Source organism: Macrotis lagotis, chromosome X (genome assembly GCF_037893015.1).
Source record: "Macrotis lagotis isolate mMagLag1 chromosome X, bilby.v1.9.chrom.fasta, whole genome shotgun sequence".
NCBI lineage: Eukaryota > Metazoa > Chordata > Mammalia > Peramelemorphia > Peramelidae > Macrotis > Macrotis lagotis.
This window is the reverse complement of record NC_133666.1, coordinates 365,991,867-366,063,955: the sequence shown is the minus strand read 5'-3', so window position 1 is coordinate 366,063,955 and position 72,089 is coordinate 365,991,867. Positions and strand designations below refer to the sequence as shown.

At 32.7% G+C, this 72,089-nt stretch overlaps 1 pseudogene; it reads left to right on the top strand.

Annotated features, from left to right (window-relative positions):
- The first annotated feature begins 40,340 nt into the window (after positions 1–40,340).
- Positions 40,341–59,555, top strand: LOC141499130 (DNA polymerase subunit gamma-1 pseudogene; annotated as a pseudogene).
- Positions 59,556–72,089: the final 12,534 nt, after the last annotated feature.

Genomic DNA, 72,089 nt, shown 5'->3' with positions numbered 1-72,089 from the left:
TTATGTCAAATTTTCCCTACATTTTGAGCTCATGGTCAAATGAAAACTCCTGAGATTTTTTTACATGAACAATAATTGTCAGGCTCTTCAATATTGTGCTTATGAAAATAATTTTATCTGAAATATAACAGTGACTCATATATTACATTACATCTTATTTAATTTGTTCCTGTGTTCTAGTCTAGAATCTTTTAAAAATGCTTACTCTAGTCAACTAGTATATTAGCTCATTATACTTTCAGGCTTAGTATCTATTACAAATTTGATAAAAATAACTGTTTACAAATATATATGTACATTTTTGTATATATATATGTATATATATACACACACACATATAGGCATATACATGGATTTTCTTTTTCAGGTTTTATTGGCTAGACTACAGTGGTTTCCCTTCTCTATCTCTTTTTATAAATGAAGAAACTGAAGCAAAAATGGTCAACTGACTTGTCCAGGATTGTATGCTTAATAAATGATGGAAGGCTGATTTGAACTCAAATTTTTCTAACCTCAGCCAAAACACTCTATCCAGCATAACACCTAGCTGCATGTGTATGTGTATACACATATCATATATACATGTAGTTTATTCCACTTTTATCTCTTAGAATTCTTAATTTCATTAATGATTTAAGTCATTGCACCTTTTCCAAAACATCTCCATATTCCTACTGTAATATGTAGTGTGCTTTTAGTCTGGGTAAAAAACCTGTTTTTTTAAACATTGTCATAAAATCCATGTAAACTGTATCTACAACAAATCTTCAACCAACCATTATACCCTTTATCTACCTTGATGCAGAATAAAGCATGGTCAAATATAAAATGAACAAAATAAATTAGATGATTTCTAAAATCCTTTCTAGTGTTAAATCCTAAAGTCAAACTATTCAAGCACTTATTTCCTTTGGTAAGGATTCTTATCCTGCAATGAACTTTTTTTTAGAAGAATAAATGAAAGAAACATCACTGCTGAAAATAACAATGCTTTGTAATTGATTGTACAAAAAGAGCTTAAATTACAAAATTTTAAAGTATAGTTTACAGAAAGTATAGTATAGTTTACCCATGGTGTGGGTGGAACTTTATGTCATTAAAAGGGAAATCTTAGATCTTTTATTTTCTTAGAGTGAGTTACTCCATAGAGGAAGCAGAGAAATAATAAATAAACACACAAAAATCACCAAAGAATCAATACTTTCCAAGATGTCACATTTAGGCTTGACTTTCATTTCATTAAAAATGTAATTGGAAACATATTGTGTGGTTCCAAAACTCATCAGCATTTCCTGTTCATTCCATGAAAGAATCAGATGTTCAAAGAGAGGGAAATTATTGGAAATCATATATACACTCTGCTCCCTTATTATGGGAAATGATTATTTGACAAACAAAAGAACTGTGGCCCTGAAGAAGACAAGCATTTTTGACAGATTTAGAAGAGGTTGATTGCACACTATTTCTGTTGGTAGACCAGAAACAGCTGGTTCATTGGGGCTTCCGAAAAGCAAGCTTCTAAATCAGTCCTGCCAAAACACTAAGTGGTCCATATGAAGGAACAGCAGAAACACAACTGAATGATTTACATTCAGTGATACAGATGTCACAGAGCTCTATACATAGAACGATGCCCTGAAGACACATCTGTTGGGTGTGCTTAGGCTGGGATGGATCCACTGCTGCCCTCTCTACAGGAGAAAAGCTTAATGTGCTTACATCCTTCTCCACTCTGTCTTCAGAGTGAGGAAATCTGGCAAACAAAATTCCTTGTTTACTTTTCTCTTAGAGAGAAGAACGCTATTTCCCAGGAAATCTTGTCTTTTAAAAGAATTTCAATGAATGCAAGGGAAGCTTAGTCATTTATATATTTATTTGGTTTTTTGTTTGTTTATTCATTCATTCATTCATTCATCTATCTGTTCATTTATAAGGCAATGGAGTTAAGTGAATTGCCCAAGGTCACAAAGCTAGGTAATTATTAAGTGGCTGAGGCTGGATTTGAACTCTAGTTCTTTTGAATCCAGGGCCAGTGTTTTATCCACTGCACCACTAGCTGACCCGAAGCTTAGTCATTTTGACAGGTTCAATCTTTGTGTTTATGAAAAATTTAACTCTCTTTTTCTCTGAGAGTTCATTGTTGGAATATCTCCTTTCTCTGATCTCAGAATATTTAGATTTAAAAAAAAACTTATTTTAATGAATCATGTCATTCCCTCTATAAATAAAAATCAACAAACATCCTGCAACTGGCTGTCTTAGAAAGTTATCTGGGGCAGCAAAATTTAAATGATTTTTCCAGGTGCAAGCAGCCAGTATTTTCAGAGGTGAGACATGAGATTAGGTCTTCTAGAATCCAGAAATAACATTTTTTAACATTGCATTATATTTTCATATTGTCTCTTCTAAGAGAATGCCCTGTGATATTTTGTATATTATATTGCCTTTCACCAAGTATGTATGTTATGAATATTTGCTAAATATTATTGGTTAAAGAAACCTAAATCATCAAGAAGGAAGCAGTTGTATATATTTGAGACTTTTCCTACAGTAAATCATCATATTGGCTCCAGTGCTTCTTTCAACTTTTAAGACCACAGCCTCTAAGCCACATTCCATAGTCTCTAGTTAATTTTATTGACATAAAAGACTAAATCACAAGATTCAATTATTCCAGAATGAGTTCATTTTAATAGTTGTATCTTCAAACAAAGTATCTCTTGCCTTAATCAGAATAGATATAATCCTAAAGAGAGTGATTTATGATCCCCAAGATATCAGAGGGTATGGAAGATATTCTCTACATTTACCTTTGTACAAACATACAAATTACTTCACAGGACTTAGTATATCCAAGGTTTTATGAAAGAAATGTTATTTTCTTTTATAGTTTTTTTAGCGATTTATTTATTTTCACATTACTATAATAATCTCATTGTGAAAGAAAATATAAACACCCCCACCAAAAAAAAAAGATAGAGAAACCTTAAGAGAATTAAAATGAGAGAAAAAAGCCTTCTTCAGTCTGTATTCAGATACTATTGTTTCTGTTTCTGAGACTGGTTGCATTCTTTATCTTAAGTCTATCAGAGAATTTGCTTCATTCCATGGCTGCTAGTGTTTGCTGTATTTCCCTCCATTCTATTCCTCCCCACTCACATTTATTCTGTTCTCTCTGTCCTCTATCCTGTCACTCCCTAGAATTGTATTATATCTGATTTTCCTCTCCTATGATCCTCCCTCTCCTATCACCCATACTCCTCTTCCCTCTCCCTTTCCCCTTTCTCCCATCTTTCCTTTTCTTTTTCCTATAGGGTAAGATAGATTTCAATACCCTATCAAGTATGTTTGTCATTTCCTCTCTGAGCCATTTTTGCTGTGAATAAAAGCTCACTCATTCCCACTCACCTTCCTCCCTTCCATTCCATTGAAAAGTTTTTTCTTGACTCTTCTGTATGAAATATCTTAGCCCATTCTACCTCTCCTTTCCTATTCTCTCAGTACATTTCTTTTTAACCCATTTGTTCCATCTTTATAAATATTATGCCATTATATTCAACTCCCTCCTATGCCTTGTCTATATATATGTATATATGCTCCTTCAAGCTGTTCTTATAAATGAATAGGTTCATATGAGTTATCAGTATCTTCTTCCCATGAAAGAATATATGAAGGTCAACATCATTAAATCCCTCATTATTAGCTCTTCCCATCCCTATCTCTCTAGTCTTCATCTGAGACCTGTACTTGATTATCAAACTTTCTGTACAGCTTTGGTCATTTCAAATGGGAATTTGAAAGTCCCCTATTTCTTTGAATGTCCATCTTTTCCCTGGAAAGAGGATGTTTGGTTTCCCTGGAAAATTGATTCTTGGTTGCAATCAAGGCTTTTTTGCTTTCTGGAATATCATATTCCAAGTCCTATGAGTTTTTAATGTAGATGTTGCCAAATCCTCTGTAATCCAAAATGTAGCACCACAATTCAAGTGAATAGTTTCTTTCTGGTTGTTTGTAGTACTTTCTCTTTGGTTTAGGATTTCCTGAATTTGATGATAATAATTCTGACAGTTTTCATTTTTTGATTTTTTTTTCAGGAGGTGATTGATGGTTTATTTTAATTTATATTTTACCCTCTGTTTCGAGGATATTAGGGTCAATTTCTCAGAGAAATTCTTGAAAACTGAAGTCTGGGATTTTTTTAAATCATGATTTTCAGGTAGTCCAATAATTTTTAATTATCTCTAATCTGTTTTCCAGTTCAGTTTTTTTTCCAATAAGGTATTTCCCATTTCCCTCTAGTTCTACATTTTTTTGGTTTGCTTTATTGTTTCTTGATTTCTCACAAAGTCATCACTTTCCCTTGGTTCGATTCTACATTTGAATGAATTATTTTCTTCAGAGAGCTTTCTTATCTCCTTTTCCAGCTGACCAAATCTGCATTTTATTGCATTCTTTTCCACATTGGCCATTTGGGTTGCTATTTCCATTTAACCCAAACTGGTTTTTAAGATGTTGTTTTCTTTAGCAATGTTTTGTATATCACCAAGTTTTTGACTTGGTCTTCATGATTTTCTCATAGTCCTCTCATTTCTCTTCCCAGTGTTTACTCTACCTACCTTACTTGATTTTCAAAAACATTTTTGTGCTCTTAAAAAGCCTGAGACCAATTCATAATTTTCTTGGAGACTTTGTATTATAAGTTTTGCCCTTGTTATTTTCTAGTATGTATTTTGTTCCTCTATTGAGTCAAAGTAATTGTCTATGTTCAGTTTATTTATCTTCTGTTATTTATACATTTCCCCAGTCTGTTACTTGATTTTAACTCTCTGTTAAGATGGGACTCTGCTTCCAGGGTAGAGGATGCATTTTTTGAAGCTTTGGAGGGCTTTTGAAGCTGTTTTCAGGGACAGCTCCCAGGGACCTGCAAGTTTTTACTTCTCTCAAGGTTTTCTGAGAGGCTATGACTGCTCTCCTGAGTGCTCCAGTCTATGTGTGACCACAAGCACTCCTTTCTCCCTTAGAACTGTGAGAAGGGTCCCTGCTCCACTGCAGGCCACAAGCTCTGTTGTGTTTCTGCTTCTTTGCCTAGGGCCCCAGATTGTGAGCTGGATCTGAGTATTGGGAAGCAAAAGAGTTCTGTGTTAGGGATAACAAAGAGTCCTCTGCAATCTCCTTGGACCATCTTACCATCTGTGGACTAAGCACTCTAGAAGCAATAACCAGATGGCTCCCCAGGCCTCCTTCTGGTCCTGTGGGTACAGGGATGCACTGAGGCCTGTGTTGGACTGGGCTCTGCTCTATCTCTGTCATGGCAGTATTTTCCTGCTGACCTTCCACGTTGTCCTTGGTAATGCATGTTTTGAGAGATCTGAACACTATCATTGCTGCCAGGGATCAGATACCCCTAGGAACCCAGGTGCCCCATAGACTATTGTTCTTGGATGTCTAAAGTTGGTTCTCTCTGGTGCAGCTACCGCAGGTCCTTTCTTTCTCTGGTGTAGTAGATCTTTCCTGGGGATCTTCCAAGTTGGCCTGGATTGAAAAATTGTTTCATTCAGTCTTTTTGTGTGTCCTGCCACTCTAAAATTTGGTTTGAGGAATGGTTTGCAGAAGAGATTGCAGGAATTATTACTATCTTGGCTCAGATTAAATTAAATTTAGAAAAATGTTAGAGAAGCTATAATTTGGATGTAAGGAGAAGACTGCAGACATGCATGAAGTAGAAGTAGAGTGTACAGAAAAAAATAAAATATAAAAAAAACTAGATTGTACTCTACAAGTATTCAGTTTGTAGATCCATGATTGAAAGTGCTATCAGTATGTTACCAATTTCTGGGGCAATAGCACCATCCTCATTTATAAAGAACCCTACTCCTAGTCTATCTTTCCAGATTTATCTTTCATACTCCACAATCTACAGCCAAACAGGATTACTCAATATCTTTGTCTTTTTCTGATGCCTTTATAGTTCTACACATTTTTTCCTTCTGTTCACATTAAGAATGTGATTCCTTACTGGTGCTAATTTCTGAAATTTCAGAACAAATCAAAGAATTTCCATGAACTTGATATAGTTGAAGGAAAGATGCTCATGGAATCAGAAATCCTACCTAAGTTGTTACTTATATTACTTCCTTAAGACATAGCTTAAATGCAACTTTCAAGAGTAGGCCTTTCTTGGTTCTGTCTTCAGCAATCATACTCTGCTCCAAAATTATTAGTTATTACCTTTTATATATCTTGTATGTAGTTAATTAGGTCCATGTAATTTCCAACATTTGTAAATTAAAACTGTTATATGGTTACAACTATGCTTGCCATTTTTGGTTTCTCTTATATTTATCATGATTTACTATACATAGTAAGCACTTAATGAATACTTGTTATTAAAATAAGTCCCTTGATCTTCTCATCCCTGTATGAATAATGAGAGAATTGGAGATGGTGACTTCTAAGTAGCTTATGATTCCATGGCATTCTGGTAAATGATGCTTGGTGAAGGTCAAGTGGTATGTGCATAATACATTTTTAACTTTAATCTATCTCAATATTTTCTCTATTACTTTTTCCAGTCTTAACCATGAACAGAATAATAAATTAATTTTAGTGTTTGATAATTTCTGATGTATAAATAATCACTGCTAACATTTAAAAATAACTTCTCCCAACGGAGCTCTAGTTTACCATAGCTCCAGAGAACTGGAGATATTGATATCTTAACTCTTTAATTCTTTGATAATTTAAATACCAACAGTTTAAAAATCAGTTGATTCCATTGGCAATAGTTCTTCTTTATACAGTAAATTCTGACTCTTGAAGCAGAATCATATGTCCTTTTTTTTCAAATTCTTTGAAACTATTTTAATACCTCCAACAAAATAGTCTATTCATGAAGATTTTTCTACTTTGAGTAAAGATTTATCCTGGACTATGGTTGTTCTCATCATTGTTGTTCATAACAAAACCAGATTTCTGACAGAACATGAACTCTATTTACTTCACTCAATTAGAATATTGCCTAATGAAGCATTATAGGTATCAGGTTGTTTGCTATATGAGATGATAATAATAACAGCTCAAGTTCTATGTGAATATCCTTATTTGCTTGAAAGAGTAAAGAGATAGAAGAAATGTTGCACTGAATATGTCTACTCCAATTTTAAGCCTAAATTACAAATGGAGGTCTTTAGTTAAAATGTTAGTTAAAATTAGTTAATAAATAAATTAGTTAAAATTTTTACAGATTTTACAAAACACTTCAGCATTTTTCCCTCTCTATGTTAGGAGTCTAGAATCTTTAGTTCTAATATTTGTTAAGTCACTGTAAGTAAGCCTGTATCTCAGTTGTCTCATTTACAAATGTAATAAAGAGTATTATTTGATGTTACATCTCTAATATTCTTTCCAGAGCTGATTGAATGATTGAATACAATTTAATGTGGTGTTTTCCTACAAAAAATACTATGACATAGAAGTCACAATCTGGTACCCACATTTTAATGATGATGATGCTTGTCCTTCAGTCTTTTTTATTCGTTTTTAAAATGTATTTAAGTCAATGGGGTTAAGTGACTTGCCCAAGGTTACACAGTTAGGCAATTATTAAGTGTATGAGTCTGAATTTGAACTCAGGTCCTCCTGATTCCAAGACCTGTGCTCTATCCACTTAGTTGCCCCCTTGTCCTTTATACTTGAAGAAGATCATGCCATCATAAAGGTGAAGCCATGACAAACAAGTGAATTGGATTTGCTTGGGGTTGCTGTGCTAAGTTAAGTCTCATTTTCACTTCAAGTGGCCATAAAGGAAATGGCCCTAAATGAGAGTCAATCAGGGTTAAGTGATTTACCTTCCCATGGTCACACAACTAGTTAGTGTCAAAAGTCTGAGGTGGGATTTGAACTTGGATCCTCCTTACTCCAGACTCAGTGTTTTATCCACTGGGTCATTCAACTGCCCGTTCCAATTTTGTAATTGGAAGAATGAAAAAAAATGTTATATGATTTCAATAATATTGCATTACTAAATAAGGTTTGGAACCAAGTTGCAAACTGCTTTCTAGTCCCCCCAAAAGTGATTTTTCTATGGTAACAGAGCCTATGGCATCCAATAGAATATTTTATGATGAATTATGTTTGATATAAATGAAGAATATAAAAACCCTGAAGAAAATTTTTTTATGAAATAAAAATTAAAAAACTATAAGACAATAGAACATATGAAAGAATATAAATGGATGATCAAAGACAAGTACTGCAATTTTATGCATGAAAACAAATTTGTTTACATATAAACACAAAACTATTTTTAACCAGTGCTTTGTAAGTTTATAATAAATAATTTAAACAGCCCCTGAAATTCATGCTTCCAGAAAATAAATTGTAGGGGGTCAGAGATAAGGGTCAAAATAATAGTGTATAAATGGAACAAGATCATGAATAATATGAGAGTTGTTATTCCATTGGCACCTTGAAAGAGTGGTTTTATGAGGTTTTTAGGTGTATATTAGTCAATTAGACTTTCATTTCTGTATAAAGTAAGATATCTGTGAAGGAATGAACTTCATTTCACTATGATTTTCAATAATCCTTCCTTACTATATATAAGGTAAAACATAACCTTATTCTTGATCATAACTAGCTTTCTTAAATAAAAAGTACATGTATTGAGACTGTCTAGCATAAACTGACACAATATTATTACTTGAGATGTGTTCAGATGATATTTTTCCTAAATCTCTGGTCTCTTCCATGGGTCACATATTGATTATTTCGAATGATATTGTTTCTTTTTTTTTGCAAGGCAAATGGGGTTAAGTGGCTTGCCTAAGGCCACACAGCTAGGTAATTATTAAGTGTCTAAGACAGTATTTGAACCCAGGTACTCCTGACTCCAAGGCCAGTGCTTTATCCACTATGCCACCTAGCCACCCCCAATATTGTTTCTCACTGTCAGTCTTTGAGCTCCTTGAGAACATGGAAAATCTGCATTTCTATGTATCCTGATAACTTAACAAAGTGTTTAACTTGAAAAGATCACTTAAATATCTACTGACTTTCTATTTGACTTATTTTTCTTAGACTCAGCTCACATGTGAAATCCAATAGTTTATTTGTTATTTTTAGATTGTAACAAATTCAATTTGAAACCATTTGTCTAATTTTCTTCAAATCAAACAAAATATAAAAGTCAGATAAAACTCTGCCTGATTTATGTTGATGCTGATTTTTAAAAAATGTTTGTCTTGCAGAGTGAAAAAATCCTTTATTTATTTAGATGTCATTTGAGAGATTTTATTATCACTTTCATTTACAAATTGATAATTACAATACTAAAGGCATTTTCCCATTAATTATTGTGAATGTTTCAATTTTGATGAATTGCATAAATTTAAAATGATTGAAAAGTTAGTGCTATTTGACCAGAAAACAAACAATTAAGGAAAAATAAGAATTAGTAATTAAATGAAAGTTTGAAAACAAACTGAATGAAAAGTCACATGAAATATTTATGAAGGCAATAAAATAATTTATAAAAGATCATAGAGCTTACATGGGAAATCTTCATACACATGGAGTTAGAAGAGATGTCAGGAGTGGTCTATTTGAAATATCATTACAAACAGTAAATACTCCTGACAGACTATGATTTGAGATATGTGCTTTATTTCGTTTTTTGTTTGTTTGTTTTTTGCAAGGCAGTGGGGTTAAGTTTCTGAAGTTGGATTCGAACTCAGGTCCTCCTGACTCCAGGGTCAGTGCACTACCTAGCTGCCCCATGCACTTTATTACATGTAGTAATTTAGCATCTAGTTAATTTCCTCTTTTATCTTAGGTACAATCTAGCCATATCTCACCTGTTTTGTATTTGTTTTGTTTTGGGGTTTTTTTGAGATATAATATGAAAATAATGTTTTTTTTTCTTTTGCATGGCAATGGGGTTAAATGGTTTGCCCAAGGCCACAGAGCTAGGTAATTATTAAGTGTCTGAGGTCATATTTGATCTCAGGTGCTCCTGACTCCAGGGCCAGTGCTCTATCCACTGCACCACCTAGCTGTCGATAATGTATTTTTTTTTTTTTTTATCAAATTCAGGCCACTATTCTAATTGCCATGTCTGGCAATGGTTTGTGAAAGCAAAAGGGAGAGAAAATGTTTAGTTGAAGGCATAGTTATAATAGAATAGAATAGAAGGTATATTAATATGAAATTCTTGCCAATGGACATTAATATGAAATGAATGAGGGACACTTTTTGGAAGGAATTAAATGATTAGATACTTTATTTAATTTTATCTTAAATGAAAAGAGGAAACAATAATGCATTTTCAGTAAAGGAGTGTCAGTCAAATCATCAAAGCTTTATTAAGCTCCTAATATTTAGTATATACTATCCTAACCAGTGGGAATATAAAAAAGGCAATAATAAAAATAAATGGATGAATGGATGGCAAGAAACACACAAATAAACAAATGCTGTAGTTTAAAAATAGGAAATAAAAATTAAACCAAAACCTGAATAAATGAATAGAATAGCATTAGTGTTAGCCTTATACTTCAGAAAGTTAATTTTTGCAGTGGAATGAAATATACAATAGGGACAGTTATGGCCACAGGCAGAGAGAACTATTAAGAGTATGTTACAAGGATCTAGGAGAATCAATATGGTCTTGACCTACACCAATAGATATATAATTGAAATTAAGGGACTAAATGGCAGAATATTGAAGCTATGGAATAGTAAAAGTTGGTAACCGAAAAGATATGTATATAAAAATAAAAGAAATAAAAAACAAAACACTGATATTGTTAAATTAGTGACCAGGAAAAAAAATAAGAAGAATAGCAGTACCTTCAATAGAAATTGATTTAGGGGAAGGGAAATAATTGTTTTAGATCTGTAAGTTTTTGATTTAAGATAACAAGGACATCCAGGTGAAAGAGGTACAGAAGCCAGTTAGGTAATGAGAGACTGAAGTTCAGGAAAGAGATGAATACTAAATGTGGAGATTGTAGATATTGAAATTACAAATAGAGCTACATCCAATCAAGAATGGTGAACTCACTAAGAGAGTTTTGAAAGAAGGACACATGTCAAGAACACGCCTTATAGAGACAGAAGACCATAGATGATCTAACAAAGGTGACATAGAAGGTATAGACTGAGAGGAAAGATAATTGGCAGAATAACAATGCAGCAAGGAAAAACTGAACAGCTCTATCAAGTAGTTACAAGTTTCCTTGCTTAGCCAATGGTGAACAAAGCAAATAAGAAGCAAAATTGGTTTGTTTAAGCTATATTTTATCTAGTAGCTTAAAGTCTGTGTTTTTTTGACAAATAAAATATATTTTTGAGTCATCATAGCTATTAAGAAACTTCTTCAATTTATAACATAGAAAACAATATTATTTTTCTTCCCCAGGAAACTTTTTGTTGTGAGATAGAAATCACTCAAATCAATTAGATAGATCATCACAATTTAGATTTCAAGTATATGCTTTTAGAGTCATTTATTACTTTGCCTTATAAATCTTAAATGTTCAATGTACCAAAAAAGGCCTGTAAAATATCCAAACTTCATGTACTTGATAATTAAAATGAAGTATTCTATTCAATCCTTTCTATACATAAACACACAAACTTACAAAAATGTAAAATGAGATAAAATATTATTCATATATAATTACATATGTAAGTTTGTGTGAAGATATATAGAAATATTTGCTGACATAAACCCACACACATCAGCATCATCTAGGTGTCACAGCGGATGAAGTATTGGGTCTTGGAGGCAGGAAGATTTATCTTTATGAGTTCAAATTTAGCTTGGAAAAATAGCTTGGAAAATCATTTAACTCTGTTTGCCTCAGTTTCCTCATCTTTAAAATGAGCTGGAGAAGGAAATGGCAAAACACTCCATTATTGTTTCCAAGAAAAGTCCAAATGAGGACTTGAATAGTCAGTCACAACTGAAATGATGGAACAAGAACAACAACAAATTTATTAATCTATTATTTCACATTAGTAAACACTAGTTTTCCTTCCACATAACCATCTCATCAAAAACAATAAAATAAAACTCATTAATTCCTATAAAGATTTCTTTTGCCAATTTTTTTATGAAGAGCAAAAAAAAGTAAGTAAAGGAGGGAAGTAAGGAAGCAAGGAAGAAAGGAAGGAAGATTTCTGGCACAAAGTAAATATTTCTCTTCCTTCAAAGCAAGGAATCACTTTAATTGAAATAACAAAATCATTTTATTTGTGTGATTAAACTAAAATACAAATGTTATATTAGTCATTCCACTTAATATAGTCATTGACATATATTTTATTAGCAAGGTATTTTTAGTATAATATTTTTAATGTTGAAATCATTTCCTTTTCACTTTCAATTATGTTTATGTTTGTACATTTTAGGGTAGATTTCTATCTGTAAATAGGGAAATGAATGTGGAAAGTTATTTCATTAGCATATGTACCTCTTAGATTAGTAAATTTTCTCTATAGATTCAAGTTAACACCTAACCTGTAATTCCTAGTGTTCCATAGAATAATATGAGATTTTGATCAGGATGACACAAGCAAAGTCTATCAGAGCTAGGACTTGAGGCCAGTCTTCTTTTCACTATTCCATAAAGGTCCATAGATATATAAATTTGTTAATAGCCATTTTTGTCTCTAAAAAGATGATAAAATGTATGGACTCCATAGGATAATGTACTTAAAGGCAAAAATATAATGGTAATTACACTGAAATAATTATATATAATACACACATGTATATACATGTATATATATATATATATATATATCAATTTATAAAGAGAGAGACACAGACATTCACACATCCATAAACGTATATTTATATCTATATATTTTTTCCTCTTTATAACCCCATTAACCCCATTTGTGTTCTTCTTGTAAAAGAAACTACAATGGTTTATCATTTCCTTCTCTAACTCATTTTACAAATGAGAAAACTGAGGGTTATAACACTTACCCAGTGGCACAAGCTAGTAAGTGTCTGAAAACTGATTTAAATTCAGGATTTTATCAAATGTGCCACCTAACTGATCTTTTAATAACAGCATTACATGTTTCCTGTCCCTCTTCATGTCTTGCTTATTCAATTGCAATGATCTCATTGGTCTTCCTGCCTCATTTATCTTTCCAATATTCAATCCACATAGTTGCCAAAGTAATTTTTTAAAACTTAGATCTATTTCATTTCTCTACTCAGCTCCTCTAGCAACTGCCTATTACCTCTAGGATAAAATGTTCTTTTTGGGGATTAAAAGTTCTTCCTAGCCAGACCATAATCTATCTCTTCCATATTTTTTATAAACTCTTGCCCTTATTTCATTCAATGATACACTCAAACTAACCTCTCTCTGAACACACATACACACACACACACACACACACACACACACACACACAAAACACACAAATACACTAGAAGGTAGTTTCTTTTGAACTTTTGAGAGCTTCTTTGTTTATTTCTTCTCTTATTTTTTTTGTAATTGTGTCCCTCAGTCTAGCCCTTGATTTGTATCTAGTGTATAATAGGTGCTTAATAAATATATGCTAACTAATTATACAAACCAGAAATTTATATATATATATATATATATATATATATATATATATATATATATATAAACTGGTTATCAAATTCACTGATTATATTCACATAATTAAATGTTATTGCTAACTTATTTCTTAGAGTCAATATTGTCTTACCATAATTATTACTGACACAGAAAAATAAATTAGCTCAAAATCTTCAAATATATAATTATCATCCAAATATTCTTTTACTAACACTATTAATTTAATTACCTTCACAATAGTACTTTATATAGAACCTTAACAAATTAATTGTTTTGCTAGCTTATTAGGTTCTTGACTATAACATATACTATATTCTTAAATACTATGAATAATTTAATTTATTTTTTTAAATCAGGAGTCATGTCATGAAACAGTATAAATACTCATTTAGATAATGCAGATTCAGAATTTGCATATAATTTAAAATTGTAGAAATTTGCTTAAGCCACTGAGAGGTTCAGTGATTTTGACCTTGGTTACTCAGCTAATAGGTGTCAGAAGCATCATGTACTGAGATTCTGTTGAATCTGAGACCTGCCATCTATCTAACATCATATTACCTTTCATAATTAAGAAAGAAAAAAAAACTTAATTATATTTAAATTGTAAATCCATTTGAATTATGAATTTATAGCTTGTTAACTATTATTGATTAATACTAGTATTGTTATTCACTAACTAGTGGAAACAATGAGGAATGAATCACCTCAATCAAAACAAAGTGGTTGTGGTTCTACAACTCCAGGATTTTTATAAGAATGTGAATGTTTAAAAATTCCATAGTTCAACACATTGATTTTATGACAAAATATAGATATATAATAAAGGTTTAAGACTGAATCCTATTATGATACATTCATTTTACTTTACATATCTTATATATTATTCTTGAGGGTTTCATTACCAATTTTCAAACTCAAAGTTAATTTTTCAAAATACGAATTTTCTAAAAAAAAAGGTAGTAGAGCAAATGTATATTGAACTTGGTTTAAATAAACAGCCTGAAGCTTGGGAAGTCATCATGCAGTTCTTCCTTTGTTCCATCACCCTTTGATTTTTGGACAATGGGAGAAGAAAACTGTCCAGTTATTCTTGAGATAGTGACAAAGAATAGATGCTCTTATCTCTAATTCTCTAAAGGGCTCTAATTTTTCTTTAGCTCTAAAATAAGAGACTATAGTTGCCAAAATACCATTTATTTACCTGTATGATTCTCATCACACTTAGCAAAAGTCATTACTTATCTATTGTGAGTCATGATTAATACCATTTCAAACTTCTTAGTGTAAGTTTCTATATCAAGAAGGTTGTACAATTCTTTTTCTTTGTCTTCTTTGTTCTTTCTAAATCCATTCTCATCCGCCCCAAATCTATGGGCTAGTCACAAAATTATGACGCTTCCTGGAACCTTGAAGTCAGAGGAAATAAAAAAAGTAAATTATAAATCTAGACATAATGTAGAAAGATCATACAAATCTAGAGGGGAGAATTTTGATGAAGGACATCATTTGGTCCATTAATTTATTTATATAATCTCTAGGAAATTTAGTATAAGACAGCTTGATAACTTCTAGAAAATTTCACATAAACAGTAGGGTACTAACACATCATATACTCTTTGGTGGGCTGTGTAGAAGATAAATAGCAGAATATCATATGGATACTAGTGGGAAATCAGACCATTGTGTCTGATGACTTCTCAAAACAGAAGACATGTGCTTTGAACAACTTAATAGATGTGGGTCCTGGGGATGGAGGAGCTGTTGTATCTTACCACCTTCAGTCACTTGTCTGGGAGACACAATGATTGAAAATTAGTTATAAACTCCAGCTGAGTAATTCATTTTCAGTGTTGTTAAAGGCAATACTAAGGATGTTTTCATTTTTTTCTGATGCATTGAATTTATATTGCAACATAATGAAATATGCTAACATTCCTACTTATTACCATTCCCACATTGTACTCACCATTTACAAACTAAGCAGGAAGATTTCAAGAAATTACATTAAATTGAACATTTAAAATTTGATCTATATACGTTTTCATTGCAGGCATTTTTTACTAACCTTAATATTCTTTCATTTCCTAATGTAGATTTTAAGAGTACCTTCCACTTTAATATAATTCTAATATCAAGAGAGCTAGATAATGTCCAATTATCTGGCAGTCTAGTTAGACTCATTTTTCTTGGGGAATAAAGAAAGGACATTTTGATGTTCTTCATTCAGAATCTTTATCACAGAACTGTAGAGAATTTTTTTAAAGGAGATGAAAGAAATTTAGAAATGATATAGTCCAGACCATTTTTAATAGATAAGAAAATAGGCACAAGGAAGATCATTGACTTGACCAAATTTTCCTTGAAGGCACAACTTGTATTACCAAAGACTCTGATAAATTGAAATTTGTTTATATTTATAGAAGTATCAATGTTTATGGTTTTGAAGTCAGTTGATTATAATTAAATTCTTTGTTTAACTTTACTAGACATTAGATAATGATTATATAGTACTTTTAGGCTTGCAAAGCACCTAAATGCACATCTGCTCTTATTTGATTCTTGAAAGCATTCCTACAATCTAGGTGCTAAAAGTATTCCCACATGAAAAATGAAAAACACATAGCTTAACTAATTTTTTGTCACAATACAAGTAAATATGAGATGCCACTTTCAAACTCAAGTTTCCTGACCCCATGTCCAATGTTCTATTCATGCTGTCATTTCATCTACTGTATTTATTAAGCACTTACATTTTATTAACTGCTGGATATATTAAAGAAAGGCAATATAAGTGTCAGATGTTATACAATGAAAAGTCTCTGTTAGAAGCATATATGCAAATATATATATATATAAATGAAGCATTGTCATTTTATGCATAATGGGAATAGCTATGAAATTTATCTTAATATGTATATGCCATTATGCTGACCTATAATGACATTTACATATATGTTTAAGTCATGAAATAAGGACCTGTCCCATCATAAAATTGTTGGACCTTTACAGTTTCATAGCTATAGAGTTTTAAAGGGGAAAGAAATCTCAGAGAACATCTAGTTTGGAGAACAGATGAGGAAAATAAGTTACCGAGAAATGAATGAAAGTCTGTATCCAAATCTTCTGATTCCCATTTCCCCGTGTCAGTATCTAGAAGAAGAATCAGTTGGCCTCTTCAGAAATTAAAAGAAAAAACAAAATCCCCCCAAAAAAAGAGTTTGAATGAAGATATTTCAGAGGCCAAAGATTTTAAATCTGTTTCAAATATGAAGTACCTTTTCCATATTCCCAACAAACAAGAAAGCATAATATATATTTGAAGACTAATCTCCACTCAAAGGTAACCCACTTTTCCCAGAAGCAGTCAATTCCATTTCTATATAGCTAAAATTTTTAGGAAGTTTTTTTATATTGAGCCAAGCTTTTATTCCTTTGAATCTTTCCTTTGAATATTCCTTTGAATATTTCCATTGTCCTAGATCTTTACCTCTGGACTCAAGCAACATAAATGTATACTCTATATTCACATGTCAATATTTTAATTGTTTCAAGAGAATGATCATTCCTCAGTACTAATCCTAACAACACCACTTATTTAATATGCTACCTTGGACAATTTTGTTAAACCTTGGTCTCAGTTTCCTCATCTGAAAAGTAAGAATAATATATGCTCCATCTACTTTATGGAATTGTTATGGAGATGCCATAATCTGGGGAAATATGTATATATTCATGTTTATGCATGCATGTGTATATGCATGCATGCATGTATTATGGCAGCTAGGTGGTACAGTTGTTAGAGAACCAGGCCTGGAGTTCAAATTTGACCTCAGACACCTAACACTTAATAGCTGTGTGGCCTTGGGCAAGTCACTTAATCCTGATTACCTTGCATACAGGGTTATCACCATTCATCCTAATTCATATGAAACAATGGATCCAGAGGGCTCTGGAGGAGAAAGTGAGACTGATGACTTAACACAGCCCCCTTATTCAAATCCAATTCACTTGCTTGTCATGGCATCATGTCCCTGAAGGTCTTCTTTGAGAACCAAGGTCAAATAAAAACTATATATATATGTATATATATATATATATATATATACATATATATATATATATATATGTATATATATATATATATATAGAGAGAGAGAGAGAGAGAGAGAGATTAGATATAGATATAGATATATGCATCTGCATGTGCATGTATATTCACATATGATTATGTAAGATTTTTCAGTCTCTTTATATGATGTTATCTCCATGTTTAACTGAGACATGTATGAAAAGGTTCCTCATGAACATATTAGAATAAAGTGGAGCAAAACTGAAGGGATCCTCTCCCTCAGCCACACTAAAGATGGTAACTCCAATGCAATAAATTATATTTCCCTTAAAGCAGTGCATAACTTTTTTTCTTGTCATATTGGCTTGTGGTGAGAGTGCAGGGGAGTTGATGATTTATGTTTTTTTCATCTTAGAGTAATACAAAGGAAGATTTGAGTGTAAAAACTATTGAAGGTTATGTTGAAATATAATTACTTTCTTTTTAGAGTGACCTTTAAAATATAAGACATTCTCAGAAATAGAATACCTAGTAAAATACTCAACTAAAGAGTTGACTAGAGAATGAAAAATAGTGAACTATCTAGAGTAATTAGAATTTGAAATTGTTTCCTTTAGCTACAAATATCACCAAATTCTAATTTTAAAAATCAATTCCCTTATCAGGTTAAGGTGACCTAAGCAGTATTTGGGCTTGCTTGAAGGTTAATAATTGTCAGGACAGAAAAACATAATAGAGCAAAAGCAATGTGTATGTGAATCCACACATGCATGCACACACCTATCTATACATCTATACACATATGTATATCTACATGTGTGTCCATTTATAAACACAATTTCAGAGAAAACTGTTCAACTATATATCTAAGTGATGTTTTTGAGTTCTTCAAGTCAGTAAAAATTTAGTAGAGCAAGGCATATCTGGAAATATGTCCATATCTCATTGGTCACTATGGCTAAAAGGCCCTATAATGGTAGTTTAGACTAACCTCTTAACAAAACCATGAATCCTAGCTGCAATATCACTCATAAGTAAACATCTGACACCTAAGGAATTCAGTATTTCTTGAGGCATCCCATTCCTTTTAAGTTAACTTGAAGGGAATGTTTCCTCATACTAAGTCAAATGTTCCTCCCTGATACAGGAAATGAGAGACCAAGAAAGATCTGTGAGGAAAGACCAAGCAGACAATCAGTTTATTAAGAGACAGATTGAGATGTACATGGGAGTCCCATCATGTTGCCAGATAACACATGGTGCTGCTTGCCTAATATTGATGAAGTACTGTAGTGATTCACTGATATGGGAGGAAGTGAACCAATTCAAGACTAAGAGATGCCTGTGGCAGCTAGATCATCTCCAATAGTCCTTTTTCCTTTAAATTAAGTCATGGATTGGAACAATTCTGGTAGAGGCAAGTGAGAAGGATGTCTTGCACAGCATATCTCTCATCATAATAAACAAAATTGTGCAACTCATGCCATCATTCATTTGGATAGTTGATGTGGTCCCCTTCAATAGTGAAAAACTACTAATAGAAGTAGTACATTTTCTATAATTTCTCTTCATGTGTCCTCGTTCAGGTCTGTCCCAATTCAAGACAATTTTATTTCAGATGTAGGATTTTCCAAAACTCTTTATTGTTCAGATTAAAATTTCCATAAGATTTTGAGGAAATCATAGATTTAGCAACTATGTTTTCTCCTAAATTTTCTCTTCTCTTATGTGATATGCTTTCTTCTCCCCTTATTATCATGTCCATTCTTCCTTGGAAACAATCCATTAGGTCAATGACCTTGAAAAAATAAAATATCTATTACTAGGTTCAAGACAAAATAACTGTTTAGATATTAAGGTAATACAAGCAGTTATCATTGCCCTAAATCTGCCTCATTCTGATCCCTCCCAACCCCCCTGCCCAATCATTCATTAGAATTATTATTTAATCCTGTAGGGAATTCCATTAACTGTTGCAAATTTACAACTTGTCTGACAATTGTACTTCTATGGATGCAGCTTAAAATGGGTAAGATCTTTTCAGCTTTTTTTTTTGCTTATTATTCTGAACAAAATTCTTGTTTCCTTAAAAGAGTATCCTGCACATTGTCCTGGTACTGAAAGATATAGTGATAAAAATATAATAATATAATATAAAAGGTTAAGGGAACTAAAACATTTACTTCATTATTATTATTACCTTTTATTCAGGCAATTTGATTCAAATTGCTTAAATTTCTTTTCTTGGAGATTCCAAAATTTCAGTGTAATATCATATGGGTCTCTATGACATTAAGAAGGATTTCAGGAAAAAATTAGGGCCTTGCTTATTTAGAATCTCTCAGTGAACTTGTCTAGAAAAGTGACAGGAGGTGTAAAACAGTGATTATCTACATTTGTGAACATCTAGGCACGTTATATGATATTTGATTATTTGATATTTCCCACATGTATTCAGCAAAGTAGCAGGATATAAAATAAATCCACATGAATCATAAGCATTTCATATTTCATATATATATATATATATTATATATATATATATATATGAATAACAAAGCCCAAGAGCAAGAGATAGAGAAATTCCATTTAAAATAACTATAAACAATATTAAATACTTGGGAATCTACCTCCCAAGACAAACCCAGAAACTGTATAAACACAATTATAAAGTACTTCTCACCTAAATAAAGTCAAGTCTAAATAATTGGAAAAATGCCAAATGCTCATGGTTAGGTCAAACTAATATAATATAATACTATTCTATAAAGTGCAGTCATCAAAACTGCCTGGTACTAGTTATGAAATATAGTAATTTATCAGTGAATTAATATAGATTCAAAAGAATTCACACTAAATGACTACGGCAATCTACTATTTGACAAATCCAAATATATCAGCTTCTGGGGAAGGAACTCACTATTTGACAAAAATTGTTGGGAAAACTAGAAAATAGTATTGCAAAAAACTAGGCATAGATCCACATATCACACACTTTATCAAAATAAGGTAAAACTGGGTACAGTGTTTAGACATAGAGAGCATCACCACAGATAAATTAATAGACCAAGAAATACTCTATCAGATCTATGGACAATGGATAAATTTATGACCAAACAAGAATTAGAGCACAATATGAACAGCAGAATGAATGATTTTGACTATATTAAATTCAAAAGGTTTTGTGCTAACAAAATCAATGCTGCAAAAATTAGAAGGAAAGCAGAAAATTGGAAAACAATCTTCACAATTAGGAGTTCTGATAAAGGTTTCATTTCTAAAATATATAGAAAAGTACATCAAATTTATAAGGTTATAAGTCATTCCCCAATTGATAAATGGTCAAAGGATATGAATAGACAGTTTTCAAATGAAGAAATTAAGGTTATATAAAATCATATTAAAATGTTCCAAATCATTGTTGATTAGACAAATGCAAGTTGAAATAAGAGTGAGGTATCATTTCACACCTATCAGACTGGCCAAGATGAGAAAAAGGGAAAATGATCAATGTTGGAGAGGTTGGGGAGGATTGGGACATTAATGCTTTGCTTTTGAAATTTTAAATATATCCAGCCTTTCTGGAGAGCAATATGGAACTATCTCAAAGAACAACAAAACTGCTCATACTCTTTGAATCAGCAATTCCAATTCTAAGTCTGTATCTGGAAGAAATTTAAAAAAAAGGGAAAAGTCCTACTTGTTCCAAAATATTCATAGCAGCTCTTTTTGTAAGAGGCAAAGATTTGGAAATTGAGGGTATGCCCATCAATTAGGGAATGGCTAAACAAGTATATGAATATTGTGGAATATTAATGTTCTATAAGCAAGCAAAAATGATCAGACTCTAGAGAAGCATGGGATGATTTTTACAGGATCTGATGCTGAGTGAAGGGAATAGAACCAAGAGAACAATGTGCACATGAACAACATCATTGTGAGACAAACAAATTTAATGGAAGCAGCTCATCTCAGCAGTTCAGAAAGCTAGGATGAATGTATTTGACCAGCTATGGACAACGATTTCCTTATTCAAAGCAAGAAAACAAAACAAAGCAAACACAGAAAAACAGAATCTGATAACACTTTATAAAAATTATCTCTTATGAATCTCTTTTCCTTAATCCTTATTCATCATACTGAAAATAACTAATAGTAATCTGGAAACATATTTGTCAAAATATGTGTGTGCAATGCTAATCTAACAGTTCACTGCAGGGGGGATGGGGGATGGGAAGGGTGGGTGGAAAGAGATTTTAAAAATATGCATGTGCATATGGATGAAATATATATATATATATATATATATATATATATATATATATATATATATATATACATTAAAAAGAAATTTCCCAGAGGTAATTCTGTTTGAGTGACATACTAGCCAGGACTTGTGAAAGGATAAAGGATCAGTTTCATCTGTTCTCTAGAGATTGGAGAGTTCTATCTTAATAATATTTTTTGTCTTATTAATTATATTTTTGACTCATTGATTGCTTATCTAGCATTGGAGTCCAGATGATCAATGAGTAGCAATCGATCTGATACTGTGTTCTAAGGCAGTCTTTGCAATTTTCTAATTATTTCAAAGTTTATATATGGAATCACATGATATAAAAAAATCATATCTTCTATCTATAAATTCTTCAGTATTTCTGTTTCCCTTTTCAGCAATTAAGCACAATTTATATGACAAACTTTCAAGTATTGAAATATAACAATATTTTCCCTTCTGAATCTCTGCTCTTTCGAATTGCTTTATGATTTAAGTCATTTCTTCTCTGGGTCATTGACTGACTAGAGAATGTAGCTCTCTGATTCTGAACTGTGCATTGAAATCTCTTGATGTGACACAGTCTTAAACTGCTCAGTGATGTGTAGGATGCAGTGTATATTGGTGTAGAATGTTTACTTAGGGAAAGCAATAGTTTTGATATATCTTCATATTGTGATAGCAACATCTTGACTCATTCTGATTGAACTCAGATTAAAATTAATGCTAGATTCTTTTTTTGCCAAATACACCTATTTCATCTATATTTTGCTGTTTTTAACTAATAATTTTTGATTGTTTATCAAGTGTTTTTTTTTCTCTTTTTGTCTCTTCATGTAAATGGATGGGAGGAAAAAAAAGATGAAGGCAGGAAGAAAATATATAAACTTTTTTTATATAAAAATAGCCAAGTAAAAGAAATTTTCACATTAGCTTCCTTGAAAAATACATTTCTTCTTATTAGTTCAAATCACATTTATTGGTTCATTATCTTTCTTTGATGAGGTAAGCAGTAATGTTTATACGTTTTACTTGATTCTGTTTTCAATACAGGCCTAGTAGTTGCTCTAGGCCAAAAGGCATAAAATATCCAGTAACCTTGGTAGGAAAATCACAAATTATTTTCCAATTGGTTGAATTAATTCACAGTTCCACCAGCACTACAACAACAAGAGTATTTTCCAACAAAACCTCCAACATTTGCCATTTTCTTTTCTTACTGTTTTGGGGGTCATCTTTTCCAATAGCATGGGTGTTCAGATGAACTCAAGAACTGATTTAATTTGTATTTCTCTATTTGTTAATAAATGGAACCTTTTTATGTGACTGTAGATAGCTTAATTTATCTTGATTGAGAACTGCCAATTCATAGCCTTATTAGAATATTTATCTAATTAGTAATATTTCTTATTCTTATATATTTTGTCCTGTGTCTTAGACAACTTAAAATTTAGACTGCTATCAGAGAAACTTGTGGCACTTTTTTTCTCTATTAACAATTTCCTTTCTACTCTTATTTGTATTAGATTTTTGTAAAACAGTAACAACTTTTTTTAAATCAAGTAAAAAACATTGTTTATTCTTCCTCTGTAATCTTTTCTGTACAATCTTTGTGAAATCTATTTGTAGACCTAAAAAGCAAATTTCTTCCTTGTTTATCTTAATGCAAGAGGTGAGGTCTTCTTAATTGTATTTATACATGATGGTTATTAGTCTAAGAAAACATTAAGGGCTTTATTTCCTAACGATCATAATTCTGTGATTATTAATTCTATGGTAACATCCTGGAAGCTGTTGGTATTGAGGAGTAAAGGGTTTTAAGAATTATTCAAGCCCCAAATAAAATTGTATTAGCCACAATGAAGCAAAAAATCAGTTCAAAATAACAAAAACCCACCATATTTGACAAGCTATTGTTGAATTATATCTTGTTTAATCTTTAGGAAAATAAAAAGCAAACATTTTCAAAGAGACATGGGATATTTTGTAATCATAAGAACAAAATGAAGGACAATAAAAATATCTCAGCAAGCAAAAGTACCTTCAGCTAGCTATTGCTATGATGCAAGGTATATTTGCCACAACCAAAAGAAATCAAAGATTTCAATGATGAAATATTGAAAAAAATTAGTGATAATTTTTACCGAGGAAAAAATTGTTTTTCATTCAGGATTAAACTAAATGACATTGAGAAGTACAAATGATGCAGTAAGATCTAAATATTTACATTAGATCTTAAAATTTCTGACTTAGAATGTTTTATAAAATTCTTCTCATAGTCCAGGAAATCTTGAGGTAATTATGAACTGTGATAAACATATTTATAATACGAGAAAGGGAAATGATTTAGAATAAATCAAATGATATAGATTGTAGCAACATAATCTCATATCATGGCACATATCATAAAGTTAAAAATGCATTACTATATTGAGATATTGAGGAAAAGTCTAGTTTAATGATCTGAGCTCATCTGATTTAAGTAGCATTGAAAAAATATCAGGATTAAGGCTTGAAGTTTGAAAAATAAAGTACTGTTAGTCAAAAAAATATAAATATGGAATCATGATAAAAATTAATATACTACAATATCTTATAATACAATGATTAATTGCATAAAGCAACTTAAAGAGGATAACAGAAAGACATATTATGTGTTAAATACTTTTATTAACATGTAAAAAAAGTTATAATAGTTTAGGTGACCCAGTGGACAAAGAGCTGAGTTTGAATTTAGGAAGACTCATCTTCATGAGTCCAAATCTGACCTCACACACTATTAACTCTATGATCTTAGGCAAATCATTTAACCCCATTACCTTGCAAAAAAAGTTAGACATGAATAAAGAGGACTGAATAACAATAGCAAAAACTTATGTTTAATTGTATGTCAATTAATGTAATTATTTGATTTGTCTTATTTAATTTGTATCATTCTAAATTAATATATGAAGAGACCTTAAATTTATTTGTTTCTCAGTTTCTTCTGTCCTTTTCCAACAGTCTACCAAAATCAATGTGTAAACAGAAGGAAAAGTACTGAGAACATTTGTATTCTGAACTTTTCCATAGATTACTTTGGTCAGCGAATTAATTACAGAATGAAAGCTCTCAACAAAATGGATCACTAAGTGGTCCACACTGATCCTAGTTTAGTTTACAGATTAAACCTCATAGTCTGACTAAAACAACTCTCTCTACCTCCCTAGGCATAGCTTATATTCTGCTGACAAAGCTTTCATTAACTGAAGATCACTTTCACACATCAAGGGAAAATCAGCAGAGAACTGTTTGGAGATCTTAATTTTATTTAAAATATTTTAATGGTTGTTAATGTGGATTTTGGTTTTTTTGATTGTCGTTCACAAAAATAAAGGTTATTTAAGCTGTGATTATAAAGTAATGTGGTTGATTTATCATCAAACACAACAGAACATCTATAACCAAATGAGGACTGTCCTTATTCAATGAACAGTTATATTTCATTAAATCATGCAACTTAAAATATTTTCAGAACCATCCCTCATGTTTACTCTAATAATTTTCTTTAATGTATGTGAGAGTTAGAAAAATATATACTACTTATTAAGTATATGTTACAATTTTCATCTTTTTTGAGGAAAGAATTCATTTTTGAGACAAGTGAAATAATGGGGATGATTAAGATAAATATTTCCATTTGTGGAGTCAAAAATAAAAAATGCATTGATATAATATATGAGCAGTTTTGAGGAAACAATCTAAGATATCAGTAGTCATAGGAAAATATTCCATATTATTATTAATTAGAAAAAAATAAGAACATGGGGTGGCTAGGTGGCACAGTAGATAGAGCACCAATCCTGGAGTCAGGAATACTTGAGTTCAAATCCATCCCCAAACATTTAATAATTACCTAGCTATGTGGCCTAGGGCAAGCCACTTAACCCCATTGCCTTGAAAAAACCTAAAAAAGAAAAAAAGAAGAATTAAAACAATTTTGAATTTTTACCTAATCTATAGATATGACAGATTTACTTTATTTTATATAAACAGGAAAAAAAAGATACACATTGAGGAGACTATCCATTAAGAGGTACATTATTTAATTATTGGTGATGCTACTTGGTACAACCATTCAGCAAATCAATTTGAAACATATAAAAAAATACTAAACTGCGACTCTTTGACCCAGCAGTATTATAACTCTACAACCTCTAAGAGACCAAAGAAGGAAAATACTTTATACACAGTTATTTCTGTGGTGGCACAAAACTGAAAACTTAGGAGTTGTCTTTTAGTTGAGGACTGGAAGAGCATATTATGGCATGTGTAATATTCATATAAATATTTTATGGAACAGTATTTTGCTGTAGGAAATTCCTAATAGGAACAATTTTAAAATTGAGGCAGTTAAGCAACTCTTCTGTAGTTTAAATATAAACAGAGTTATTGGGAAAATTGATGGATTACATGGATATACATTTAGTGTGAGTTAGATACAGAATAGCAATCCAAGTGCCCCAAAGGAAAGATGGGGGTCTTTTTTCATTAAACAACTCTATCATCAAATTTACACATATAAAATTTGTTGATCTTTAGAACTCAAGTTATTATACTTATTTCAATAATCATAGACTCATAGATTTAGATCCAGAAGCTATTTTTTAGGCCAAATCATAGTCTCCTGAAGAAACTTTGGTGTAGTAGTCAGTGAATGTTAGAGCTGAGATATGATCTCATAGCCTGTGATTACAAGTTCAACTCTTTCCACCACAAAACTGTTTCAAACAGTTATGGTTCTCCTCTTTTGGAGTCACTCTCAGAGCTCATTTGTAAGTCACATAAGAAAATTGATTATGTGACCTTATAGGCACAAGTATGAATATTATTGTATTTGTAAAACTTAAATTTTAGATAAAGCTTTCCAAAATAATAATCAATTTCCACTTAGCTAATTGCACATGAGCTCTAGACAGATGAAAATTTGAAATTGGGGGTAAGGGATGAATTCATTCTAATTGCTATTTTAAACCACAGAGAGCACTTGTTATTTATCCTATTGTGCCAGACCCAGTAAATAAGACATTATTTGATTGATATAAGTGAGGGAATGGTCGCAGTCACCCTATAATGACTAAATCAAACTCCCTACAGAGAAATTGTCCAAAAATACATATTCTGAATTAAAATGTCACCTTTAATATTATTTTGGCTCTTTTTTGTTTTTGACTTTGAAAAACCATGTGATCTGAGTATTCTAGGACAGCAGAAAAGTAAGAAGATCAGGTTTTGTTGGCTAGATATGCTATTTTTACATTGTACTAAATTTGCATTTATATTTTGGTACATCCTTGATATTTGCAATGGAGACTATTTTATTTCTTATGATTTTCCCTCCACAAGAATTCTTTCATTTCCTCTTGTGGTTTCATAGTCAGTATCTTCAGGTGAAAAGACCTCAAAACCATCTATTTGATGCAGCACATCCATTGTGGGAAGACTGGCAAGGGTTCAGGGAGTTTTCCATGTATCCCAAGCAACTTTTTCCATCTAAACCAATACAATGTAACCATATGCTACCAGCCAGATCTCCCAACTGGGATATGGAGAACCTATAGAAAACCTAAATAAGAATAAACTTCCCTTTGATTTGATTTTAGGACTTATATTTCTTACTTTTTTATGTTCTTTGTGGGAAGAGCAAGAAGAAAGTTGGTAGGGAGTGAAACTCTTTTCTCCTGCTGGATGGATTTGACTTCCATCTCCATGTTTGCCCTTTTCATGTCTAATTTCCACTCTTTGATGAAATGAAGTGATGCTAATTGTGTCCAGTCATTCGACCATCTGATTGTGTTGACTCCGATTTCATTTTGTACTTGTTTTCAGGCCAGTTTTCAATTTCCATTGTATGATGGGGTGGTTCCTTCTACTCAATAATGAACATTCTTATATTTGGAGTGACTCTGAACTCCTATAAATCACTGGTCAAAACATTTATACAACTGCTTCACTTCATTCCCATACCCTTCAACCATTCCAAACCGAAGTTTTAACTTAAATCTATGCTTTCCACAGTGCTCTCTAGAACTGCCTGTTCCATAGCTAACAAATTTCTCTTAATCTTTAATTTTTTTCTCTCCTACTTCTTCCATCTGCTATCTCTTACTGGAATCTGATCCTTCCCTTCCCCAGTGATGCATCCTTTCTAGACACACCCCCTTGATATTCTTTGTCAAATGTCCTGTGTGGGGTACAAATTGTTTATTTTGAAAAAAAAAATAGTGTTCAACACAGCTTTGAGTTTCTTAGATATCCCAGCTAGGAATAATAAAATAGGACCTGAGTTCTATTTTGTTGGTTTTTAGTACTAGGGTCAAAATTAAGAAGGAGGGCTGGAGACATTTGGTTTGTATGATTGCCAGGTAATATTCTCGGGCTGATGCAAGAAAGACCAGAGTGAAAACAATTTTTCAAGAATATCTTCATTGATGAAGAATAAATTCAGATATTTGAAGACAATCAGTTACTGACAAATTTCTGACCATAATCAATATTCACCAGAAATCTGGTGGGGTTATTCCTGTGACCCATTTCCAGGGAACAACTTTGGGTACTAGAGGAGTATGGTTGTAGGCCTGAAAGGAAAAGGCCATGCTGTCAATTAAACAATCTAGAGTCAGTCTTGGATGTGCCATGTTGTCACAGCCAAGCATTGCTGAGCATCATGTTTCCTCACTGATATGGGAGGGAAATCACATTCAAAATGCCAAGGACTCCCACAACATTCAGATCATCACTAGATGTTCTTTTTCTTATCAAATCAGATTATGGAGTGAGAAGGTTCTGGAAAATGTAATGAAAAGTATATGCTTGCACAGCATTCCCTTTACTATAATATATATAATGTTCAAGGTGTGCCATAACATATATGAGGACATAGTCCTCTTTGATTATGAAGGATTATATTGACTGAACTTTAACTCATCCTCTTCCATTCATTGATCAATGTGGATAAGTTGGTATGCCTCTTCTCAATGCCAATTTTATATACTCTTCCTTCTTTCTTCTCTATGCCAATTCCACTACTCTTCCTTTCATGTTCCTGCAATTCAAATCTGCCATTCATTCAAACTTCTAGTTTCCACTGTCTACACAGCTTCAAGTCATTCTCCTTCCTTCCTCAATGAGTATACTTTCTTACTAATTTTTCTCACTTCTTTAAATCATGTCCATATACTGTAGGAGACTTAAAATACATATTTACCCTCCTTTCAACTCATTAACTACTCAGTTACTCAACCTACAAACTTTCTATTAGTTACTCATCCACTCCTCTGCAACCACAATACAGATGTTGTTATATGCTATATCTTGCCACGAATCACAAATTCACTACCTTCACATTCAAGAATTCTTGAATCTCCTCATTTAACCTAAACATTTTGACTTTTTACCTCTCCCTCCACCTTTCCTCACTTTGTACTTTGATGAGTTTGTACTTTGATTGACCTTTGATTACTCAATTTTCTTCAAATCATTTCCTACTGTGTACTGTCTACTCTGTCCTCTTATCTCTAGCTTGACTACTAAGTGAACTAATTCAACTCTAAATTGTCTTACTTTTCTTATGAATCCTTTGTCTCATCATCCTATCACTGATTATACCCAGACAAGACTCCATCTAGGAACACTGTCTCCACTCCTGCACATTTGCTCATAAATGAAGATGGAGAAAATCATGAACTATTTTGATTAAGTTCACTATAAATTTATGCTTCTCATCCTAAACTGGGCTCTTACTATTGCTAGGTAATCCTATTTACAGCTACCTCATAATTTATTATCTTAGTTTCTACAGAATTTCTTACATACTGTTATATCCTTTCCTCAAATCTGTCAAGGTCCCTTTCCTAACTCTCTCAGATGAGAATCTTAGCCCATATTTTACAGAAGAAATTGAAAACATTGTCTAAAAATTCATTTTCTTCCTCTCTTATTTCCTATCACTCAGATGCTTTCTTCATCAATATCCTTCTTTATTCCTATTTCAGATTATGAGGTGGTCTTTAGTAAAGTTAATTGTTATAGTTTTTCAGACAATCCTTTTCTATTTTTTCTCCCTCCACAGAATGACCAGTCTCTCATCCCATTTTTTTTTATTTTTAATCTCTCCTTATCTAGTGAATCATTGCAGACTGCCTACATATATATATATATATATATATATATATATATATATATATGCATGCATCTCCCCTATTCTGAAAAAAGCCTTACTTATCTTGTCATTCCCACTAATTATTGTAATACATCTCCTCTGCCCTTTGCAGCTAAACTTTTTGAAATGTGAATCTATGTGTCCCCACTTTCACTTTGATTTTCTCATTAATTCCTTACAATCTGGTTTCTGACCTTATCATTACATCAAAAGTACTCTCTCCAAAGGTATTAATAATCTCATAATTGCAAAATCCAGTGACCTTTTATCAATTCTAATTTTCCTTGACTCTGCAGCCTTTGACACTTTCTATCATCATTAATTTTAGGACACCAGTATCTCCTGATTCTCATCCTATATGTCTGATCACTTTCTCTGTTAATTTTGCTAAATCTTTTTCAAGATCAGGTTCTCTAATCATAGGTATACTTTAGAGTTCTGACTTGAGCTCCCTTCATTTCTTCTTCTATGTTACTTCACTTGACTTCTGTGGATTTAATTACCATTTCTATGATAATGATTCATGAATCTACCTATCCTGCTTCAATATCTCTATTGACCTCCAATGTTACAAATAGAAGTTCTTTTCAGATATCTCAGATATGTTATCTAGTAAATGTTTAAATATTAATATGTCCAAAATGGAATTTAATATTTTTACTGCTAAATAGTGCCCTCCCCCGCCACACACACACACCTTGAATACCTGTCTTATAATTGACATTATTATCTACATTTATCTACATTCTTTTAGGTTTGTAACTAAGAAGTTGACCTGAACATGTCACTCTCTACAACCAGCTCTGCTCCTTATCTAATCTCTTGCAAAGGCCTGTAGATTTCATGTTTTTCAATAAATCTTAAATATGCTCCATTCTCTCCTGGGACACTACTATCACTGGCTTACTTTGACAGTCTGTCTCAAGACTCTTCCTGATTCAGTACAACCCCCATTAAGCAACTAAAATGATTTTCTTAATGCAAATATAATAATCCTCTCTCTCTCTCTCTCTCTCTCTCTCTCACACACACACACACACACACACACACACACACACACACAAACAAAACACACAGACTCATATCTACAATCAATAAATTTCAGTAGTTCCCTGTTGCCTCTGGGATCAAATGCAAATATCCAATCTCAACCTAGTCTGATTCTACTTTTCTAATTTTCTTATTCCTAACTTCCTGATATATTTTTTCATCCACTAACCTTGACTTAATGTATTGTCCATGAATAAAACATTTCATCTAGACATATTCTCTGAATTTTTCTAATAATTGGACTATTCTCCATTTTCCACCCTATTTACTGACCTCTCTGTCATGCTTTAAGGTCCAACTAAATTCTCATCTTCTATAGGAATCCTTCTTCACCTCATCTTAATTATAGAGCTTCTTTATTAATTACTTTCTATGAATTTTCAGATTTTTCCCCTACTTATATTGTTGAGCTCCTTGAGGGAAGTGACTGTTTTTGCCCCTTTTTCAAATCCCCACTGATTATCATAGTGCCAAGCACACAATAGGAACTTAATTATTGTATGTTAGTTAAATGAATAATACTTTCTTAATAATCCCATGCATATAAATATATTTGGCATGAAGAACCCCTGCTTTAATTATTACATGAAAATGTGTTCTATAAACTTATTACACTGAGCAATTATTCTATAAGTTCTCCATAAGTGTATTAATTTAGAAATATGTTCTAAGAAACTTTATAGTGAATCTACAGAGAGATTATGGGAAAATATGGACAAAAGTCACACAAGACTAAGTGGAGATTATAACTGTATCGGGAGAGGCATACTCACAGCAATGATATCATGGACACGTTAAAATATTCAAAAAAGGTTTCAGGTCTAGGAAAACAGAAATTCTGGAGTCCAACTTATGCCTCCCTTTTTATTGAAAGACTGTGTGATTGTTCAAAGTACCATACCAGTTTTATCCTATAGATATTAAAGTAATTAATAATTAGTATAGATTTTTAGAGTAATGCAAAGAAACAATTGCATAGAAACAAATTTTTGGTTACACTAGCATTGCTTGGTCAAAAATATTCATTTTCAAGTGAAATGGATGAATAATGGCAATATTAATTTCCTATAAATCCTGATTATAATCTTCAGTGAGAGCCATTGATTACACAATTATTAATAATAATACAAAAAATTAACATGTAACTTGAATTCACTAATATATTTTGGCATTTATTAATGCATTTTTGAAAGGATTGTAATCTGTAATTAAAGTACATCATGTGGAAGTTCATGTCTAGTTTTAGCTTAAATTTTTGCAATATGATCACTTCCCAACCTCAACCCTATATTTCATTCATATATGAATTACAGCTTACAATTGCAATAGGAATTCTCATTTTTGCATACTTTAAGTGAAGTATGACATCACCATGTCACATTTCAATAATAAAATTATTTTCTTCTTGAAATGAATTTTCTGAAGAAAATTCAGAGCATGCCCGCTTGCCATCATATATATTTTAAGTTTACTTTACATGAAGTTTGTAAGATAGTTTGAGAAGTTAAGTGACCTCAGCTCCTAAACTGAATTTTTACATCCATATCAAAAGGAAGGAGGACAGAAATGGGAAAGGATATGGGAGGGTGGAGACTGTATTTCTGATTATCTTCATTTTGCCCTTTAATTTCAAAAATAGTTAAATTTGGAAAATATATTTCTTCATAACTAAAAAATGAATATTTGCTAAGAGTATGCCCTGGACCAGCTTGGTGGTACAATGGATTGGACCCTGGTCTTATAGTCAGGAGGACTTGAGTTTAAATCCAGTCTCAGACACTGGACACCAGCTGTGTGACTTTGGGTAAGTCACATATCACTGAAAGCCTGGAATTAAGGGCCATCTTCAGTCATCCTGATTCATACCTGGTCACTTTTCACAGATGACTCCAGAGAAGAAAGTGAGACTAATAACTTGGCACAACACCTCCTCACTGAATTCATATGCTTGTCATGGCATCAACAGCACTGATGTCCTGGTCTTTTTTTTTTAAAAACAAAGGACAGCATCATCAAAATCACTAAGAATCAACCAAATACAGTTCATTGTGATAAATTCTGAGGACTACAATTGTAATTGAGACAGCCTCCACTCTCTTACATTTTAGATGAGAAGGAAGAAGCATAATCAAGTAAATAGAAAAAAAAATAAAACATGATAAATAAATGCATGACACTTGTATAGGTTATTAGGGTATTAAAAAGGGAACTAAGGAAGATATTAAGGAAAAAAGGTCTAAAGAAAGGAAAGAAAGAAGGTTTTTTAATGGGTAAATATCAGAAAGTTTAATTAAACAATTAGTATAGCATATGGATCTTGAAAAATTACAAAAGTAGAGATTAAGCTGAGTGAGTAGATGGGCTGAGCATGAAGAAAAGAAAATGTCCTCCACAACAAAAAGAAGAAATGACATCACATAGAAAGAAATGTGTGGGATATTTTCATAAAATGATAATCTAATTAATTGGAACACATGTGTGAGAAATATTATAAGAAAAGGTTACAAATTTAATGTATTTCAGATTATCCTTAAATATTGAATTCTGGTATTTAAATTTTATTCATAATGAAATTAAAAAAACTATCAACAGGCTTTGAGGACTTGAATGAAATGATTAAAAGTTTACAAGTATATAATTAAACAATAAAATAATAAGTAAAACAGAGATATAATTTTGGTTTGAATAGTATTTATTTTGAAAAAAATATTCTGACAAAATGATCAGTTTTATACCTCATGCTTCATGGTCCTGTAGAACTTATCTGAACATGGACTTATGACTCATAGTTTGTCTGACTACCTTGAAAACTTTTTTTCAAATCCAGTATCTTAGGAAATATTTTTGCTCTTCTTCACGTTTCCCTTTCAGATTGTTTTTCATCTACTCTCTAATTTACATATTTATTTGTTTGTTTTTTCACTAGCTTAAATGTACATTCTTTGATAGATGACATTTTTCATTTTTGTCTTTCTTTTTAACCCCAATACTTAACTCCAGTTTACCTAGTATATCATAAATTTTTTTCTTAAAATGGATTTTATTGATCTTTTTTACATCATTATTAGTTTGTCTGGGTTATCTTTTCCTTACAATTTCCAAACAGTCATCTCATATAACCAATAATATTTTGAAGACAATTTAAAAAGGACAATTATTCTAATAAGTAATATTAAAAATTTGATATAAGCAATACACAACACTTGTGCATATCTTACCTATGGAAAGGCTAAGATCAGAGTGTCTTTTCATATATCTTCCTTCAAGCCATGCTTCATCTCTATAATTTCAGAATTCACTTTTGATTTTTTGCAACTCTTCTTTTAATTTACTTTTGCAACTATTTTCATTGTAATCATTTGTATATTATTACTTTTTTCTTGTTGTGGTGGTCTGCGCTTACTTTACTTTGTTTTGGTACTTGTAGACGTTTATAAGCTTCTTTGTATTCACAGTCACAATTTCTTACAGCACAGTAATATTCCATTACATTCATTCGCAACAATTTTAGCAATTCCAAAATCAATGAGCAATTGATGTTGTTTCTATTTTGTGATATAAAAAAGTGCTGCTATAAATATTTTACTATATATGGAATCTCTTATCGATGAATTTCTTAGGAGGGAAGCCATGTAATCATTTTATTTAGATAATTTCAAATTATTTTCCTATTACTTAGGAATTTTCTTAGTAATTTCTTAGTAATTCACGGATTTATCAACAATACACTACCTCGCATATCTTTCCACAAAATCTCTAACCTCAGTTATTTCCATCTTTTATTATTATACAGGAGGCTATAAGGTAAAACTTCTAGGTTCTTTGATTTGCATTTATATTATCATTAATGATTAGGCATATTCTTTTATAATTTCACTAATATGATTCTTTTGAAAACTGTTACTTCATATCCTTTAATCACTCTTCTGTGAGGGAATGACAACAGCTTATACATGTTTGTATATTTTTGATACCAAACTTTCATTATTGAAAAGTGACACAAAATCTCTCCCCAAATTTGAACAATTCCATACTTGTCCTAGGGTTAGAAATCTTGTTTATGCATAAACTTTTAGTTTTATGTGATCAAACATCAATTTTATTTTTATAATTTCCTCCATCCATTGTCTGGTTAACTTTATATCTCCAATCCAAGGTTATGATAGATACATCATCCTCTTCTGTTATAAATTTGTATAGTATTGTCTTTAAAGGTAAAATTATAAGCTCATTTAGAATATAGTATGGACATATATTACTGTCCAAAGCCTAATTTCTACATACTCCTTTCTACTTTTCTCTGCAGTCTCACTACTGCATCTCACATCTTATCTGTGGCCCTTGAATTTTGGATAGAGTTCTCTTTCCCAAGGCCATTAAACTTCCCAAAGCAGAGAGGATTTTCTTTTTAGTTTTTGCAAGGCAATGGGGTTAAGTGACTTGTAAAAGTTCTCATAGCTAGGGAATTATTAAGTGCCGGAGGATGGATTTAAACTCAGGTACACCTGACTCCAGGGACAGTGCTCTATCTACTGCACCACCTAGCTGCCCCCTAAAACAGAGTTTTCTTGAATAAAATAGTCTTGCACTATATTAATTAATACACATTAACAGTTTTGAGTTAAAGTTGAAAATTAATGTTCTGCTTTTTTGGAGGTTTTGAAATGGAGAAGTGAGAAATATGAAATATAGGTGTATATAATGCTTTATATTTCCTGAATATTTTAAAAATAACTTATAACATGAAATAGTTACTCAATAAAAACTTTACCCTCTGCTGAGACTTCCCAACAGAACATTCAATCAGAATTAACATTTTGATGTTCTTGGCAGAAATCTGAAATGCAATATTGATGTTAAAAATCATGTATTCTTTTTTAATGTTGGATAATTGAATGTGGTATAAAATGACCCCAACAGCTGTAGAAATAGGAAATTCATCTGATGGAAGTATAGTCATCAGGTACAGAAAACAAGTAGAATCTTTACTCTGTAAATTGTGAGTTTACAATAAGGTCATTTTTAATGTCTAAAAAGAAATCTGCAAAATTACATTTCATTATCATTATGTTTGGTTACCATACATGAACCTCTCTTTCATAATTGTATTCATTGTATAGAATTCAATGCCATACCTAGGAATATATACTCCTTAAAGTCTGGGTCTCTTTTCTTTTTTTCCTGGTATCACCCAGTAACCAGCTCATGAATATACAAACACATCTGTAAGTACACAAAATTTGTTTCATTGAGTTGAATTCAGTTTATCTGAAATGTTATTTCAAATTGCATTTTACTGCTATTGGCATTTGGTTACAATAATATACAACTCACTTTCATTTGGAGATCTATATCTATATCTATATCTATATCTATATCTATATCTATATCATCTATATCTATATCATCTATATCTATATCATCTATCTAATCTATCTATGTATATATAATAACTGGCCATACAAATGTGATGCAGTGTTCTCTGAATGTTTCCAAGGAGAAACATTATACATTTGGAAATGAAAGAAGAGAAGAAAACTAATTGCATTAAATGCTGATAAGTAGCTTACAGTTCTGTGGTTTCCAAAAAACACATCTGAGTTTTTTGTTGTTCATGTGAATAATTGTGAAATGTGACAGAAACATTTTAACCTTCACATTGGCACCATCTACAAGTCCCATGAATTTACCTGCTGTGATAATGTTTCCCTGTGAATAATTAGAAATGGTTTTTAATATGTAGTGTGATAAATTCCTTAGCTGAAATGGTAGAATTTATCCTTTGACAAACTGAAACTGGTGTTATTTAATTATTGTCCTTCATTTTGTTATGAAGTCAGATATTTCTATTTTATCATAAATATTTCAAACCTCCCTTTGAAATCTATTTTACTTTCTAATTCAGGGCAGATTCAAAGGCCCACATATTAACAACTTTTGAAATACAGCTGAATCCCAGGATGGGAATGGGTAATGAAAGTACATTCTGCACATATTACTCCAAGATAACATAGACAGTTCCATAGTGGACCCTTAGGACTGTTTCTCTCTCCCCCCCCATTATACACACATATTTTTGTGCATTTTTAAGATACTAAATCATTATGTTTGTGCCATCATGATGGCACAAAATGATTTTTATTAAAAAGATTTCTCATATTTTAATATAGAATCTAAAAATCAAGATAATTTTCTTGAATCTGTAACTGCACAAAAGCAGTTTGAAGATTAAGGCTCATTTAATTAGAGCACATTTTCTATACTTTGCCACTATTAAGGAAGTGTTTCATATTCAAAATATAAGCTAAAAACAACAGAAGTTGCTATTAGAATTGAGACAAAATAATTTAAGTTCAAACAAAATAAATTCAGTTGCTTGCAGTTTATTTCTGCTGTAATGTTCTTTAAGCACATATTATCTTCCTTCAATTTATATATTAGTTAAATATAATTATGTTGTCATTTGCAATAATTTGAGTTTTCTTTTTATATTACTAATGTAGTTAAGACAATAGGTACAGTTAACTCAATAGATCTGAAACATCATTATTCCAATAGTGAAAAACAAAACCCTTCCACACCTTATACAAGGTGCCTTTTAGCCATGCCTTCCCTTAAATAGCTCTTTATTATATTCCCAACTTGCTCTAGATAGAGGCCATGGTCTATGCCATTTGACACTATATAAGAAAAAACGAAAAGCTGCACATTAATTATCCCTCACTCTCATTTCACCAGAAAAAAATAAATGTACTTCACATATGTAGTGCATTAAATAAAGAATTGCATTAATATTCAGGAAAATGGAAATTTAAATTTTATCTTACATATTTATGAACTCTGTGATTTTGTTCAAGTCAGTTAAAATCTTTCTACCTCGATTTCTTCAACTGTGAATTGGGGGATAATAATAGCATTAACTCTCAGGGTGTTTTTGAGAATAAAATCAAGGAATTGGAAGTGCTAATTCTTCTCACTAGTAGAAATTTAATTTTTATTTGTGCTTTTTATATCGTACTTCTCTTTTAATAACATATATATATATATATATATATATATATAAATTATGCAGCATTGGTCATATTGATAATTGTTTACAACTCCTTCATTCCAAGTCAGAACCTTTCCCTTGGTTGTTTCTATGACCTGCCATCTTAATTTTTTCTATACTATTTTATTGCATGAAGGAGAAATTCATATCATCATAGAAAGATTATTAGCATTAAAGATGAAACCTTGATTGAGAAAAAACATTTAATAATGTTCTTCATGATATAGGCCTACACTTGCCCTGTTAAATCTTGGTCCTATATGATTTTCTTTTTAATAAGATTTTCCAATAATATATAAAACAATTTCACTTTCATTTTTAAAAATTTTGAATTACAAATTCTTTTACATCCTTGTTCCTCTCTCTTTGAGACAACAAGGAATCCTATATAGGTTTTATACACATATACATATACATATACATATACATATACATATACATATACATATACATACACACACATACACATACATATGCAGATGCAGATACATATACATATACACATACACATACATATATGCATACACATGCACAGCCACATATACACATACACATATGCACATATACATTCATACACATACACATATGCATGCAATTATGTAAAACATTTTTCAATATTAATCATATTTTGAAAGAATACACAAATCAATGGTAGAGACAAGATTGCAGAGCGAAGTCAGGAGTTGCTTGAGTTCTCCCCTGTGTCCTTCACAAACAACATTCAAAAAGAATTTTTGAGTGAGAGAATTCACAAGGAGACAGAGTGAAACAATTTTTCAGCCTGAGATAACTTGTAGGGACTTTGGCAAAGGTCTGTCTTACTGGGATAAAAGGGGAGCAGACCCTAGCACCTACTGCATTCAGGTTTGTCAGAGTGAGACTTCACTAATCAGCAAACAAGGCCTGGGCTCAGCAGGTCATTGCACAGCAGAGACCTCTTGTCTCAGCACAAAGGGCAAGTGGTCAGCCCTGGAACCCAGGGAATAACAGACTTGGGTAGTCCAAGTCACACCATCACAGTGGTCAAGCCACCAGTATGTCATGCTCCAAAACAGAAACTTAGTGACCAGGCCACTGAACCCCAGTGCAGGAAGCTTGGGACAGTGTCCCCTGTAACCCAGGAAAAGAACTCAACTTTAAAAACTGAGCACGAAATAGAAAAAAATAAGCCTTGACCATATAGAACTACTATGGTGACAGGCAAGATTCAAGTGCAAACTCTGAAGAGGACAACATTGTCAAAAGAGGAATATGAATTGACCTCATGACAAAAACAAGCAAAAAAACAAACAAAAAAAGCCTTCTTGGAAAAGCTCAAAAAAGATATTAAAATCAAATAAGAAAGGTAGAAAAAATGGGAAAAGAAATTGAGTGTTATAACAGAATCAACAACTTGAAAAAGGGCAAAAATTACATTAAAAATACAATTGATCAAATTGTAATTAAAGAATCCACTGAAAAAGTAATTCCCTAAAAATAGAATTGGCCAAATGGAAAAGAAGGTTCAAAAGCAAACAGAAGAAATTAATTCCTTAAAAATTAGAAATGGGAAAGTAGAAGTTAATGACTCTATGAGACATCAAGAATCAAATAAAATTTTAAAACTGAAAAAAATGTATAAAAATGCAAAATCCCTCATTGAAAAAGAAATAACTGACCTGGAAAATAGATCCAGGAGAAAATAATTTAAGAATTATTGGATTGGAAACCCTTCCTGCATAAAAACTGACCCACCCAAGCTCTGGACTGCTCTGTCATCACCAGCTGCCCTGGCACAGGAGGAGCCCCCCCACAACCCCAAGCCCCTACCCTGCTATCATGCTGCACCCCACTGTTTGGTGGGGCCAGCATCCTCCTGGAACTGGGAGAGTCCCTCTAGAAGTATGCACTAGGGGGCCCTGCCATCAAAGGTGGTCCCACTCCAGAGATACTAGAGGATTACATAAATATTCAGTGCTTTGGACCCATGGACATAACTACCCAATGACATTGGGACCCCTCCCCCCCACACCCAGGAATTAGAATTTGGTCTTTGATTCAGAGTCCTCAAAACTGTGGGTCCCCTCCATCCACTGCAGTACATGGGACATCGCCTGCTGGCTTCATCGCAAGTACAATGGAAAGCTGTCCAGCACTTAAATGAAGAATGGGAGTGGTTTTGCCATTCACTATGGCTCTGGTAGCCTCTCAGAGTTCCTGAGTATGGACACAGTCCTGCTTCCCTATTCCTCAGAAACTGTTGCCTAAAGATTCAGAAGCAGAGCCTTGGGAAAGCCACCAAGCAGCTGATTCTTACCTTCATCCCCACCAAGTTTGAATGCAACCTGGGCAAGGCCTTCCCCTGAATTTCAGTGGACTATATAGTGTCAGTCTTTGACAATGTCATGAATCAGATGGGTGGCCAAGAAAAAGTTTTCCTTTTACCTTTACAGGGATCCCACCTTCCAACCTAGAGGAGAGCAGATGTGCAAGGGAACCAACAGCAAGTACTATACAGGGAATTTCTCTGACTGTCAAACTAACAGATGCACATGGACTAACTTAAGGTGAAAAGTAGTCTGACCCTGTGTAACTGAGGTTGTGAGGCCTCTGTGGACTGGGGCACACTTTCATCATTGGCCCCATGGATAAGGGCAATAAATTGCAGAAAGCTATTGAGGCTCTATAGTTGACTCAGGGAAGAGTTCATGATGTCCTGAGATTAGGTCACCAGCCTCCCAGATTTTGACATCACAGGTAAGCTCTACATTGTCAGGGTGAACCAAACTGGAAACAAAACAGATCTGCCTGAGAAGCTTCATGGGCATGGATATCCCCCCACCAATGGGGCACCTCTGGATTGTAGGTGACATGTTCTTGGGCCATGTTTGACTAGGACAACAACAACAACCGTGTGAATATATCAAGATCCACTGACTTCCCATAGTCCTTCTCCTTTGCCTTTGGGGGTGGTGTGCTTCTGTAGTGAGAATATAGGCCAGAGAAACCCCTTTACCCTCCAGGCCACTGATACTCCCTGCCCTCTCCTCTGCCATTATTCTGATCTCTGAGGTAGGCATCTAGGTCAGACCCCCAGCAGCCCACCTGTTATAGATAAGGATCAGAGTAACTGTTAAATGTCTAAGACATCTCATGTGTGTCATTGGGTCCACAATGGGAGGGAATAGGGGCTTGGGGCAACCTCCACATTCTACTCACTTCCCTCTGGAAGATGGGCCTGGCCCTCACCCACCATTTTGCCTGAGACTGAACTAAGGTCAACAGTTTAGCCTGATTCCTTCTGCCCTGGCTCTCAGGTCTGACCAGATGATCTGGCGGGAGGAGCCCAGAGCCCCAGCTCCAGATCAGGAGATATGGTCAGGGGATTCTGTTAGAGCCACTCCTGGGAGGAGATTGAAATGCTGTCTGTAGTCTTGGGGTGAGACTCTTAGGATGGGGGGAATGGGAGACTTGGACCTGGAACCCCTCTTTGAGTCCTCTGCTCTTTTCTCCCTCCTGTGATTCAAGATAGTTGAGTAAAAATGCTGGTTGTGAAGGGACTATAAAAAAAATTGGAGTACTTGAAAGTCATGATGAAAAAAAAAATAAAATAAAGAACCTGGACAGCATCTCTCTCTAGTAATCATCAAGGAAAACTGGCCTAATATCCTAAAATCAGGGATGAAAATTGATATTAAAAGAATCAACTTAGTTTCTAAAAGATATCCCCAAATGAAAACTCCAAGTAATAATGTAGCCAAATTACAGAATTATCAGGTCAAGGAGAAAATGCTGAAGGCAGTCAGAAAGAAACAATTCCAACACCAAGGAGCCACAGTTAGGATTTCACAAGATTTGGCAGCTTCAGCATCAAAGTATTGGAGAATGTGGAATATGATGTTTCTGAGGGCAAATGACCTTGGATTACTACCCTGAAAATGTAGCATATTCTATTGGGAAAATGAGAGATTTTCAGTGAAATAGACAATGTGGAAAATTTTCTGATAAAAAGACCAGAGTTGAACAGAAAATTTAATATTCAAATATTAGATTCAAGTGATGTATGAAAAGATAAGTGGAAAGGGGAAAAAGAAAACAGATTCTAGTCAAGAAGAATAGATTGCATTCATCCCTATAAAGGAAGATAACACTTGTAATTTATATTTCTCTTAGTACATATGCATAGGCATATATTGTGGATACAGGTTGATTTTAATGTGATGATGTAAAAAACATTGAGGTTTAAAAAAAAGATTATTGTGGCAGAAGAAGAAAGAAGGGGGGGTGAAGTAGGAAATATTTGCCCTTCATTCTCCATGGGGACCATGACAGCAGGAAGATGATACCATAATAAGCAAATGAACTGGATTTGAATAAGGTGTTCTTAGTCACCATTCTCACTTTCTCTCCTCTGAAACCACTGGGTCCAGTGAATCAGGAAGACTGGAGATAGCCCTGGATGTGAGGCAATCAGGATGAGATGACTTGAACAAGATCACATAACTATAAAGTTTTGGGTGTCCAGTGGCTGAGACCAGAGTTGAACACAGGTATTACTGACTCTAGGGATGGTGTCCACTTCACATCTATTGCTCCACTAGATGCCCCAGGTAGAGATGAAGTTAAACATTCTTTGAACTTTACTTTCATTATATTTAGCTCAATCTTGCAGGGTTGAGTTCAGAAATTTATCTTTCCCTATAGGGAATTAGAAGGGAAAATAAGATGAAAAAGAAAAGAATACATAAAAAAAGAGGGCAGAAGGAAGGGCATAAATAAGAGTGGAAAGGGGAAAGAAAAGAGAGAGTGTCTGATAGAAGGCAGGGCAAAAGGAGGGACAAGGAGAAAGGAGAGAGAAATGTGTGAATGGGGGATAAAAGAATGGAGAGAAATAGACAGTAATCATGTAACTTTAAATGGGATGAATTCTCCCATAAAACAAAAGTGAATATCAGAGTGATTAAAAACCTTAAAATTCTACAATATATTGTTTATAAGAAACACATCTGATACAGATTAAAGGTAAAAGATAATTAAAATTATTATCCTTCAGGAGGGGAAAAAAGGAGGGTCAGCAGTTATAATGGATTCTTTAAAGTGAAAGTTTAATTCATATATATATATATATATTAATGCTATTAGTGTTATTTCAAATTGTCATCTACTACTATGGTAGTTTAAAACAGAGGATAAGACTGAGTTGTGAATGATGAAGTGATTATAAAAAATACAAATTAGGTAGGAGAAAGTAAAAAGTAGTGATTATCTTGTAAAAATGAGATGGGGATGAAAGAACTGATACAGATGGTTAACAAAAAGATTGCCAAGTTCATAAAGGAACCTAAATTGAAATAGAATCCAATTAAATGCATTTGTCTGAGCAAAAGATTTGTAAGTGTGAGAAGACCCTACAAAAGAGCAGAGAGGTAAAGACAGTTGTTTATTCAGAGGGGAATGGGGAAGGGGGTGAGATAATATAGATTTTTAATTTTTTTAATTTCCTTTTAGTTTATAAAATAACACAAATTTTTCCGTAACAGTAAAATTAAAAGATAATTGTGCATATAATTGCAAATCTAATAGGCCCAACTTCAAATATACACCAAATTTGTCATGTAAATTACTTTTTTTCTTCTGCTTCAAGAGATAGGTACCATTAGACACAAATAGGTATGTGTGTGTTTGCATATGTATGTATACTTATGTATACACATGCATTATATTTGTATGTATACTTTTGTGTAAGCATATATGTACAATAATTATATACATCTATTTATCAGTTTTATCTTTTTATTAAGGTAGCATATATCTTTTATAGTAAATTTGGGTATTTATAATAGACAAAATAACTTATTTACTCATTCTTAAAACAACATCATTTTTACTGTTTATGACATTCTCTTAAATTTGCTCATTCTTCTCTTCATTATTTCATGCAAGTCTATGATGTTTTTCTAAGATTATTGAGCTAATTTTTTCACATATCTTTCCATCACATTCATATGCCAAAATTTATTCAAACATTATCTGATTGCTATGAATCAGTGCAATTTCTTCTTCTTTTCCATCACTGTAGATATTTTAGAATATATTTTTCCTTAATCATCTTTGGAAATAGACCCAGTAGTGGTATTGCTGATTCAAAGTATATAGGTAGTTTAATAACTCTTTGGGTATAATTCCAGATTGCTCTACAAAATGGTTAAATTAATTCACAATTCAACTAACAATGAATTAGTGTACCATCTTTTCTACATTTTCCTCAAATGTTTATTTCTTTCCCCTCCAGTCATTCTAGCCATCTGATAATTGTAAAATGATATCTCAAGGTTCTATTAATTTGATTTTCAATAATCAATAATGATTTAGAACATTTTCTTTCATATGATTAAATTGTTTGAATTTCTGTATCTAAAAGCTGCTTGTTCATATCCTTTGAATATTTATCAATTGAGAATTTATTTATATTGATAGAGATTTGAAAAATTTCATTATATATTTGAGATATAAGACTCTTTTTTGTAAGGTTTTTGCAAGGCAAGTGGGGTTAAATGGCTTGCCCAAAACCACACTGTCTGAGACTGGATTTGAATCCAGGAAATCCTGACTCCAAGGTTGATGTTTTATCCACTGTGCCACCTAGCCACCCCAATATAAGACTCTTAAATGAGAATTTGTCTATAATATTCCCTCCCAATTTTCTTCTTGCCTTCTGATCTTAGCTACATGTGTTTTATTTGTAGAAAAAGTTTTTACTCTACAAGGTGTTTGTTTATTTAAGAAATTACTCACATATTCTTAAGTCTGATAGGCAATATGATAAATCAATATTCTTGATATTTTTCTATATATCTTGGTCATGTGTCCATTTTTTTCTTCTTTTGTTTAAAGGTTTTTGTAAGGCAAATGGTGTTAAGTGGCTTGTCCATAGTTAGGTAATTATTAAGTGTCTGAGGCCAGATTTGAACTCACGTACTCCTGACTCTAAGGCTGGTGCTCTATCCACTGCACCACCTAGCCGCCCCCATTTTAATCTTGTATTGATAAATGGCATAAGATTCAGGGCAGCTAGGTGGCACAATGGATATAGTATTGGTCTTAGAGTCAGGAAGACCTGAGTTCAAATGTGGCCTCAGACACTATTATCCTACCTGTGTAACCTAGGACAAGTCACTTAACATATTGCATTGCAAAAAGTCCAAAACAAACAATCAACAAAAATGGTATAAGATTATACGCTAGGACTAATTTCTTCAGGCTACTTTATAGCTTTCACATCATCTTTTTTTTTTTAACCAAATAATGAATTCTTACCCACCCCTCCAAAAAAATAAAAATGCTTAAATCTTTACACTTGTCCAGTAAAATGTTAGTTTATTTATTTGCTTCTGTAAATTAAATGTCTATTTTGACCCATTGATCTACCTTTCTACACATTAACTAGGACCAGATAGTTTAGACAATTAGTCTCATGATATAGATTAATATATATTAGTAAACATCCTTCCTTGACATTTAAAATTTTCTATCTGTATTTCCTTCAAAGTATATTTATAGATGAATAATTCTGAGGATTGTGCATTCCATTTCTTATCATAATTTGGGCAGTAGGTATACCTCTTCTACTTGCTTTTCCTCATTTTGATCATCTGAAGTCTTTTACTTTGAACGTGTTATAAGGTATAAAGGATTCTATTTCTTTCACAAAGATAAGAATCTGAAAAATCTTTCTCCTTATCAAGAATCTATTTTGCATTTAAGCATTAATCTGTATATCCTCCACCAGAGTAGACATTCATATTTTAATCTTTGCTTAATATTTACAGTCAATGATTTGAATAAATGGTTCTCAAATAAGAATTGCAAGTCATTAATCACCATATGAAAGGCTATTCCAAACCAAGACTTTAAACAAATAAAAATCTAAATAAGCTGAAAATTAGCAAATATGATAATATTAGTCATAGTCAGAAGGGTTGCAGGATACAGGTATAATAATATCCCAATAGAGAAGATGTGGTTTTGAGTAACTAGCAATTTGGAATTATTGTGAAGTAATTTAGAATCATTCAAAGAAAGAGGTTAATTATCTATATCCTTTGACCAAAAGCTCCCACTGCTAGAAATATTCTTCACAAATGTTAAAGTTAAAAAGAAAACTACATAGAAATAAATATACTTAGAGGAGAAATATTTTTGCTATAGCAAATTGAAAAAAAACATAGGTGCCCATCAATTAGCAGATCATTTTAATGAAACATCATTATACTGAATACAGTAAAAATATATGAACTGATGGAAAATTAAGTAGAATGATGAAAATTCTGTGAAAGTAGAAATGTGATATGATCTAGCCTTTTATTTTAATTCTCTTTCAAGATGGCACACTTCTCTGATCAAATTGCTTTTCCATATATATACATACATATATATATATATATATATATATATATATATATATATATATGTATAAATTAGACAGGAAATTTCAAGCAAAGTTTTGAGTTGTATAATTGCTTCTTCTCTAGTGGTTTTGATCCTTTGTTTTCCACCCTCTCTGTATCTTCATGGAGTTAAGGAAATGTTAGAGGTACTTAAAAGACAGGAAAGAAAAAAAAAACACATGTCTAGGATAAATGATTGGAAAGACAACTCATTTCTGATATATTGGACCACCAATATATATTGGTTGTTATCACTATACTTTAACTCAGTCTGAATCCCTCCAGGGTCACATGGTATACAATCTGTGCTATGTCTATTTGTTGATGCATTTTGGACAGTACTTAATAGAAATTTCATGGACCTAGAGTTGATTAAGGTTGCAGCAAAGCAAAGCTCTGTTGGGAAAAATTTGTGGAGTTTCTGCTTCTAGATTCTCATTTTAGGTGAAGTCATTGCAATATTCTTAAAATCTTTTCAAGAGATTTTGTTCTTTTCCTATTGCTTCTACTTCCCACTTCATCCTTTTCCTCATAGTCAAAGTAGTTAGGCACATATACATAAATACACATAAGCATATATGTACACATATAATTATGTATGTCATATTTTCATAAGATTTTTTATTTGATTTTGCAAAGTATCGTATCATATATTGTATCATTTTATTTCTATTCCCGATGGAAAGGAGAAGAAAGATAACAGAAATTTCTTAAAAGTACAAATCAACTTCCTTTGGTATCAGTGATCAGTGTTTGCAATCTATTCCCTTAGAAGTATGATAGCCTTGAATTGCCAGCAGATAGAAAGTTTCCAGTTTGTGAAAACTGTTTAAAATTATGGAGAACAAAAGAGAGACATAGTGAAAGTCTAATTTCAACATGAAAACTACTCACATTTAATTGAAGTTCTTCACAGAGCAGATAATTCGTTTATTTAGAGTCAAGAAGAGATCAATTCAAATTTATCCTGGGGAAATTACTTAATGTCTATTTCTTCATCTGTTATTTGAGCATATTAAATAGCACCTAAATCCCATGATTATAATAAGTATGAAATGACCCAATATCTAATAAGAATTTGCAGACCTTAAATCATTATATTTTGTTGTCATTGTCAATATTAACATCACCATTAATTTCATTATTTTCCCTTGCAATAGTTTTGATTTCAAGCACTTCTGAGGACCAATTCTTTCATTAGAGCAAGAAATCTTCAAAAAAAATTAGGGGACTTTCTAAATTCTTACTTCTATAAGGGTCATAATTAAATACAATATCATTTTTATTTTCATGAGTCAAGATGCAAACTATTGTGAGAATTTTTTCAAATTATAATTGATATGCCTCAAAGTGTAAAACAATGCATTTAGATTTTATAATTATAATTTTGAATGATAGTAATAATATATTTTCAAATGATATATTGGAGATTAATTGATTTATTAATCTTCACAACGACATGCATAGTTCATTTTTCCAAAATTTAGTCAATGTAAGAACAGGCAACTGGAGGTTGGTGACTCAGGACAAAAATCCATTCAAAACTCAAAATCTGCTAAAGAACAAGAACATAACAAATGACCAGATACCAGTGCAAACATGGCTTATTCACAAGTCAGAAGTCAAAAACTGTGTAAAAAAATATGAATTTTCATTGTTAACAGTGGTAAAGAGAAAACATTAGAATAAAATCTGGCAAAAAGGAATGAGAACCATTATGTAAGATTGTGAGTCAGGAATGCAAAAGACAAATGAGCAAAACAAAATAAGACATTATATGCCATTATAATGAAATCTGATTGCTAATCTAGTTAAATTCTTGCCCATAGGATTTAGCTTTTCAATATTTGCAGGAAGTTCCAGGGAACAAATCGCAGAAAAACTTACCTGTGAATGGGAAAATGCCCTTGCCAAAATCTAGTTGAGAACTTTAATAGGGCAGAGGATCAACAGTAAAGTACGGTAATAAAGTTTGGTGTATATTGAAAATCATTTGAATCCTTTTTTTAAAAAAAAAATTCTTTTCCTCTATCCCAATGCACAAAATGTTTATGAATATTGATTTTATTTATTTCTATCCTTTATTTGACATGATCTAATAAAGAATATGAAATAATTTGATATTTAAAACATAATTCCTCTTTAATGGGAGTTCAAATTAATTTTCTCTTTATATTTTGTAGCTAATCCTTCTACTCCCCTCCATTCCTTCTTTTCTTCCTTCTTTTTCTAAGAATCAAACAAGTCAAGAGATATTCAAAAATAAACAAAAAAATCATGAATTTGATGACTTACTATTAAGATCCTACATTTTTTTATTTTATCCTTGCTTTTCCATTTTTCAAATTTAGAGATTTTTGCATACAGGATTAAAAGATCTGTGAAAAGTCTTTAGCTGAATTTTCTGGATTCCCTCCTTACTCTCAGTGTTGTTTTCTGAACATAGACTCACACTCCTATTGTCAATATGATTGGATAAAGAATTATTTAACATTCATCCCTACTTAATAGATATAATCCAACCATTTAATAAGAATTATATCTTCATGTAAAAATAAGTAATTGGCTATTTATATAATTGCTATGGCCAGAAATTCTGATCCAGCATAACTCTGTTGTGAACATGTCATATTCAATTGTCTGAAACACTAATGTTTGGCATTAAAAGTTGATAAAAGTAGACAATTGCCCATAGGTTTTTTTTTTTAATTTCTAGTCTAATGCACTGTCAAGGGCATAAAGCTTCTTGAAAACTTAAAGAAATAAAATGTTAGACCAAAACCTGACCATGACCTCTAGTAAATGCTGAACTGGTATCTGTTGAATTCTCAATTGTAAATATATTATTATCAGTTTATGTTCCATTTCAGGCTTAGCCACATCTAAGTAACTACATATAATTTCAAATAAATAAATATAAACAATTTGTACATAGCCCTCAGTAATTTTATATGCTGTTTTTGAGTTTTGATTCTTATCTCTGTTATTAGGTTACATTGAAGGGTTAGTCTAAAATGAAGAGGATATCTTACTTGAGGAAAGTAAAATACTCATTGAATAATTGGACATACTTTTTTGCTTTTTCCAATAGATCAAAGTAACTTCTGATTCTAACTCCCTACTCAAAAGAATCATAAAATTTAAAAAAAAATGCAGTTCTATAGATTAGATTCTTTAGGGATATGAAAGGAAGGGAATTTTATCCATGATGATTAATTGATGAGACACAGTTGACAGAAGAATTAATTCTAATTCTAATGACTAATAATATGAACTTGATTCAACATTACACTCTTGTGTTTAGAATAATAAAAAAATAAATATCTAAAATTTGTAAAGTTCTATGATCTGTTCTGGAGGAGAAATAAAGTAAACTAGAAATGGATCTTGCTTTAAAAGAGTGTAATTAATATTATGATAAGCAAATAATGTATGATAGGGTAATTACATAATTGAATAATTAACATATGTACCAATAGCTTGATAGGAATTATAAATATAGAAGAAAGACATTTGAAAACTGAATATGAGACTTCTGAGGAAGGAGAAAACAGATAGAATCAGAAATATAGAACTAGAATATACCTGAGAGGTTATTTAATTCTTCCCCTTTAGTTTATGGATGAATATCCTAAGACTTAGGATATTCAGTTTTCAAGTATGGGATAGAAATGGCCCATACTTTTTCTTTTACTTGATTATGGATATTTCTTGCTTCAGTTCCTTCTTAGAAAGGAAAGAAAGGAGAAAAGAAAGAAGAAAGGGAGAAAAGGAAAATGAATGTTTATTAAGTATCACTTGTGTGCCAGGTACAGTGCTCAGTACTTACTAAATATTATCTCATTTGAGCCTCATAAAAATTCCAAGAAGTATGTATGCATTGTCTATTTCATAGATGAGCAAGCTGAGGCAAGCAGAAGTTGAATGCCTTGCTCAGGGTCTCACAGTTAATGCTTGAAGTCACTTCCTTGGAAATAATTTCTCTGACTCGACTTGAAGTCTTTGCCACTTATGAAATCTTTGTAAAATTTATGCTCTATGCTAACAGTAAAATAGGAGTTAAGGTTACCCACACACCAAGATGATCCATTGGAATCGGACTTTAGTGAAGACATTAGAATGATAGCATGTAAAAACTATCATGTCATCCATTCATTATAATAAGCATTGATCAGACACTTACCAGAGCATAAAAATGTATATAAGCAGTTGACTAGTTATAAACACTGCAATTTAGGAGAATATGGGAAATTAGAAAAGGGCTCACAAAAGAAAACTATAAAAAATCTAACATACTCAACTTGTTGATTAACAGAAACATTTATAGATCTTAGTTTTAAATTTCTAATTCAACATTGGAAGAGTTCTTGCCCCTGTAATTGAATGTACATTCTAAGTCTGGTCCAATCCTGGCTCCTACCTTTAATTCCTCCTTAAGGAATGAGGGAGGGATGGCTAGGTTGCATAGTGGATAGAGCACTGGCCCTGGAGTCAGGAGTACCTGAGTTCAAATCTGGCCTCAGATATTAATAATTACCTAGCTGTGTGGCCTTGGGCAAGTCACTTAACCCCATTTGCCTTGCAAAAACATAAAAATAAAAAGGGATGAGGATGGCTCAGTTTAGCCATGATGATATTAGTCTATCTGCTATCTTGCATCTTTACTCCTTTTCTTTATGGCCTCCACCCCCACGCCCTGCTACTCATGACTTTTATTGGTGTTGCCCCTTCTATTCTTAGCTTTACTATTTCTGCCAATAATTCACTTTCTTTACCTTGTAATCTACTTAAGGAAATTTGTGAATTAATTTGTAACTTTTTTGCAATAATCTATGAACTAAAATTTATGATCTTTGCTATACTCCTGGATTAGAGAGCAGAGTGATTTCTTCATCGATAAGTGAACCCCAGTCATCTTTGCTAGCTCTCTCCCCTAGGGTGCTTAACCTCAAACTCCCTTCATCATCTTCACAGACAAAAGGATTTCCAAAGCAGATGCTGTGAGTGATACCTTTTCATTTAAGTGTCTTGCCTATGTGCCTCATTACTATTCTAATCTAAGACTAAACTTACTCCTACAGCAGATGCTATGAGCATTTATGGGAAAAAGTGAAACATTAGGAAAATCTTTTGTATTAACCGACTTTACCATATTATTTAATAATAGTAATAACTGCCCTCTGAGAACCCAATCTGCCAATATTAGCAGAAACTGGAAAATGCTGATATTTTTCTTGTTCTCCATTTATTTTTTATTATTTTTCCTCAAAAGTTGCGCAATTTATTTTTTGTGCTACAAAGTTTTCATTTTTAATTTCTTAAAATAAAGCTCTAAAAATAGACATTTTTTAAAGTCCATTCTCTTTTAAATGTACTATTTAACTGTACTTTTAAACCCAAATCACTACTTTAAATGTATGATCAGTATTAGCTCCAAACCAAGTCACTGTGTCTTATTTGTTTAGCTTTTAATGACTTGAAAACTGTTAATAACAATTGATTTCTGTTCTGCTCATAAAATCAGAAGGACTTCCTCTCCCAGACATCATGATATCTTTGTCATGGTAAATTGAACTATCTTATATCTTGGTGATTGACGAATATTCATTTACTAGTGTATTTTTGATCCAAATAACAATATTTCTGATGTGGATCTAAATTTCATGTGTGGGCTCATATTCCTTTGAATATCCCCTCTAATTATCTTTCAAAGGGTAATCTTCTATATAAGGTTTTCCCCACTTATTTGAATATAAGTATAGATGATCTTCTTAGACACAAATCTAGTAGGGATAGTTAACAAGCTGGATAAAATGTATAGTATCCAAACACAACTTAATAAGATAAAATTTAAAACATGAAAATAAAGCTTTATATATGAGTTTAAAACCCAATTTTACAAATATATTATGGGAGAGGTTTGGTTACAGTACTATTTATCTGGGGGGGAGAAAGATTTGGATAATCTCAATATGAGCAATGAGTCCATTGTATATTAATATTAAAAACAATGAGAGAATGGACAGTAAGCAAAGGTAAAGGAGCAAGATCAATGACATAAACAGCCTTGAGAGGATGAGCAAAAAAAAAAGAGAAATTAGGTGGGGAATCATGTTTACTGCCTCCCCTAAAGGAAGAGGAATCTATCCTCCAGTCTGAAATAAAATCTTACCTTCTGCAAGAAATCTTGTTTATTGAATTGATTTAACTTATGTACATCCAGTGCATCCATTTTGTTTTGAGGAATGATATTACACATTTGCATTGCCCTGATATCTCAGGTTACTTTCTGTTCCCAATCCTATAATCTATTACATTTAAAGTAAATATCTTACTCTCTGGATTTTAGAACATCTACCAATTTCTCTAACCAATGGTGATAAATTAAGAAAATATAAAATCTTTCTTATGAAACAAGTTTTAATATGATTTTAAACTATTATATAGAGGCTTATATGTCCTCTCTTTGACAGGTTCATTCAAATAATCCTCACAATGTATGGTTTCTAGTCCCTTCAATATTCTGGTTGATTTTCTCTGAATTTGTTTGAATTCTGTGTTGTGTGTACTAAAATTCAATGTGAAGAACTAAACATAATACTTCTGGCATGGTCTGACTAGGTCAGAAAAAAAATAACACTACTATCATATTACTTGTTCTGCCAGCTATTCTATTAATGAGACCTAAAATAGAATTAGATTTTCTGTCAGGCTTTAGTGACTATTAACTCAAATAGACCCATTCTGTTCCAGTGAATTGATTAGCAACATTATAGTGATGATATCTTTGGTTCAGAACAGATAAAGGAATAAACAAAGACTATGAACACTTCAATAAAATGCTAAACGTTAATTGATTGACAGAACCATATATGTATATGAAAGATAAATCCCTGATGATTGGAAGAAAAATTGAGGGGAACCTGTTACAAAACAGATATGTCAAGAAATTAAGGATGATGATAGATAGATTGAAGAGTTTTCAGAAATCATCACACCAGACTGCAGAAAAGAATATCTGATTCAATTTTAGAAAGTCAAGTGCCTTAAAGGATATACAAAGACAAATGTGAATGTCATCTGAACAAAAAATGTAGTGAAGTTTTCAATAAGAAACTAATTCTATTATAGTATTTTTCAATTAGCAGATATATTTTCTCTCATTTGAAAAGGATCTTTTAAAGAATTTCTTACTATAATTATTTACATCTTTAACTTATAGGTTGATACAGCATGGGAAAGGCAGGACATTGAAATGAAACACAATAAAATAGCAACAACAACAATAACAACACAAAAACTTGAGTAATAGGTCTCCCAGAAGGCTGATCTAGGCCTTATTGTTCTTAATTTTTCCACACATTGAATTGCATGGGAAATTGAATGGTTCTTGAAAGCTAAAGGAAAGTTGTAGTTATCTGAAAGCACATGCATTTCCTCTGTAGTATCTTTAGCAGATCACACAGAAATGGGAGACACTGGCTTTCCCAGGAGAGAGTATCAAATAAGAACAATTAGGGTTTTCATACATAAGAAATAAGTTTAGTGGGGCAACTAGGTTGTGTAATGGATAGTACACCAGTCCTGGAGGCAGGAAGACTAAGTTCAAATTCAATCTCAGACACTGTGTGATCTTGGACAAGTCACTTAACCCCATTGCCTTACAAATCCCCCTGACTCCAAAAGAAAAGAAGATTAGCCATTGGGGAAAAGAAAAGGAAGCTGAAATTGGGAAAAAGTGAACTTTTAAAAATACAATTTTAGCATTGTGGTAATCTGTTCCTCTTTTTTTCTAGGTCATTTGTCTAGGGAGGCAAATTCCCAAGTATTTAATATTGTCTACAGCTACTTAAAAAGGAATTTTCCTTTATATCTCTTGATCCTGGACTTTATATATATATATCTATATATATATACATATATATAGATATATATATCTATATATATGTTATAAATGCTAACGATTTCAGCGGGCTTATTTTATATCCCGCTATTTTGCTGAATTTGATAATTGTTTCAAGGAGTTTTTTTAGATAAGTTTTCTCAGCTCTTTAAGCATACTATCATCTGCAAAGAATGAAAGCTTTGCTTCCTCATTGCTAGTTCTGATTCTTCAGTTTCCTTTTCTTCTCATTGCTTCTGCTAGTATTTCAAATACTATATTTAACAGAGTGATAAGGGACATCCTTGTTTCACCCTTGATTTTATTGGAGACCTCTGAGTTTGTTCCCATCACATATAATAATTGTTGATAATTTTAAATAGAAACTACTTATTATGTTTAGGGAAACCATTTATTCCTAAACTTTCTATGTTTTTAATAATACTGGATGCTGTATTTTATCAAAGGCTTTTTCAGCATCTATTGAGATAATCATAAGGTTTCTGTTGGTTTTGCTATTGATGTGTTTTATTATATTGAGTATTTCCTAACATTGAAACATATTTGTCTACTAGGTATAAATCTTTGTGAACATGGTATATTACCATAGAAATAACTTGCTGTAGTTTCATTGCTAAAATTTTATTTAAGATTTTTCTTCACTGTTCGTTATAGAGATTGGTCTATAATTATCTTTGTTTTGGGTCTTCCTGGTTTAGGTATCAGCACCATGTTGGTGACATAAAAGGAGTTTGGCAGACTTCCTCCTATTTTTTAAAAATAATTTATGTGTGCTTTAAATGTTTTGGTAGAATTCACTTGTAAATCCATGTGGACCTGGAGACTTTTTTCTTAGGTAGTTTACTGATGGTTTCTGAGATTTCTTTTTCTGAAATGGAGTTATTTAAGGAATTTATTTCCTCTTCTGTTAAACTGGGCAGTTTGTGTATTTGTAAATATTCATCAATTTCACTCAAGTTATCCAATTTATTGGCATACAATTTGGCCAAGTAGCTCCAATTTATCTTCATTAATTACCTCCTCATGGGTGGTTAGTTCATCCTTTTCATTTTTGATAATGGTAATTTTATCTTCTTTTTTTAAATCAGATTAACCAAAGGTTTGTCTATTTTATTGACTTTTTCATAAAACCAACTCTTAGTTTTATTTATGCGATCAATGATTTTCTTTCTTTCAATTCTTTTCATTCATCCTTTGATTTTCAGAATTTCTAATTTGGTATTTAATTGGAAATCTTTACTTTGTTCTTTTTTAGTTGCATACCCAATTCATTGATCTACTCTTTTTTTAAATTTTATTTATATAGGCATATAGAGATATAAAGTTTCCCCTCAAAACTCTCTCAGCTGCATCCCATAAATTTTGGCATGATGTTTCATTAGTATCATTTTCTTGGATATGATTATTGAATATTTCTATTATTTGTTGTTTGTTTCACTCATCATTTAGGATGATGTTAAATGGAATTCCACTTTCTATCTCTTGACTTTGGATGTTATTGTCTGTTTATATACATGTTGATGATTTCTAAGAATTTTATTTTATTTCCTGCAACTTTGTTGAAAATGTTAATTCTTAGACACAAATCTAGTAGGGATAGTTAACAAGCTAGATAACATAAATAGAATCCAAACATGACTTTTTCCTAGGATTTTCTTAGGATTCCCTTAAGCATACTATTACATCATCTACAAAGAGTAAAGACTTTGCTTCCTCATTGCCATTTTTAATTCCTTCAGTTTCTTTTTTTCTTTTTTTCTTAAAGCTAGCATTTCTTATATGTTAATGAAAAGTAATGATGGACTTCTGGCCAAGATGGCATAGAGAAGTCAAGCAGAGTTCTGAAGTCTCCTGATCTTTCCTCATCTATGATATGAAACAAACCTCTCATAATAGAAATCCAATGAACAAAACTCAGAAAGAAAAGTCAGGAGAAAGAACAGCTACCTCAGGATTTGCTTTCCATGGTCCTGGGTGAGTCCGGGCACAGAGGGCGGATCAGCCACAGATTAGCCTGATTAGCAGTGGGGTTGGAGCCCTGGGAGCCTGAGGGCCTGAGAGCCAGACCTGCTTGATCAGTGGGGCTAGAGCCTTGTTGACAGTGAGCACTTGGGTCAACTGGGGAGCAGAGGCATTGGTGTTGGCACTGACCTTCTGGAGCTTGCTGACTGGGCTGGGGGGAGAGTTCCAGTTCAGGACAGCTGCGGACACCATCCTCTGGTCTGAGGAACTCCTAGTCCTCACCCCCACTGCTGCTGAGACCTCTCCTCAGAACAAACACAGTTACAATATACTTCTGCCCCAGGCACAAGTGTGTGAGCATAACAACCAACCCAGCTGCCAATAGGGAGACAGATGACCTCACCCCAGAATAGAGCCCATCATTGATTGAAGACAAAAGTATTTAACAGCTTCATTCACTCCCTCTAGGCTAAGGGGAAGGCTTCAATCAAGGTCACAGAAACTCCAAAGAAAGCAACCAGCACCTTCTACTGGCCAGCTGAAAAAATTACACTCAGTGAGCAAATCCTCTAGCAACTCCTACTGGACAGCTGGAGATATGGCACTCAGTGAGTAAAGTCTCTTGGGATCCCAACAGCAAACCTCTGTAAACCAGCCCCCCCCCCCAACTCAAGGTCTTAGAAAAATGAAGAAAGGTCAGTGGAAAGGTGGATCCACAGAAAAATTCATGGAAGGAACGGATCCTAACTCAGAGAGACCTAGAACCTCTAAGCAGAACATGATCTCATCTCCAGATTAGAAAGCCTTCCCTGAATAAATAAAGGAGTTTAAAAATCAATTGGAGAATCTGGGAGAGTCAATTCACACTTTGCAACAAGACAAATTATTGGAAAGTACAATTGGACAAATACAAAATGAGAATAATTCTCTTAGATCCTCAATTGAACAAATACAAAATGAGAATAACTCTCTCAGATCTTCAACTGGACAAATGAAAAAAGAAAATATTTCTCAAAACCTCAATTGGTTAAAAGGAAATCTCTTTCAAAAATAGAATTGACCAATTGGAAAAGGAGTTGCAAAAAGTTAATGAAGAAAACTCCTCTCTAAAAAAAAAGACTGAAGCCTGTGGAAACCAGTGACTTCATGAGACAGCAAGATCCTGTTAAACTAAACCCCCCAAAAAAGAAAAAATAGAAGAAAATGTAAATTACCTAATCAGCAAAACCACTGAAGTCAGGAATAGATTAAGAAGGGCAACCTTGGACTTCCTGAAAACATTGAAGAAGAAAAAAGCCTGGACTTCATATTACAGGATCTAGTGATGGAAAATTGTCCTGATATCATGGAATCAGAGGACAAAAATAGTTATTGAAAGAATATATTGATCCCCTGCAGAAAGAAATCCTATAATGAAAACATCAAGGAATGTTGTGGCCAAATTCTGGAACTATCAGATAGAAGAAAAAATCCTAGGAGCAGCCAGAAAGAAACAATTTAAATACCAAGGAGCCACAGTAAGGATTATTCACGACCTGGCTGCATAAACAGTAAGGGATCGAAGGGCCTGGAATGAGATATTCTGAAGAGCAAGGGAGCTAGGAATGCAGTCAAGAATCTACTATCCCACAAAGGTGAGCCTTCTTTTTCAGGGGAAAAAGATGGACATTTAACAAAATGGAAGAATTCCAAAGATTGCTTATGAAAAAACAAGAACTAAATAGAAAATTTGGACATAAAAACAGGAGGTTCAAGAGACACATGAAAAGGTAAAAAAAAAGTAGGTAAAGAAAAAAATTGCTATCTAATAAGTTGAAACTGGCTATATCCCAGCATGGGATTCCTGGCTGCTGGTTTTTAAAACTGCCACACAAGGATGGCAATAATTATAATGTGGGCAGCCCATTTGCCAAGGCTTTCCTGCCAAAGATGGAGGATGGTACACTGAAAGCTGGTCCAGGGGGTGCCAGTGGCCCCAGAGCTCTCGAAATCAACAAGATGGTCTCCTTCTGGATGAATGTTCACAAAAGCATCAGTTCCCAGATGGTGGTATGGCTGCAGAAAGGAGACCTGCCATGAACAGTGATTAGACACTCAGATTATGATGAAGAAGGATTCTATGGGGCCATTCTGCCACAAGTGGTGACAGCTGGCACCATCACTCGAAGAGCAGTGGAGCCCACCTGGCTCACGGCTAGCAATGCCAGGGTGGACTGGTTTAGGTAGTGAGCTGAAAGCCATGGTGCCGGCTCCACCTGGCTATGTTCTAGTTGGGGCTGACATGGACTCCCAGGAGTTGTGGATTGCTGCTGTGTTTGGAGATGCCCACTTTGCTGGAATTCATGGCTGTACTGCCTTTGGTTGGATGACCCTTCAGGGAAAGAAGAGCAGTGGGACTGATCTGCACAGGCATCAGTCGAGAGCATGCCAAGATCTTTAATTATGGTCGCATTTATGGGGCTGGTCAGCCCTTTGCTGAGCATCTACTGATGCAATTCAACCACCACCTAACACAGCAGCAAGCCAAAGAAAAGGCTCAGTAGATGTATGCCATTACCAAAGGTCTCCACCAGGATCATCTTTCAAAGGATGGTGAACGGTTGGTGAAGGAGCTGGGGATTAAGCTGGACAGCACAGAAGATGTATGGGTCTCTCTTCAGGACCTACGGAAGATCCAGAAAGAAGCTTCCAAGATGTCTTGTAGGAGAACGTGGGATTTAGTAGCTGACCAAGTCTGGGCAGGAGGGACAGAGTCAGAGATGTTCAACAAATTTGAGAGTGCTGCCATGTCAGATACCCCTAGAACCCCTGTAATGGGCTGCCAAATTTCCCGTGCCCTGGAGCCTGCTGTTGTCAGAGGGGAGTTTGTGACCAGCCGAGTGAACTGGATGGTACAGAGCTCTGCTGTGGATTATCTGCATCTGATGCTTGTGGCCATGAAATGGCTGTTTGAAGAGTTTGATATCAGTGGCCGTTTCTGTATTAGTACTCAGAATTTTCTATGACTCAGAGAGAATGATTTAAAAACACCTCTTCCTTAAAAAGGGGGAGAGGGAGGAGATGGGAGGAGGGAGGGGATTGAATCGGGTATATCTCATTACATTAAGAGGTACAAAAGACCTATGGTAATAGATGGCAAGAAAGAAAGAGATGAGAGACACCTGAATCTTCTCATCAGACTTGGCTTAAAGTTAACTTACACCCATATACAGTTAATTTATAAAAACATCTAACCTTTCAAGTATTAAAAGGGGAAAAGGGAATGGGGGGGGATGGAGAAAGGGAAGGGGAGAAAAAAAGGGGAACAGAAGGAAGGAAAGGGAAAAGGGATAAAGGGAAAGGGGAAAGAAAGGGGGGGTGGATATAGGAGAGCAAACACAATGAAGAGGATGGTATTCAGAAAAAATACTGGGGAATATGGTTAAAGGAGGGGAAGGGGAAAATATAAACAGACGTAAGATAGCATGGAGGGCAATAAAGTGTTAGTAATTATAACTTTGAATGTGAATGGGATGAACTCTCCATTAAAATGTAAGTGAATAGCAGAGTAGATTAAAAACTATGCTGCTTACAAGAACCTCATTTGAAGCAGAGAGATACATATAGAGTAAAGGTAAAAGTTTGGAGCAAAGTATATTTTGCTTCAGCTTCAGTGAAAAAAGCAGGATTAGCAGTTCTTATCTCAGACAATGCAGCTGCAAAAATAGATAGCTTTAAAAGAGATAATGAAGGAAACTATATCCTCCTCAAAGGTATCATAGATAATAAAGTGATTTCAATTCTGAATATATATATGCACCCAATGGAATATTATCCAAATTCTTAGAGGAGAAGCTGAAAGAATTGCCAGGAAGACATAGACAGCAAAACACCACTAGTGGGAGACCTCAACATCCTGCTTTCAGATCTAGATAAATTGAATCATAAAATAAACAAGAAAGAAGTTAAGGAGGTAAATAGATTTTTAGAAAAACTAGATGTGATAGACTTATGGAGGAAATTGAATGAGGATAGAAAGAAATATGCCTTTTTCTGTGCAGTATATGGCTCTTATACAAATATTGACCATATATACTAGGGCATGAATACCTAATGATCAACTGCAGAAAGACAGAAATAGTGAATACATCTTTCTCAGATCATAATTCAATGAAAGTCATATGTATTAATGGACCAGAGAGATATAGACCCATGACTAATTGGAAACTGAATAAACTCATTTTAAAGAATGAGTGGATCAAACAGCAAATTGTAGAAAGAGTTCATTATTTTGTCCTAGATAATGACAATAATGAAACAATATACCAAAATCTATAGGATTCATTCAAAGAGGAAATCAATGAACTAAATTTGAAACTAAAAATTAGAGAAAGATCAAAATAAAAATCCCCCAATAATACCAAATTAGATTTTTTAAAAATTACAGGAGAAATTAATGAAATCAAAAGCAAAAATCTATTGAATCAATAAATAAAACCAAAAGTTGGTTTTATGAAAAAAATCAATAAAATTGACAAGCCAGTGGTCAATTTTATTAAAAAAAGAAAGAAGAAAACCAAATTGCTAGTATCATAAATGAAAAAGGTGAACTCATCACCAAAGAGGAAAAAATTAAAGTATTAATTCAGAATTATTTTGCCCAACTCTACGCCAATAAATTTGGCAATCTAAGTGAAATTATATTCATATTTACAAAATTATAAGTTGTCTAAGTTAAATGAAGAGGATATTAAATACCTCAATAACCCTATCTCAGAAAAAGAAATTCAACAAGCCATCATTTAACTCCCTAAGAAATAATCTCCAGGACCCGATGGATTCACAAATGAATTCTACCAAACATTTAAGGAACAATTGGTTCCAATTCTATTTAAACTCTTTGAAAAAATAGGGCAAGATGGAACTCTGCCTTACTCTTTCTATGAAACGAATATGGTGCTGATGCCTAAACCAAGAAGAATCTCCATGATGAATATAGATGCAAAAAGCTTAAATAAACTCTTAGCAAAACTATTACAAGTCATCACTAGGATAATACATTTTGACCAAGTAGGATTCATCCCAGGAATGCAGAGTTGGTTCAACATTAGGAAAACTGTTAGTATAATCAATTATATCAACAAAAAACCTATCAGAAATTATATGATCATATCAATAGATACTGAAAAAGCTTTTAACAAAATACAGCACTCATTCCTACTCAAAACACTAGAGAATGTAGGAATAGATGGACTGTTTCTTAGAATAATTAGCAGTTATCTATCTGAAACCATCAACAAGCATTATATTCAATGGGAAGAGGCTAGAGGCATTCCCAATAAGATCAAGGGTGAAACAAGGATGCCCATTATCACCACTATTATTCAATATTGTATTAGAAATGTTAACTTCTTCAATTACATAAGAAAAAATAAGGAATTAGAATTAGGAAGAAAGAAACAAAACTCTCACTCTTTGCAGATAACATGATGGTGTACCTAGAGAATCCCAAGAAATCATCCAAAATATTCCTGGAAACAATTAGCAATTTTAGTAAAGTTTTAGGATATAAAATAAACTCTCATAAATCCTCAACTTTTCTATATATGACTAGCAAGATACAGTAGAAAGAACTGGAAAGAGAATTCCATTCAAAGTAACCTCAGACAATATAAAATACCTTGGAGTCTATTTGCCAAGGCAGACTCAGAAACTTTTTGAAAACAATTATAAAACACTAATTACACAAATTAAATCAGATTTAAATAATTGGGAAAACATCAACTGCTCATGGATGGGTAGAGCTAATATAATAAAAATGACAATTCTACCAAAACTAAACTACCTGTTTAGTGCCATACCAATCAAAATTCCAAAAAATTACTTTAATGATTTAGAGAAAGTTGTAAGTATATATGTGTATATATATACATATATATATATATATATATATATATATATATATATGGAGAAATAAAAAGTCAAGAATTTTCAGGGATTTAATGAAAATAGTGCAAAAGAAGGGGGCTTAGCCCTACCTGATCTAAAATTATATTGTAAAGCATAAGTCATCAAAACTGTCTGATATTGGCTAAGAAATAGAGTGGTGGACCAGTGGAATAGACTAGGTGCAATAGCAGGAAACGATTATAATAATTTGCTCTTTGATAAACCCAAAGAGTCCAGCTATTGGGATAAAATCTTTCTCTTTTTGATAAAAACTCCTGGGAAAATTGGAAGTTAGTATGGAAGAAACTTAGACCAACACCTCACACCCTATACCAAGATAAAATCCAAATGGATACAGGATTTAGACAAGAAAAACAAGACTATAAGCAAATTAGAAGATAAAGGACTAGTTTAGATATCAGATCTACAGAAAGAGAAGAAGTTTGTGACTAAGGAAGAGATGGAGAGCATCACTAAAAACAAAATAGGTGATTTTGATTACATTAAATTAAAAAGCTTTTACATAGACAAAACCAATGAAACCAAGATAGAAAGAAATGTAATAAACTAGGAAACAATATTTACAACTAATGTTTCTGACAAAAGACTCATTTCTATAATATACAGAGAACTAAGTCATATTTTAAAAAAACATTCCCCAATTGACAAATGGTCAAAGAATATGAAAATCCTTTTCTTGCATGAGGAGATCAAAGAAATCTATAGTCATATGAAAAATTGCTCTAAATGATTACTTATTAGAGATGCTCTAAATCATTACTTATTAGAGATGCAAATTAAAGCATCTCTGAGGTACTACCTCATACCTTTCAGACTGGCCAATATGATCAGAAATGATAATGAGTATTGTTGGAAGGGTTGTGGGAAATCTGGGACACTATTTCATTGTTGGTGGAGCTGTGAACTCATCCTACTTTTCTGGACAGAAATTTGGAACTAAGCCCAAAGAGCAAAAAAATGTGCCTACCCTTTAATCCAGCAATGCCACTACTTGGCCTATATCCTGAAAAGATGATGAAAATGGGTAAAAACATCACTTGTACAAAAATATTCATAGCAGCCCTGTTTTGGTGGCAAAGAATTGGAAATCAAGTAAATGTGCTTCAACTGGGTAATGGCTTAGCAAACTGTGGTATATGTATGTCATGGAAAAATATTATTCTATTAGAAACCAGGAGGGACAGGATTTCAGGAATTTGCATGAACCTATGCTGAATGAGATGAGTAGAACCAGGAAAAACACTGTACATGCTAAGAGCAACATGGGAGCAATGATCAATCTTGATGGGCTCACTCATTCCATCAGTGAATCAGTCACAATTTGATGTTCTCTGCAATGGAGAATACCATCTCTATCCAGAGAAACAACTGTGGAGCTTGAACAAAGACCAAGCACTATTATCTTAAATTTAAGGGACAAAAAAACCTGTCAAGGACCTAGCTGGCCACCTATGAGCTAGGAGAAGCCTGGGGGTGTGAACTCGCCCACATGGGTGCTGGGAACGCCCCAGTAACAGGAGCGGCTCTGTCTATGAGGGAGGAACAGGGAGGACCTCGGGGGAGGAGCTCAAGACTATAAAAGGGATGGGGCTGAGGAAGAAGAGAGCCATTTTTTGCTGCTATGTAAGCTATAAAGACCTGCTTTTTAGACTGCTACTGGGTGCTCTATCCAGTTATTGCCCTCTGTCCCCAAGGAGGGTCCTGCATCCGAAGACCGATGGGTCCATGACTTCTGAAGACCTGGGAAAGGTATGTATCCAGGCGAAGGCTCAGGATAGGTACCCGAGCAATAACCATTAATATCTTATTGTGTGATCTTGCTATCTCTTATACTTTATCTTTCTTCCTTAAGGAAGCGATTTATCTCTCATCACCCTCAATTTGGATCAGTATATACCATGGAAACAATGTAAAGATTGACAAATTGCCTTCTGTGGGGAGTGGGGGAGGGAAGTAAGATTAGGGGAAAAATTGTAAAACTCATAATAAATAAAATCTTTAATAAAAATATCTTTAAAAAAAGAAAAGTAATGATGATAATGGACATCCTTATTTCAACCCCTGACTGGAAATGCTCCTGGTTTATCACCATTGCTTATAATATTTGTTGATATCTTTAGATAAATACTACTTATTGTTTTTAGGAAAACTTCATTAATTCATACATTTTGTAGTGTTTTTAATAGGAATGTATTTTTTTGTCAAAGACTTTTTCAGCATTGCTTTAGATAATCATATGATTTTTTTATCTTGGTTTTCTGTTTGATATGTTCAATTATTTTGGGAGTCTGGACTATATCTACCTGGCAAATATTCTACTTGATCACTTTCTATTTTCTTAATAATAGCTTGTAATTGCTCTGCTAAAATTTTATTTAAGATGTTTTCATCAATGTTCTTTAGGGAGATTAATCTTTATTTTTCTTCTCAGTTTTGACTCTTTTTGATTTAGGTATTTGGGTTATATTGTTGTCAGTAAAGAAATTTGGCAGGACTACTTCTATTTTTTAAATATTTTATGTAGAATTGAAAATAATTGCTCCTTAACTGTTTAGTAGTATTCATTTGTAAACACATCTGAATATGTAGACCTTTTCTTGAGGAGTTTGTTGAATGTTTCTTCAATTTTTTGTTCTAAAGGGGACTAAGTATTTTCTTTTTTTTTTCTTCTATTAATCTACAGAGATTATATTTTTGAAAATATTCATCCATTTCACTTATGTTGTCAAATCTATTGTCACACAGTTGGGCAAAACAGACTCAAATCATCTCTTTAATTTCCTCTTCACTGGTGGTGATTTCACTCTTTTCATTTCTGATACTAGTAATTTGATATTCTTTTTTTAAATTAGATTTGCTGGAGGTTTATCTATTTTATTATTTTGTCATAAAAAACAAGTTTTATCTTTTTATTGGGTCTATGGTTCACTTGTTTCCAATTTTATAATTTTCTTCTTTCATTTTCAGAATTTCTAATTTGTTATTTAATTGGGTAGTTTTAACTTATTCCTTTTCCAGCTTCTCTGGTTGCATAGCCAATTCATTAATCTATTTTTTTTTCTTTTCTATTCATATAAATATTATTAAGAGATGTAAAATTTCTCTTAAAATTACTTTGGCAGCATCCCATAAATTTCAGTATGATGTGTCATTATTATCATTTTATTTGTGAAATTGTTGATTTTTCTATGATTTTTTTGTTCAATCCATTCATTCCTTAAAATTAAGTCTTTTTAGTTAACATTTAATTTTTGCTTCATCTTACCATGGACCTGATGTAGTTTTTATTACATCATGTTCTGACAAGTAAGCATTTATTATTTCCGCTATTCTGCATTTGATTATAAGGTTTTTTTTAACCTAGTCAGTTTTGGTATAGGAGCCATATATTCATGATTTCTATCATGTATGTTTTTCAATGATTTTATTTACCATCTTAAATTCTCTCTTGTTTATTTTGTGGTTAGATATATCTAATTCTGAGATAAGGCGGTTGACGTCTCCCATTATCAAAATTTTGCTTTGTACATCTCCTTGTTCAGCTTAACTTCTAGGAATTTGGATCTTTTACCACTTGGTACATTAAAGTTTAATAAAGTTATAAGTTCATTACCTATGGTACCTTTAAAAAGATATAGTTTCCTTCCTTATCCTTTTTATTGGGATCAATTTTTGCTTTGACTTTGGCTATTAGGATTGCTATTCCTGACTTTTTTTGCTTTCACTAAAGCATAATTTGGTGTGCTCTAGCCTTTTACTTTTACCATGTGTGTGTGTTTGTGTGTGTGTGTATGTGTGTGTGTGTATCTGTGTGTGTGTATCTCTACTTTTAGTTTTTAATCACTTCTGCTCTCTGCTTCCTTTTTATGGATAGATTTCATTCCATTGATATTTACAGTTAGAATCCTAATTCTACATTTCCCTCCATGCTTTCTTTTCCTATTTTTACATTCTTTTGCCTTTTCTCTTACTCCTCTTTTACAATTTTTTGCTCTCTTTCCCCTTAAACTTTTCTTTTACTTTTTTCTTTAACTTTATTTTCATTTTTACCTCACCATTCCTTTTATTACTCCCTTCTTCTCTTTTCTTTCCCTCTCTCTCCTCACTCCCTGCTCCTTACCCACAGGGTAAGATAGATTTATAAACTCAACTGGGAAAGCATGTTATTCCCTCTCTGGGTCAAATCTGTTGGATCATTTTACTCAGTGTCCACAATCTCCCTCCTTCTTTCCCTCTACTATAATAGGTCTTTGTTTCTCTTTACCTATTATTTATGCTAGTCTTCTCCTATTATAGCCTGTCTTATTTTTATTGTTTTAGCAGTGTATTGTGCTTCCATTCCCTTTGTCAAAATATAGTTCTTTTATCTGTCCTTACAGAAGTATTATTCTCAAAGGTTGATAGCTTGTTTAATTGATTGAATAATCAGCAGCATTGCCTCATATTCAATAAGTGCCCTCTTCTCTTCTATTTCATCAGAAATACACTTCTCAATAGTCATGAATCACATAAAATTATAAACAATTTATGCCTTACCCCCTTTTCAAGCACCATCAGTGGAAACACAATCCTCATAGGTCAAAGCATTATGCAAAGCCAAATCATTTCATGAAGCATACCCTTCCAATCCCACTCACTCCAATTATGGCCAAAGTGTCAAACAAAGAAAAATCTCTTTATGATAATTTCATGTCCTTTCTCTCTAAGTATACTGTCTCACTTTATCCCCCCTAGTACCCCAACCATCATACTAAATTCCTTGTTACCTAAAGTATGTATCAATACAACATCAGCTGCTAATCTTTTTAAGTCAAACTTTTCAAAATATGCTCCCACCCTTGTCCCCTACTGTATTACAACCACTCCCCCCTCCCACCTTAAGTGAGGTATCTAGTAAAGTAAGTCACTTCTGATTTAATTATGTATGGAACTTCTAAGTACTCTTAACTTCCAAGACATCCTGAAATCTCTCTTATGAAATTTAGAGCTGATTGTAAAGCATGGGCAAGGTAGAATTAAAATAACTCAAGGAAACAAGCATGAAATACACAAGTTTAGAGTAAACACCAAAGTGTTCACATAGCCTAGTTTCATCTGACCTGAGGTAAAACAGTCTAAGCTCTTATTTGTCTTATCAGCCAGTCAGACATGCTGTAATTTCTCTCAAACATAAAGATGTCAGTTTGGTCTTACTCAATAATGAAGGACAAGACCCAACATACCCAAATCTTCAACTATATTCAAACTTTTAATTGTCCTAATATGTAATTCTCAAGAACTACAAGTGTTATCTTTTCTTGTTGGGATGGATACAATCTACTGTTCTTGACTAACATTTTTCCCCTTTCCATTTATCTTTTCATGTGTCTCTTGAGTGTTATATTTGAACACTGTATTTTCTGTTCAGTTCTGGTGTTATAATTAGAAAATTTTGGAAGTTCTCTATTTCATTGAAAATCAATTTTTCCCCCTGACAGAATATGCTGAATTTTTTCAGGGCAATAACCTCTTAGTTGTAATCCAAGTTTATAAATCTCTCCTATTCTTTGCATTCTGTAATAATTTTCCAAGCCCTCCATTCCTTTAATTTGATAAGTGTAATTCTGATTGTGTTTCCTTGGTATTTAAATTGCTTCTTTTGGGCAGCTTGAAGTATTTTCACCGTTATTTGAGAATTGTCAAATTTGACTATGATAGCTCTTAGAGTTTTTAGCCTGGGAATCTTTGTGGAACTTATCTTTTTTTTTTCCAAGAAAAAATGTCTTCTTCATCTTGTACATTAGAACAGTTTTCTATGATAATTTCCTGACTTTTTTTTGGATCCAGTCTTTTTTATAGACAAATAACTCATGAATAATCTCTCCCAGATCTATTTTTCACCTCATTTGTTTTTGTTAAAAGGTATGTTATATTTTCTTTAATATTTCCAGCCATTTGATTTTGTATGATGAAATATTGGCTTCTCATAGATTCATTAGTTCCTATTTGTCTAATTCTAATTTTTAGGATTTACTTTCTTCAATTAGCTTTTGTGTTTCCTTTCCTAATTGGTAATTTTACTTTTCAGTGACTTGTTTTCTTTGCCAAGTTGGACAATTTTACTTTTTGCTGAGTTGCATTCACTTTCTTTTTTTTTGTTTAGGAAGACTCAACATTTATTAATCACCTTTAGTTGTGAAAGGTATAGTGCTGAGCACAGTACCAAGATACAAAGAGCAACACAGACAAACATTCGAGTCTTGAGAGGGCTTAAAGGCTAATATGGATTTATGAAACACAAACAAATGATGTAAAATAAAAAACATTCTTTACTGTTCAAAATCTTGCCCAGCTGTGCATTCACTTTCCAGTTTTTTGATTTGACTTTTAGTTGATTGTAAAAATTGTTTTTTCCAGCTTTCTGTATTGCTGATTTTTTTGCTTTTACAAATTCCATATTTTTATTTTTCTAGCTACAATAAGAATAGATTTCAACAATCATTTTTAATTTTCATTTTTCTCCTTCTTTCCCTTCCATCCTTCCTACCCCCTGACAGAAATTAATGCAATATAGGCTCTATACCCATAATCATGCTAGAAAAGGTCCATATGAATCATAATGTGAAAGAAGACTCAAACAGAAAAAATATAGAAAAATAATGTAATTAGTAAAACAACATTTTAAAAAATTGAAAACAGTAAAACATGTTCTGCATTTAACCTCCACAGTTTCTTGTTTTGATAGTATTCTCCATCACGAGTCTTTTATTAATGTCTTTGATTCTTGTACTGCAGAAATAAGTCCATCATAGTTGATCATCACCCCATGCTGCTGTTAGAATGTATAATGTTCTTCTAATTCAGTTCACTTCATACTGTGACTGTTTGTGAAAATCTTTCCAGGGGGAGCAGCTAAGTGGCATAGAGAACAATGCACTGGGCATAGAGGAAGGAGGAGGAGGATCTGAATTCAAATTCATCCTCAGATACTTAAAAATTACCTATGTGACCTTAAGAAAGTCACTTAACCACATTACCTTACAAAAAAATCCCACAAAAATAAACAAAACAAAAAAGTCTTTGCAAGCTATTCTGAAGTCCTGTCCCTCATGGCCTCTATACAACAATAGTGTTCCAAAAAATTCATATGCTACAATTTGTTAAGCCATTCCCCATTTGATAGACAGTCCTTCAATTTAAATTGTTTGCCACTACAAAAAGAGATGCTATAAATATTTTTGTACATGTCGATTTTTCCCCTTATTCATGATCTCTTTGGGACATTGACAATACAATAGTACAAACCCAAATTTTCAGTATCAAAAATGAAAAATGTGAATTCACCACAAATGAGGATGAAATTAATGACAATATGATGTTGGTGGAATTGTGAACTGACAAAACATTTCTGGAGAACATGCAGTTATCCTCAAAGGGCAACAAAACTATACTTTTTCATTGATTATCGCATATTCTTGATCTTTTGTTCCTCCAAATGAATTTTGTTATATTTTTCTTATTCTTTGTTGGTATGTCAACAAATCAGTAAGTTAATTAAGGCAAATTTTTCATTTTTATTATATTATTTCTGCCTAATCATGATCAACTGATATTTTTCTAGTTATTTAAATCTGACTTTATTGTTTGAAAAGTGTGGTGTAATTATGGTCATCCTGTATTTGTCTTCCTGGTAAACTTCCAAATATTTTATGCTGTCTATAGTTGTTTGGAAAAGAATTTTTCTTTCTATCTCTTGATGCTGGACTTTGTTGGTAATGTATAGAAATGCTGAAGATTTATGTGGTTTTATTTCATATATGAAATTTGCTTTAATTATTTATTGTTTCAAGGAGGGTTTTCAGTGGATTCTCTAATATTTTCTAAGCTTTCCACCTTATCATCATCATGAGAGATTTTATTCCTAGTTAACAGACAATGATCTATTCTAATTCTTTTAATTTTTTTCTTTTATTAATCTATTTAAATTACTTACTCAACAGTTCAGTAAAAGGTGATACAATAAGCCATTTAGGAGAACAATGAATAGTTTACATGTCTTATCTCTGGAAAGGGGAGAGTTTATGATCAAGGAAGACAAAGAGCATTATGAAATGCATCATGTATAATTTTGTTGCATTGAATTTAAAAAATTTTACACAAATAAAACCAATGCATCAAAGATTAGAAGAATTCAGGAACTCAGGAAAAATTTTTCACTGTGAATGTTTCTGCTAAAGGATTATTTTCTAAAATATAAAGAAAATTTAGGCACATTGATAAGAATAGAAGTTATTTAAATGGTCAAAAGATATGAACAGGCAATTTTCAGATGAAGAGATTAAAGTTATCTATAATCATATGCTCAAAATCATTATTGATTAGAGAAATGCCAATAAAAGTAACTCTGAGGTACTACCTCACACTAATCACATCAGTCAATGTGACAAAAAAGAAAGTGGGACACTAATACATTATTAGTGGACTTGTGAACTGATCCAACCATTTGGGGGAACAGTTTGAAACCATGACAAAAGGACTATAAAAATGTACATACCCTTCGTTCTAACACCACCACTACTAAGTCTGTATTTCAAGGAAATCGAATAAAAAAGGTAGAAAATATTCTCATTATGCAAAAAATATAGGAAATGCTTTTATGGCATTATATAATTGGAAATTAAGGAAATGTCCATCAATTGGGGAATGATTGAACAAATTGTGGTATAGAAATGTGACAGAAAACTTTAGTTCTCTATGAAACCATGTTTGATGTTCAATGAAATGAGCAAAACCAGAAATACATTATATCTGTCAACAGTAACATTTTGTGATCATAAACTATAATAGATCTAGGTCTTCTCAGCAGTAAATTGATAAAGACAAAGTTTTTTTTTTTATTGCTTTTTAACAATTTTTCCAGTTATAGGTTTTGAAATTTTTTCAGCAACCTTCCACTTGCAGATTTATGAGTTACACAGTTTTCTTCCAACTTCCCTCTTCCCCCATATCCTCCCCCCCACCCTTAGGAGAAAACAGTCTAGGGTACATGTACATTTGTTTTGTAGCATATTTACATTTATTCATTTAATGTATGAAGAATGGGGACTAAGGGAAAGAAAGGAAAGGATGAGATAGAAAGGAAAGGCTGAGAGAATATGTTAAAAAGTAAACATAGTATTTCATTCAGTTTCTGTTTTTTTAATTGATCTGGATGTGGAAAGCATTGTCCATAGCTGTTTCCCAGTATTTTCCTAATCTCTGAACTGCTGAAAGAATCTGCATCTATCAAAGTTGATCAACTGACAGTGTTGTTGTTAATAGGTATAATGATCTTTTAGTTCTGCTGTCTTCATTCAGCAATAATTCATGTAATTCTTTCCTTGCTTCTCTAAAGTCAAACAAGTCATGGTTTCTTGTAAAACAAGTAATTCATGACATTTGCATGCCATAAAATTTTAAGCCATTCCCCAATTGATGGGCATTGCCTAAATTTGCAATTCTTTGTCACTCCAAAAAGAATTGCTATTAACATTATGGAACACGTGGGACTTTCTCAATTTTTAATGATTTCTTTTGGATATAAGTCTAGAATTGGTTTTGCTGTGTCAAAT